The sequence below is a fragment of the Epinephelus lanceolatus genome, chromosome 10 (genome assembly GCF_041903045.1).
Source record: "Epinephelus lanceolatus isolate andai-2023 chromosome 10, ASM4190304v1, whole genome shotgun sequence".
Classification (NCBI taxonomy): domain Eukaryota; kingdom Metazoa; phylum Chordata; class Actinopteri; order Perciformes; family Serranidae; genus Epinephelus; species Epinephelus lanceolatus.
In genome coordinates, this window is record NC_135743.1 from 32,642,011 (window position 1) to 32,714,099 (window position 72,089).

Genomic DNA, 72,089 nt, shown 5'->3' on the forward strand with positions numbered 1-72,089 from the left:
TATTGTCATGACTTCAGAGCCATCTGCTTTCAGGTCAGGAGCAAAAACCCATAGTGAAAAACAAATTACCCCGGCTTCATGTCTATTCCCAGAAAAGCATTAGGGAAACAGCATGGGCTTTTCCAACTGAAGAGCACGGGCTGACTCACTAACCGAAACACCAAAATGTGATACAGGCCCATGCAACTTTGACTGCTTAAAACGAAAAAAAAGAAGAAAATGGAAAAGTAAGTGTTTACCTTGATTTCCTCCCCTCACTGATGTGGAAAAACCTTGTACTTTAGGTCGACAACAACAGCAATGATAGAAAGTAAAAAATATGAAGAAGAACACAATAACGATGAAATAAAAACAAAAATAATGATGTCACACATATAAATGCTTATCCAGCAATCCAGCAGGTCAGAAAGCAAACCAAAGAGCAACGGTTCTTCTGTCATGTTTTTTAATTGCTTTTGAACGTAACAATTACAACACTGACTTTCACCCGTGGGAGCAATGTTCGCGTCCTATAAGATTCTGAAGCTAAACCCTGTTCTTTTTTCCTAAACCTAACCACTTCCTTTTGTTGCATAAACCTAGCCACGTTTTTGTTGCCTAAGCCCAACCATGTGTTTGTTGTTGTACCGACGTAGTGCGTTTATTTTGAAAGACGTAAAATTTCCTGTGAAAATGGAGGTGTATCTTGAAAGAAGAGAACTTCACACTGTGTCCCAGAATGTCATCAACCAACGCACCCAGGGTACCTTGCACATTGTATGTGTACATGGAAAGTTCATGACTAAAGCATTGACGTGGGACCAGGCAGAAAGTGTCTCAGGTTTTGCACCATTAACCTTTGCTGTTGATTCTTCTGGGAGACAAATATCGTAGAACATTGCAGCCCAGACTCTGTTTAAAACAATGCTTGGTTCGAACCAGCTTTTAAGAATTGTCTTCTTTGCAGCTGTCGAAGCAGCGAGGATTATTCGTTTTGCTGTAGATGGCAATATGACATTTGTGTTATACCCAAAAACCAGAAAGATGGACACAGTGGAATGGGTTTATGAAGTAAGTCAGCTAAAATGTCAACAACATGAACCCAGAGTGATTTCACAATAACGCAGTTCCAAAGAATATGCATAAAGCCACCAAGTTTAGAGCAAGAACACTTGTCACATAGATGACTATCTCAAAGATTCAGTCTAAATCTACACTCTGGTGTATAGTTGACCCTGTTCACAAACTTAAAGCAACACAATGGGTCCCCCTACAGACGAAAAGACGGTATTGTCTGTTATAACTGTTGCAAAAATTTTTCTGGGCGTGCATTTGTTGACAAGCTAACGATATCAGTGAACTTCCTGAAGCTGGCCGTGTAATGCGCGATCATCATGTCTTCAGAACAGGTGAAGTAGCCTTATAGCATTTTGTACATACATGATTAGGCCGATTGCTTTATTTATTTATTCATTTTTGAAACTCAGAAATGAGTTGCTCTCTGCATGTCTGGGCTGACCTCCTTCTCACAGCGCGTGCACGCACACACACACACACACACACACACACACACACAAACTCAACATAGTGAAGTCAGACAACAGCAGAGAGGCCGCAGTGCAGATGACGGGAATATAACTTCAAGATTACTCTAGTTGACGACAGTTACACTTGTTACTGTACGTATGTGCGATAAAACCCCTGCCAGCCAAGCCAGTACTTTATCAATACATGTGATCAGCATGTAGAAAGCCATATTTAAGTCTGGTCTGTCCACAGTCTCTCATTCACCACTAATATGATTTATGATCACAGTTGACACAAGCACATCACGCTCGCTGTGCTAACAGCAAACTGTTAAAGACAAACTAACATGAAAGCTGTCTGTATGTAGGCTAACACTTTATCTTAAAATGTACCTGAGGCAGCCGACCTGCAGACAGTGAGTCTCCTAAGTAGAGGGTAACAGCAGTAACAGCTCCAGGTCACCATCGGTCGGGCATTCCTCCTCCTCTTTCAGCTTCCGCCAGCGTGTGAAAGCTGGGCAAATATTAATTCTTGTTCGAGCTCTTGTTTTATCGCTCTCCCGTTTTCTTTTCTTTGTCTCCTCGGACAACACCTTCACCTTCTTCCTTTTCTTTGTCACTTCAGCCATGACAACCACGTCTAACTTCGTTCACCTCGGTTTGGCTACGCTACTCTAAAGAGAATAAGGGGATATGACGTATGCCGTAAAGCAGCCAAATTTTGTGGACCTTTTTGTGTCTGGGTTCCTGCCTGAACCCCGAAACTGCATAGTGCCAGTGCAAGCGAAACAGATGCTCTCAAGCAATGACAGAAGTGTCATCCAACATATTGTAAGTTGATGTACCATCACAAGGATCTTGGATATATATTTTGAGAGCTCAAAAACACCATTGTGTTGCTTTAAAATGAATCAACTGATGTCCAAGGTTCTTGGAAGAGGAGAAGATATCCTTGCCCAGTTCATGTCAAATCCAAGGTTATTAAGATCTCTGTCCCATACCGATGTAATAGATAGGTGGTTAAGATTATGTTTCAATAATTCATCATACTCTGAAGATACAAACCTGGACGACTGAGCCACATACATACAATTCACTAGGGGAGGGGAAACTATAGGAGAGTGCCAACGTACTCCATAGGTTTTTAAGGTGGTACAAAGTCTGAGGTAGAAGAACCATGAGGAGCCTGGGAGAGAGCATGAGGTCTTGAAAGAAGTGTAGACCTTGCTGATTATAAATATGTCTAAGAACTTGTACACCCTGATAAGACCATTGGGGGAAAGTTAAAGGCTTGGATCCAGTCAAGAGAAAATAGTTATTCCATAAAGGAAACAAATCATGAAATCTACAGATAGTGAAAATGTCTTTTTTTTGGGTACCATATAGATAGAGAGTTTGATATGATGGATCCCATTTGCAACCGTGAAGCATTTTCAAGAAGGCGCCACGGAACACGAGAGATGGGGTCAAGCCAAGTCATCAACACTCTTAACTGGAAAGACCAGTAATAAAATTTGAAATTGGGCAGAGAGAGCCCAGCCACTGATTTTGGGACGTGTTAAAGTAGAAAAACTAAGAGAGGGATGCTTCTCTCTCCAAATAAACTTTCTATATATTGTATTCAACTCCTTTTAAGATTTACAGAGAGGAGGCACAGGGAGCATTGAAAGTTGAAAGTTTGCTTCAGTTTTACTTGAATATTTAAGTTAATTACAATACAAATGTGACCAGAGAAGATCTTGGTACAGATATATAGCAAAAACTTAAAGTAAAATTACCTTCACTGAGCCTTAACCAGTGTATCCCACGTCATACACAATTATGTTTAATCAAGCCACCTTGAAAAAGACAAAACAATGTTGCTGAACCCTTGGTCCAGACTCTTAACAATGGGAGTCAAGGTCCTCATCTTATCCTAACCTCCAGACAGCCAGATCAAAGCCTCGCAGCATAGAGCATGCCAGCAGTGAAGGACTTTAAAAAGGCCTCTTAGGTTAATTACCATGAAAGCATCTTTTTTCTCCAACACTCACACAATCGAGAATAATTACCCTTTTGACAATCTAGTCTGCATCTGTGAGAGTAACTGTAGCACACACAAAAACATAAGGGAAAACAACATACAGCAAGGACCAGAGTCCAGCTTTAACCCACAGGACCTGGAAACACTGACTTCAGCACCAACAGCCATGGCAGGGAGACAGTCATAAAAAATATTCGTGATAATGTGCTTATAAGAACAATTAGGAAAACTGGATTTTTGTGATAGATGTTAGCATATTTTTTTCTCTTTGGCTGTCCTAATTTGCATAGGAGATCTTGTCAACAACACTTGAAGATCAGATGTGTTGTTTGACCTTGAGCTGAGTTTAAAGCTGTACATTATGCCAGCCTGTACAATCGTGGTGAATGACAGCAAATTGGCTGCTTTGTATTCCAGTCAGGTTTTGCCCTCAAGGCTTCGGAGGCTGAAGAAGTTTCTGATGATGGAGTTAATTCCCTCTCTGAGACATCAGCTCGTCCCAGTCGCACTAAATGGAACACCTACTGTACTCTCTGCAGGCTGGAATGTTAATGCACCGATAATACCTGAAGCATAATGACTTCAGACCTCTCTACGCCACCGTCCATTAGAGTAATGTGAACATTTCACAAGTTTTTCACATTAGCACATCATTAGCAACATATGACAACTTCCAGAGGGTCATTAGTCTGCTCCTAACTAAGACCTCTTTAACTGAGATCCGCACTCATTAGGTGATGGCTACATTATAGCTTTTCAACATGTGTGGTTCTACAATAGCATCAAAGTCCATGTTAGATTTTTGACCTAAGGGTCACAGAGTGGTCTCCGAGCTCAGCCTCGATGCCTTTGTATTCCCAGTTCCTTTATCTGTCTGCATTGTTTTGGACACAAGCAATGCAGGCATCTACTGAATCTACAGCAGAGGGGAGATAAATTGCTCAAGTAAGCAGGAAGAGCATGTCTGCATCTGGTGCAACTTTCTCATCAAAATTGAGTTTCAAATCAGAATCATATGCACAATCCAGCATTCGATTTTGATTGTGATTTCCTGGACCTTGCCCAGTTGCCCACTAATAGCACTTGATGATACTGACAGGTGAACCTGAAAGCGTGGTCACACTAACAAAGCAAATTTTATCGACGGCACAGTTGCTAGAATTGCAAATTAGATATGGATGGTGCAAATTAAGGCACTTTCATTTGTAAGAATTTAACATTTGATTAAGATTTTCACTCATCTAGTGAAATGTCTCCACAACTACCAGATGGATGGCTACTAAATAGACATTCATGGTTGCCACTGGTGAGGCCAAGTGTCTTTGATGATCCCATAGTGCCACCATTGGATTGAAAGTTTTGTTATTGGTTACAGTAAATATCTCAATAGCTACTGTGCAGCTGCTGTGGTGGATTGCCGTTAAATTTGGTACACACAATGATGTCCCTCTCAGAGTTAACTGTGACAACTTTAGTGATTGCTTCACTTCAATAATAATACATTTATTTGATGTAGCACCTTTTGTAAAAAATGTAAAAAAATAAAATTAGTAGTAGTACAATGACACAATCAAACAGTAAAACATGCAATAAAATCAAAGACAATATAACAATTAAAACAAAGCAACAAAAAGAAAGTAAAACTTAGAGCAAATACAGGCCATTTTGAAAAGACGGGTCTTTAGTTGTTTTTTAAATGTTTCTAAGGAGACAGCAGATCGTAAACCTGATGGAGAGAGTTCGATAGTGTCCCAAGCCACAATCCCCTTTTCTTTTGAGTCTGGAGCAGGGGACAGCCAGTGGGTCCTGCTCAGAAGACCTAAGGGACCTACTGACAATATATGGATGGAGGAGATAACTGATGTATTCAGGTGCCTACACATGAGAACGAGTATCTTGAAATGAATCCTAAACCTGAATCCTAAACCTTTCCATCTCGTGCAATTATCAGGTCAGGTTTAATTTGTCCAATACTTTGTTTATGACCAAATATCTGCAAAACTAGCCTAATTAAATTGCTATCAGCCTCAGCTATATTTCAAATTTAGTGTGGAACAGCGAATATTAGCATGTTTACATAGTAAAGTCAGATGGTAGTTGCTAAAAATCAGCATGTTTTTGTTAATGTGAGCATGCTGACATTAGCATTTACCTCAAAATGCCACTGTCACTTTTGGAAATGCTAAGAGCACAATACAAAGTCACTATCATACGCACATACAATAAACTTTAATCCTAACCGTGCATCATGGCCAGTGTAGACCATAGCTGTATTGACTAAAATAGAAATGCTTCATACAAGCTGAGTCTCGTTTCATCATTCTGAGACACAAAATGTCCAACTTTTACTACCTCCAGTGGGGGTAATAAAAACACACAATGACAACAATCAAACCATTACGTATGCCTATGGACTGTGAGGTAAACGGCATACACTGAAACTTCTGCCAGCATTTCTTGTGAAATAATGCAGGTGTCAGTGAATGAATATCTCGCTGTCACTCCAGCACCCTGTGATTCATATAATCTGTCATGGCATGTGATTACCATCAGTTAAAAGCGCTTCGTGCATGCAGAGAAGATCGAAAAGGGCAGACAACTTCATTGAGGTGGTATCTCACTCTGTCATTCTCTAGTGCTTGTCTGAGATGACTGCAGATTAATATCGCTTAATAATGGGTGAGTGTAGTAAAAAATGATTAAGTGTGGTATAAAAGCAATATCCAGGGTCCTTAAAGTATGTTCTTACCTTATTACAATGATTAAGTATGCTGTTCATGTACTATTAAACCACTCAAGCTCCCATCCATTTAGGATAAAGTACTAAAAGTATCAATAATGGAATAATAACCAATTAAAAATGTTCAGATAAAATGTTACATGAATAAAAGTATAGTTTTATGAGTGAACTGTATGTGTGAGCAATAATTATAACCCTGAAACAAAAACAGAAATCAGACTTCAGTCACTAACAATAAACTGTGCCTTTGCTTGTTGTTTTTGCAATGTTATTACTGTTCTACAGGAAGTAATGGTACAGGAAATTGCACCAAATTCATTTCCCAACCTAACGCTGGAGGATAGATTTTTCTTATGTTCATATCTGGGTTACATCACAACAGTGTTCCCCTGTGTATATCTCACTTATAACTAAATATAACACCCAAGAACATAGACAACAAAACAGAAACATTTGCCAGTTAGAAAGTTTATAGAAAAATCAGCATCAACATGAATTCACTTTGATCCTGTTGAATTTTTTCCAGCAGCAATTCAAGTGTAACAGTTATTCCAGCATTATTACATTTGTTCAAGAGCATTTATGAAAATCCAAATAGGAATATCAGCACTTAACCCCAAAAAAAAATAAAATTTTAAGTCTCAAATTAAGTGACAAACAACCTGATTGACATGACAGAACAGCAGGTGATAGAAAATGACAAAACATTGAAACAGTGAAAGAAGAGTATTTGAGACATTGAAATATGTACCAATCACAAAGAGTTCTTATATACAGAATAAAACCATCAAGTTAAAACATGAAATGAGTTGTTTTAAGAGTGCACAGACAGCAGGATTGTTTTTTTGTAGTAACAAATGCAATCATCAGCCAAAGCTTTTCAGCCCTGCAGCAACTACATCCACTCCCTTTCTTAGAAACCCTTGATATGTTCATTGACTCCAAGTAACCATTTAACTAACAAAGATTAAAACACAGGCTCTGGGTTGCCTAGTTACAACATCATAATGACCAAATAATGAAGTACCCATTAAAATGAAATGCATCTTTGCATTGCAATAGTCAAGATCATTATAATAACATCATCTGTTTGCAAGCCAAAAAATACCAAGAAATGCATCTGAATATTTGTTACAGTACAAAATTACAGTATATATCCATAGAAATGTTTTATGAGTATGATGCGCTTTGATCATTAACTGTTTACAACCTATAATGTTAACATCTAATACCCTATTAATACTTTTGAAATTCATTCAATTCAGTTACAGGACTGGCTATATTGATCAGCTGCCATCACTGCACATTTACATCTAAGATACAGTATCTTAGCAGAATAATGTACCAACACACATTTTTAAACAACTCTAAGAGTTCATTTTAAGAAACATCAGTATTTTAGTGTTAGTGCATCATTGTTTCCTTTAATTTGTTCAAGTTTTCTAGCAATACAGTAAATTGTATTTGTTAAAAGGGTCAGTTCAGCTGCCCACATTTGTTTGCAGTTTGAAAAATAGTTGCCAATGTTCTGCAACTACACCAAGCTATCTGGTTAGACAGGAGTCAGTTGGGGTGTCCTTATGTGTGTATTTATGTGAACTGACCCTTTAAATTATTATCTTAGTTTAACAGTGCTACAACATCCAATTAATTATTTTTAAACATTTAATTGTGGTTTACCCGTGTGAGACCAAAACTGAAGCCAGAGCCACACTGCTCCTCACCTCATGATGCTGAGGTTGAGTTGTGTGCACAGCCTGAAGTGTAGATGTGTCAGAGGTGGCAGGTCACGCCCTAAAACTCCAGCTCCTCTGAAACGGCTGGAAGGGTTTCTTTAGGTTGAAAAACATGAGATGAGGTTTGAGTCGTGGGGTTTTCTCAGGTACTACAGCAGCTTTGCTTTCCTCAGTGGGGAATCGATTGTGGTAGACCTCTGGGTACGACCTCTGAAACTGAAAAGGGTAAGTTGTGAATTTTACTGTACAATATTTGCACAACAAAAGGATACAGTTTGTTTGGAGATCACAGCTCTCAAAATATTAAAATACAAGGCTTTGAACATAGGAGCACAAACAGAAATGACTCATACATAAATTTTACACATATTGCTGAAGAGCGGATTTCTCTATATTTGCCCACCACAACTTCAAACAGACACCTCCTCTGATATCTACATTCAATGACATTTGAAAATGCCATACCTGTTTCAGCCTTTTCCTCTTGTCCTTTGCAGGGAGTTCTTTGTCTGCGATCAGGCCTTCCAGCAGCGCCTGTAGGGGGGTCTGGGTTCCTATCACCCTCGGCTCCTCAGCCTCCACCCTCCTGATCTGTTTACAAAAAGCTGGAGATGCGCTGAAGTCTGTGTCTGAACCTGCGTATTTGATCTGGTGAGAGACACAAAGAAAATGTTATATTAATCCACATATTTTGTGATGAACTAGTGTGATCCAAACTATGCTATTCTGGATATTTGGTCTTCTGCTTTTTTTTTTTTTTTTTTAAACTACATAAATAAGTAAGCGCACAATACAACTCAAGGTCAAATATGCACAAAAACTTGCACAAATACACAACCAGTAACCTGAAGCTTCTGACTTACCTGGCTAGTGAGAAACTACAGTAGATCTGTCAGTGACATCAACTGTATTTTGTCAGCTATTACACAGTTTTGAGGATTCATTTATAATGGTATAGGATCTACCCTCTCAGCAGCTGTAGTGTAACACAACACAGTGGGTGGCTGCATGCTCCACTGAGCAGTTAAATGTGGATAATTAATACAACTAATAAACAGCAATAAAATATGCAGGGTGGTTATAGTTTTAAAATCACATTTATAGCACTCAGTTAAGATGAAATCATGTTTTCAGTCCATTTCACAGCGTGGGACGTGGAAGCTTATGCATCCACTGTTGGACTAAAAGATGGAATCAATAAGGCCTTCATTTGTAGGCCAAACAATGTTGGACACAGCCTGTCAATACAGTCTGTGTTCCATTTTCTGAAGAGCCTGCCAAAAGAAAACATGCACACATCAATTTGAACCAACTGTGCACAGAGGAATAAAATACAGGAGAAGGACCCCTGTCCCTACATGAAGGCGACCACAAGGGCAGGCACAAAATTGTAGAGAAAACGGTCACTCAGTTTGTCTGAGTTAGTCAATCCTGCACCTCATTGTTTCTGCAAGATTTCTAACAGTTCTAACAGTAAATGTGTAATCCTGCACCTGCCTGCTCCTGTAGTGATCTATATAACTCCTGTCCACAGCAATTTCTACTGAAAATCTGTATGTGCTGGATGATTTTCTTTTAAAAGGAACAGTTTACACCTAAAATTGGAAATAGAAATTTTTACTCTCACCTGTAGTGCGATTGATCAATATAGATTGTTTTGGTGTGAGTGGCTGAGTGTTGGATATCAGCTACAGAGATGTCTGCCTTCTTTTAAATGTAATGGATCTAGATGGCACTCGGCTTGAGGTGCCAAACAAATATATTCCAAAAATTCAACAGCGATGTCTCTTTCTAGAAATCATGACCGGGTTACTCAACATAATTTAAAAACCTTGTTGTGAGCAGTTTCATGTAGGAACTATTTTCTTTCTACCTAACCTACCAACTGAATCAACAAAGAAGGAAGCGTGCATGTACTTATGAACAGGAGGCCTGTGTTTGCGACAGCATCAGATGCAAATATTAATGGCTTCCTCCTCAGCTGAGCTGTAACGTTAATAGCTCAGTGGTGCTGGGTGAGCTGGCTGTAGACGCACGTTTTTTTTGGCGCAGCAGCATTCACACCAAACGCTGATTAATAAATAGCACTACAGGTAGGAGGAAAAGTATTTATTTTTGATTTTTAGGTGAACTCTCCCATTAACATTACTGATGTTCACATTATATTTATATGATTGCCTCCATGAGCAACTCTTATTTTCATATAGAGAATTTAATTTCATTCCACGATATTCCTACTATAAGGCTGCTGACTGGCTACTACGGAAACAAACCCAAAAAGGTAATGTTGCCGAATGGGACACTGAACCAACAACTAAACACGGAGTCACTGCCTCAAGCTACTGCGACAGGTGTTTTCCACTCACATTAACATAGAAATGTACCTGAAATACTTATTTTATGTTGCTTTAATATAGGTAACAATAACTGTACCACATTTCCATACGTAGTGTTTGGCAAGATGATGGAACCAATCTGGCACATTGTCTTCATCTGGCTCGGTACACATGGACTCATTTCTAAATGAATTGTAACTTTAGAGAGTGTACTGACTTGGACTCTTTTGAGGTGGGACAGGTGCTCCTCAACCTGGCGGCGCAGCTTAAAAGGAACTTGGAAGATGGTGTTGTGGTGCTCCATCATGAAGGTCACCAGTTTGGTGGCAAACAGCTCATCCAGGTCCATCTCATCCACTGATCCCAGAACGCAGTGTGAGAACATCTGCACCATCTGGACAGAGACCACAACAGGAGAAAAATTAGGAATCAACCTCCAGCAGCACTTTACACTACTTATTACAGACATATTGGTGGTAAACAAAATATAATAAGCACCCATAAAATAAATCCACAGTAATACCTTGAATTTTGTATGCATGTAGTGTTACAAACTGGGCTTGTTTTGAACTAACCCTTCAAGTATTACATAGACAGCATAGCAAGCTAATAAATAAAAAAAAAATCAGGATTAAATGTACCTGTTTTAGAAGCTGTAAACGGACACTAGGTTCAGATGTCATGAATCTATATTTCTGGTGTATTTACATGGTATCTATAAGTCCTATGAAATGAAATCTAACACAACACAGCTGCAACACTATTTTAGTGAAGCTTATGAGTAAAAATTCTAAACTCAAGGTTCACTTACTTACTGTAACTCTTCCTAAATCTTTTTGGAGCTTTACATTTTGTTCTTTAGATTTTCAGTGACTTTAGTTGAAGCATGTTTAGTTAATGCAGTGAAAGGGGTGTTTTATAAAATATCTTAGTTTCTCTACAGAAGTGTGCCCTGTATAAAGTCACTGCGTTGGCTGCCTGTCAGTTTTAGAATTGATTTTAAGATTCTCACTACTTTTTATATCACTGAATGGCCTGGCACCAACTTATCTCTCAGATATGCTTCTTAGATATGTACCTAATAGGTCCCTCAGATCCTCTACTGCTGGCATGCAAGGATTTCAACAAAAATCCATGGGGAATCAGCGTTTAGCCACGGCTGCTCAGGTCTAAGGAAAAGTCTACCTGAGCGTCTGAGGAAGTCCACCTCTGTGGACATTTTTAAAAGAAAGACAGATCTTTTTAGCTTGGCTTTTACTTAAAGGTGCCTTGTCATTTACTGCCTCTCTTTTTAACTCTAGTCTTTTCTACTTTTCTTTTAATTTATTTGTTCTTTTAGATGTTACTTATTTTAAATATTTCGTTGTTGAGTCGTTGTAAAGTCTAGCTATTCAGTTGTTACTTTTTCTGTGCTGTTTTACTCCTGCTCTGTGAAGCACTTTGGACTGCATGATTGTATGAAAGGTACTATATAAATAAAGTTGATTTGATTTGATATTCCCTAAAATTTTTTGAATGCATCATGATTCTGTGGAAAGATTAGTGCAAGTGACCATGAGGTGTATCCACCCCTGAATACACCTTAATAATAATGAATAAATCTCACTTCACATCCGTAGTATACCAGATGTCTTGACAGAGGCATCAACATTAGCACTGAAATACCTCAGTTCTTAAGAAATAATAGCACTCACAATTGTTAACTTGGGCTTTCGTGACTTTTCTATAAATTTATAACTTACTATTGTTTGGAAATAAGAAGCCAGGCATTATGCAATTAGTATATACACATTGCAGTGGCTGTTTCCAAAAACATGCAGGTTGATAAAAGTCAAATCGTTGGAAATGTCTTGCTATGTGGACCACATGTGTAGATTCAGACTACTTGGTATTCCAATCCATATTCTTAAGAAGAGAAGACTTTCCACCTCCCATTGACTTTTAATAGATAGCAAGGATTCTGGACTAACAATATTCCTGCAGCTTCTCTTTGCCCCTAGGCCTGCATGTTTTTCTTTCTTGTCTCCCTTTGTAGACTGTGTCTGAGGCATTTACCTTACAAAATCCAATACAAAGCATAACACAAACTACAGCAAACAATACCTCTCCTACACAGTATTAAAAGCTTTAAAAAACAAAACAAAAAAACAAGTAGTATCAATTACTAGAATATCTACTGATTTGTGGGATTTCCCAACAGTCCTAGTCTTATCTAAATACTACAAAGAAATATATATGGTATGTGTACCAGTGTGCGGGTGGCAATGGCGTCATTGAGTGGAGGCAGGTGGGGATTCTGACAAACACGGGCCATGAGACGCAATAAAAGCTGGAGGCGTCTTCGGTTGGGCGGCGGCAGTAAGAGACAGCTGACCTGAAGAGCCTCAGTGGCTACCTCCTGTTCCTGGAGCAGACCTGTGGAGATATGAAGAGAGATGAATAGTGCTCCTAAGGGCAAACATACAAGCTAGACTAAACGAACACCAACAACTGTGTATCTGCAGTGTCGTACAAATAATATATAGGAGATCACCACATGACACATCATCCACAATGTGAAACACTTACTGAGAATGTTGACAAAGACTTCATAAAGATGGAAAGTCAGCAGGGGTTCTTTGAGTCTCTGAAAGTAATCTGCTACTGTTTTCAGAACATCCCTCTCGAAACCCGGGTACACTGGCTGTTTGCTTTCATTCCCATTAGGCCCTGGGAAAAAAGACAGGTGCAGTTTATTGCTTCACACAGAAATGATCTGAATTATACAGTTAACTTCAGGTTCGGCTGAAAACATGCACATAAACACGCCAAATGGTGCCTAAGATTTTTTGGTATACGTGCACACACTCACACATACATACATTCAAATACTTTCCAGTTCAACTCAAAGTGAGATACCAACCATCTAGAAAATATGGCACCTACTCATTCAAAATAATGGTGAGGGTTTTTATATGTGCATGAAATATATACTTACAATTGGCAAGACATTTCATTGCTGATACCACCCAATATGGCATGTCCTCTGGAGATGCAAAAGGAGGTAGGTGAGTCATTATATACAAGTTGCAAAAAAAGTTGCTCTTCTAATTGTGAATAAAATGCTTCATACCGGCTTTGTTCTCCAATACGACTATGCCCGTCTTATTGACGCTGAACACATTGTGAACAATGTGCTTGCCGTTCACATGCGTTGGGTTTAAAATTCCATCCAATGACTGTAAGCCCAGAGCTCTCTGTAAACTAAAACAAAAGAGTTGGCATCAAGTGTCTAAAGCAGTGGTTGCAATACTGGGTGCGTCACCCTGGGGTGGGTGACTTTAAACAACATTAAATTTTTAATTTTTTTTATATTTACATTTACATACATGCTTTACGTTATTTACGGAGGAAAATAGAAATGATTAACTATAAATTAAACTATAATTAAACTATTATCAGCATATTAAAACCTGTTTATTATTATGTGGTTATGCCGTAGCTAGTGACATGACATGACACCACAGTTGCTGGTGGTCGAAGTAACACAAAAGGCTTTTCAGCTCAGGAGGTTTTCCGAGCAGATTGCGGATACCCAACCCGAGCCCGACAGGACCCGTTGAAACCCGGCGGGTCAGGCCAGGTTCGGGTTCGGCCCACTTGACATGCTGCTGTGTGTACTAAGGCCTATTCAACTGCTGGAATTTGTTATATATTTATGTGACAACGCCTGAACACAACACAGGCTCTGCACCAATTGAGTGTGTGTGCTGTGCGTGCAGCATGTTTGACTGTGTGTAACAACAGCCTTTTGATGGTCATTTACACACTGTCCATGTATGATCACGGTAAACAGACAAGCTGTAACCATGATTACAATAACTATGTCCGGTAACAAACTGTGTCAAACCTGGGTCGGGTTGGGACTTAAAAATCAAAAAGTCTGTTGGGTCGGGCCGGGCTGGGTTATAACTGTGTCGGACTCAGGTCGGGTTCAGTCAGGAAAATGCTGCCTCAGCCGTGCTCTATTTCCAAGGGCTGAGTGGTCAGATTAATTGTGACTGTCAGAGCAATCTCAACACAGTCCTTCTGAACACTACTAGGCTAATGGCTTAATAGACAGGTTTTGGCAGCTTGTGGAAACAGGATATACATCACTGATCATATTCACTGTGGTATAATATATGTGATCTGGCTCTCTCATCTCTGCATAAAAAAACTCTTCCCAGTGGAGTCAACAGCATGGTGTGCATATGGGTGCAACGAGAAAACATTTGCTTTCAAGGGTTGCCGTGGTCTAATAAAAGTTTGGGAACCACTGATACAAACAACACAAACAGTGGAAGTGTTTAATAAGCTATGTAAAAGGGTTACATACTGCACAACTGTCATAGATTTCCAGATGTGGTCCACTTGCTTTGGTGTTATCTCCTTCCTCCGTATGAGCTTACACTCATGCACATCTCCGATAGCGACACTGTGCCTTTTATTCCACAAATCCGAGGTCTGAGCAGAAAAGAGGAGAGACATGAATGAAAAGGTTCCTTTGACTTACGCTGAATGAGCAGAAACATAAAAAGCCCTGTGTAATAATGGACAGTATGACAGGCTGATGATCATGTCTAACAAAACATGGCCATGAAGACGTACCACAGAATTGAGTTCAACAAGGAAACTACAGCAGCAGTCTGAATAAACACTGAAAGTAAAGGAGAATATTCTCTTGGGCTCTTATACTGCATTACATTACGCTGAACTTTGCTTTTAACTTTTCAGTGTACTGTATAACCCCTTAGTATTGCACGGTATACTGGTACCAACGGTAGACCGCGGTACTAAAACTCCATGGTACATATGATACCATAATGTTGGAGTACCGTAGTACTACGGTACCTCACGGTACCACTACTGTGGGATAAGTTCAAAGTCCAATCACAGGAGGCGAATGTCCATTCCCCGTCCAATAACGGCGCGCGCTGGCCACCTGGCACTCAATATGCTGCTGCAGTAGTTTGTTTTCCAGTGACATTTCAGGTATTAGCTGAGCTATTGAGTATCTTTAAGCAGTGAAAGTTATTATTTATTTATTTTTACTTGTAGGCAGTGATTTGTTTTCCACAGAGCTCTACGGTGCGAGCATTTTATTCGCAATTGCGACTAAAAATAGTTTTGTGCGAGCAAAAGCAGTCATTCAGGAGCACGCTGTGAGAGTACAGATTTCAACCAGCAACAGAAATGAAAGGCGAATCCTGCCGGTTGGGGGTTGAACGGGGGTCACAGTGTCAGTGTGTCAAATACGGCAGCCATAATGCTCCACGGCGCAAGATAACGGCTTACCGGCGACGGAGAAGTCCGGCTCCAGGTTGAATAATTTCCTCTTTCGTTGGTGTCATGACTGCCCAGAAGTACCTGGACAACCGAGCCATGGCAGCACACAGGTATGTGACGTGTCAGAGGGGAAACAAGCCGTTCACATTTCTGTCTTTGTGGCAGGTAACGGTCCACAAACCTCACCGCACTTTAGGGAATGTTCTTAACTTATGAAGGGACTGTTGTTTACTTGTCAGAGGAGGAGGGTGGCTGGTTAATTTTTATTTTATTTATTTATTTTATTTCAACCCCCCCCATGTTAATCACTTATTTATGCTGTTTTTGAAGTATGAATAAGTCAGTAAGTAATTTATTCCATTGACATATAATTGATAGAAAAGTGATTTATCTTTTTATAAATGACAAAAGGCACATCTGCCTCATTTTCGCTGTGGTATCGTGATACTACTCAGAATCGTGATACTTTCACTGGTATCGCACCGTGGGTCCCAATTTTGGTACTGTGACAACACTATAACCCCTCAGTGCAGAATTATGTAAATGACAGCCCACACTTACACATAATTGAGCAGGGTAGATAGTTAAAATGATTTCATCTTGCCATTTGCCCTATGTTAAGTTTGCATATGCTTACACACTTTAAGCACAACATCAGTCTAAGCATGCACTGAAGGAGCTGAGAATCTTGGCCTCTTCCTCACCATGACAGCAGACTTCAGGGGTGGAATGTTTTCCCGCTGAGGCAATTCTTCGTAGTCGTCCCAGCGAATGAGTCTGGGAAGGTCACTGCTGTCTCTCAACAGAGGCCTTATTGGAAGAGACTTCAGGGGAGACGAGGTGGGGAATCTGGAGAGAGCAACAATGCCAAATTGCCATGGTGTATCGACAAAAAGGAATAACAGAACAGGATGACAAAGTTGTACCTGTACAGATGGTTGTTGTCTTCAAAGTCCTCTGTCCCATGGCGTCCTTTGATGTCCTCAATGACATGGGCCTTGAGGAACTTTCTGAGAAGCTGCATAGTCTGGTATCGAGTGACCTCGGGCCCAAAGTTGTAGTTGCGCTTCAGCAGCTCATGCAGATAATCCACAGCCTCGCATCCTGTGAAACTGTTATCATAGTAGCGGAAGTGTGCCCAGTGCCTTCTGAGCGGCATGCCTCCACGGAAAAGTTTAATGGTTTCATTCCACTGTGTAAAAGGGAGACGGGACAAAGGGAGGCAATATGGTGTGACAAATGCTGCAGATTTTTAGTCATAGATCGCAAACTAAGTGAGTGTTCCTTTGCATTCTAGTGTAATATACCATTACATGTGGTAAGTAAATATTTCACTGAAGCTACTACCCTGATAAAGCCCAGAGAGCAGCATTTTATGCATTCAATAAGTTCCTGCTTTCTTTGTTATAAAGGCTGTTTGGAACATTTTTCTTATTATTGTCAAGAAGGGACGCATTAAACATGTGAGTAAAAAAAATAGACATATCTAGCCCTATGAAACAAAAAATACTTGGCATGTTCTTCATTTCATCGACTACAGCACCAACTCTGTGCACATAACAATCACCACTGTCTCTCTTAATAGTGATTAAAATCAAACACAAGATCCAGGCCACACTCATCTGGTAGCAAAAAAGGAGGCAGATATCACAACAAACACAGCATTATCTCCTCATAGTGTTTGGATGGTGCTGGGGTTATGGATCATTAGCTCTCACAAAGTATCCAGATGGGCAAGAGAAAAATGATAGAAGTGGATAAAAGCAGAGAGAGAGGGAAGGAAAGAGAGAATGTGGCCAGTGGGTAAACAACCATTACAGCCCAGGAGAGTACCAAACTTTTTTTTAAATAAAAACCAAGAAGCTGGCCTTAAGCTCACTGGGAGAAGGGGCAGCAAGACTGGTCTTTCATTATAACAAGATGCACAAAAGGTTCTGTTCTACAGAAGGAAATTAGTGCAGAGAGGGTCTCTGCTTGTCTCTTCACCTCATATGTCTTTTTGGGGAAGCAGGTGGAATGTTATTTGTTCTTCCTAGGGTTTCATTGCTGAGAAAAAAATAGCTTTGGGGATTTAGATACTATGTATTTACAAGTGTGTACTTGTTCAGAACACACTTTAATAAACTGCATTTCAGTACCAGATGGCACAAATGCAATACACAATAGCTGAATATGATAGACGCATATAGCCTACTGTAGCCGAATAAACTAGCAGGGCAGAAATCAATCAGGAAAAGGATACAAATAGTATGGTAACTCGTGCACTTGCAAACTCTGTAGCTCATCTTTCCTGATAGAGCCCACAGATTTTTAGTAAAGATTCTCTTGACACATGAGTATAAAGCCTCTTTTCACATTTTAAAATGTCACAGTAAGAAAGGCACAGGTGCAAATAATAAAACAATGGCTGAATCCCATTTAGCTACTTTGCTCTAAGGGACCTGCTATTATGCATGCTGGTGGCTCACTGGGACACTTGAGTACAACGCAGCCATCGTCAACATGATTATTAACACCTGTGTCGTTGTCAGTAACACATGTCAAAATGCCTGAAATCAAAAGGCTTACAGGAAAAATTTAAATTATATGGAATGGGTAAATTAAATGACTAGTATTCAAATTTGCCTTACAAAAAACACAGCCTGATGTAGATGTGCCATATTCTGATAATGCATGTTAAAACATACATAGATATTCAGTGTATGATTTTGCACAATTTGCATTAATGTACACAGTAATGTTGGAGCTGAAAGGGTCCAAGCCACAGCCAGTGAGCTGGGCACATGCAGGAACATATGACAGTAATAGTATGGCATGTTGTGGATGCTTTTACGTGAAATTAAACAGGAGCTGTGAATGCCAAGAACACATGATGCATTAACACAGTGTACACATTAGCATTAGCTTGAATGTGGTGTAAGCAATAACTTAGAATGGAAACGTCTCACATGAGTATTCTACATGATGCTAAATAACACTGCTGCATGGTTTACGACTGAGTCACAACAAAACTTTACCAAACCGCATACATTTTGCATTTGTTGACTCTTTTAACATAGTTTTAGTGCTGTTGTGAAGACGGTATTTAAAATACCTGAGCTCCCTACCCGAGTAAGTACAACGACTGTTAGCTAACGTTAAACGTAATTAACGGTAAGTTAAATGTATGACCAAGCTAAGTTTAAAAGTAACTTACGCCATCCCTGTAACATCAGCCTACTAAAAGTATGAGTAGACATTATAAATGTAATATACAGTTGCGGTGCTACCTAGATACTTTAAACAAACTTTCCACATCTATATTAACTCACATTATAACACTAAAAGTAGCACGAAGCTTTTCACAGTCACATTTGTTGTGCCTCGCTAACGTTGCCAACAGACTCACCAGTTTGGTTGCCCTGTACGGACCCGGTCCGATAACTTTTCCGTCCATTCTGAAAGTGAAACCCTCTTCACTCGTATGAAAACATGGACATATGTTAATTTTATATGCTTTTCAAAAGCTTCAGCTGCGTATGAAAACAGGTAAATAAAGCTACGGGGGTATCTCAACAGAAACGTTGCTGCCAACTTTGAATCTCCTGCGTCACATCATCTGAGCGACGTGATTAGACAGCGCGCTGGTCACGTGACCACGAGGAATCCAGCATGTATGAATGGACTTGTAGGACAAAACACACCAACCTTCAACTGCTGCTGCACACACTGCTTACACTTCTGCAACTACTTTGATAATAATGATAATAATAACGTTAATATTGATCATGATAATAATGATAATAAAAGTAATAAAAAACCTCTTTACATTTTTGAAAGAAGGTTTTTTAAAGGTGTTTACAAAAAATAGACTACAGTAGCTACGGGCACTTTCATGGCAAACTTAAATTTTATTTACCTGGCATAAAAACTTTATAAACCTTTCAGGTCACATGTAAAGTCTAAGGCTGAGACACCCTAGCTACTGCCATGCTTGAAAGCAATAAGATCTGAAAACTCAAATGTCAAGTAGCGAGCATGATCTTTAAAAGAATCCATTACAGCTTTCTGAATAGACTAAGCTTACAGAAATAATTGCAGAGATGACCTTCACCAAATCAGCGATGGAATGGTGTTGTTAATAATTGAAGCGGTTCATGATGTACGACCCCTTAATCTGCCTTCCAAAATTTAAATCGGAACAAAGCAAGAAAGACGTGGAGCAACCTTAAGGTTCAGAGTTTACATTTTTGAAGATAACTCAGTCAACTTTTGTCAACATGACCCTGTTTTCATGAGGAAAGCACTATATAAACACTTAGAAAAATGAAAAAAAAAAATCTGCTGTATGAGTTTATTTTTCATTTTCATTGCATTGAAGAAATAAATAATACTGGGTATCCAGCTTCTACTATCAATGACACAGTCATGGATACTATCACCACAGGGGCACAGTGAAAGGGATGTACTGCAGGGATAATAATGGCTGAGGGGAAGCATGTATAGGGAAGCTGAGAGCTGACAAATCATGGCACTATAAACTAGATGAATGTCCTTTCAAAGCCCACCCAAGCCTTAAACTAGATGAATGCCCTTTAAAAGCCCATCCAAGCCTTTATAATATGCAAGACTGTCATCTTTCCCAAATTGAATTTTTACAATGCTGTGGCTTTATGATAAGGAAAATCTGAACTAATCCATCAGCGCTGCAGATTTGCCATACCATGTTTGCAGTCCACCTAAAACCTTTGCTTTGATACCCTGGGCACCTCAAGCTTTTCCATTTAGTGTGCTGATGCCTATAGTGACACAGAGGCACATTATCTGACAGCTAACAATAGGGGTTCCCTTTTCTCTCACTCTACGGGCTGTACCGATGGGGCTGAGACAGATGCCTCATCAGTAGGTTCTAGATAGAGCTGCTTTAACACTCACATACTTAAATGAACTCTGACAGTAACGGGGCTCTATTAAAATTCATGAGAAACACCGCAGCAATGACCCCTGACTCCCTAAAGAATTAATGTATTATAACTAAAATAGCTTGGATGCTGCATGATATTTCAGCGCATATAATTTAAAGTATGAATTCACCTTCATTGTGATATAAACTATTAGTTTCAGTCCTGCACATTAAATGCAGGTGTAGGCACTGCTTGATTGCAGCCCAGTTAAATAACCATGAGTAAAATAAGCACAGACCTCTGGTAACACATGACAGGTAAGACGGAAGTGAAAGATATTAAAAACTATATTGCTTGCTGCCCTTGCTGGCTTAGAGATAAGAATTAATTTGGAACTATGTGAGCCTGAGATCCAGGGTGCTGGTATAGCATCTTAAGCTATCTGTGAGATCTGGACACCCCAAATCTCCGTTGAGCCTTCTGGTGGTGTCATGATCCTGATTAAACGATACATTCCTGACAAAGCGTATCTGCTTTAATGAACCTGGTGACAGTCCCATCGTCCAAATTTTACCTGGTTGCATTACATTGGCAAACATTTGTGTCCTTTGTTTGCCTCCCATCTCATCCTTGACATTTCAGTGAAAGGTCACATGGATAACATGGAGAGGACAAGAGGAGAGATACTGAAGGCTTCACTAACAAGATGAGGAATCAAGCTGCAATCTATAGAGGGAGAGAGGAAAAATCTGTGCCTGTGCAAGCAACACATTCTCACTCTGACCTCGTCACATACTGATGTTTGGTAATTGTTTTTTCACCGTCAACATATGACGTGCATGGTACCCTGGGTGCGTTGGTTGTTGATGTTCTGTGATGCTATGTCAGCTTCAGCCTGTTACATGCATTGTCTGTTTTCAAAATACACTTAAAGGAAATGACCACTTTAGAATGAAAATACAGACAGTACTTACTCACCCTCATGCCGACAAGAGGTCCAGTGTAGTTTTTAATCCACAAAACTCGTTCGGGGTATCGGAGGATAGCAGCTAGCTGGATTTTTCCATACACTTTAAGTAAATGGAACCCACGTCCAAAATCATTTTGAAAATGTAATAAAACTTCACTAACACATTTCAAAAACGTCAGAACAGCTCGTCCGTCGTAATCCAAGTGCCCTGAAGCTGCGGCATGCAAAATTGACTTGCAAAGGCATAATTCACTCCACTTTTATAGCATAATTTCTCACCGTGGTCAGTTAGCCTGCAGGCACGCTGTGTTTACGTGGCAACTCGCACAAGACTCGAGAACGTTCAGAGACGTTCTTGTTCTCGAGTCTCGCGAGTTGCAGGCTAACTGACCAAATGCTGTTTGTTTCCTTCGACAACGAACACACATGGTTGGGTTTGGGCAAGAGAAGCATGTGGTTGGGTTTAGAAACAAAGAAAATGGTTCCCCCTTGTTGATCCTTGGAAGTTTTATTGTCTTACAACAGTAAGATTTAATGTGGCTTCTTTGCCACTGATCAACAGGAAAAGATAATGTCAATGGGAAAAGACATCTCTACAAAGTGAAAAAAATGAGTGCAAATAGGCTACAAAATATAATATTTGTGGCATTCATCCCCTCCGTGTCAGTATGTGTTGATGCAGCTTTGACAGTCCGTGTTGATAGCTTTGCACACATGGACTCTGCAATTTCACTTGGGTCATCAATTGAGTGGTAGCTATTTGTCATCTTAATTGCACTGTTCCAAAAGTTTTACTTCAAGTCAGAGCTGTAACCATTTGCATCACAATAAACTAAAAACTGAACAAGTTTGGAGGGAAAAAGAGATAATAATAGCTCAATCAGAAACATATGAGAGTGGGAATAGTTTTTGCTGAAAATGATCCAACGCTTTTATTTTGCGGGAAATGTGGAGATAAAGGTTTAGTATGCAATTCTGGAGAAAGAGATTTGATTGTTGAGTGTCAAAGGAAGGTCGTCAAATTCCGGAGACGTTGAGCTGGTAGTGGGACCGAACCACTGACCCCAAAATGTTGGCATTCAGCCTGAGAATGAGATTGTGTTGGTATTTGATGAACTGGGAATGAGATTCAACAATTCACAATCTTTCTCTAGAATACATAGTTCCTCCAGGCACAATTTGAAGAGGTAATAATGCACAAGCTGAGAGATTTTTGATTTGATTTCACTTGATTATGAGAATATTTTCTGAAATTTGTCCTGCGTTCCCTGGCCTCAGCCAACAGCAATGTGAGCAGTCAGAGGCAGTGACACAATGATCAGAGAAGAAAAGCTGAGAGGAAAGACAGTTTCCCTATGTTGATTGAAAGTGACTGGGGACTTGTTGAATGTGACACACCGGATTATCAGAGGCAGCTGTCTTTGACCATTGAGGGGAGACCTGTTCATTGCCACTGCTGTCATGCCTTATTAAGGGGCAGAGGTGATCAGTCATCTGAACAGTAATTAATAATGGTGGGTTATGTGATTTTCTGAGGATACCAAGTTAATGAGGAGCCAAAACGAGGAGAGTGTGGGATGATGCAGCCCATCCAAAGGTTGACTGGCCATTTGGACTTTGGTCCATACTAGGCCGAACCGGCTGGTGGTCATAGTGATCTTATTTTTTAATTGTTGATGTCTGTAGTTAGTTCTTCTAGGGCAGTCTGCTGCCTGGCCCTTAAGTGGGATTTATACTTCTGCACTGAATTGATGCCGTACCTACGGTGTAAGCTCTGTGTTGATGCAGAGACTATGCTGTAACCTACGCCGTAGATATAGTGAAGCCAATTTGTGTACTTAAAGCGACACTGACCTTTCTGGAAATTTTACGCTTTTCTTTGTTTAGGTTGAAATGCTATTAATAAGCTGATGGCACACTAAAATGTAAGTGAATTCCACCAGAGATAAAAACTCATAATTATACCATTCTCATATTGTTCTAAGAAAACTTCGACCAATCGCAATGACTGGCCGAGCGTCCTGTCTGTCTTCCCTACGTGGAGGCCTCCGACTGATGTAACCACTCACGTAACAACTCGGGTCAACATCGGCTCTGCTTTCGAGCGATGACGAAGACTGATGCCGCTTCATCCTGAGCTAAAAAGGGACGAGATGGTCGCAGAGTTTCTGCTGGACAGGTATTTTTAGTTTGCCTCTAATGTAATATAGGCTATAACGTTACATATGACAACACGGCATCCAAGTGCTAATGACTAATGTTAGCCTACTGTAGCGTAGCCTCTGAAACATTAACGTTATCTTCCTTGTGCGTTTTCACTTACTAGTAATGTTAACGCTACTATCTAACGTTAGCACTGTAACCTTACTCTAAAACTCATCAGTCATCACTGACTCCGGTTGAGTTTTAAAATTTCGGGGTTGCGTTTGACTGTGCAGGACAGGTAACGTTATGTTTAGTTTGCTTTTAATATAACATGTAACGTTATATGACAACACAGCATCCAGTTGCTAATGGCTATGGTCAGCCTACTGTAGCGTAGCCTCTGAAACATTAACGTTATCTTCCTTGTGTGTTTCCACTTAATAGTAACGTTAGCACTGTAACCTTATTCTAAAACTCATCAGTTATCACTGACTCCGGTTGAGTTTTAAAACTCCAGGTTGCATATGACTGTCTTGGTTGTAATGTTACACTAGCTCTCCTCTTTCCTGTATCTAACGTTACCATGCCAACGCCTATGTCTATCGTAATGAGGACGTAATGGAGGAGGGGGGGTAGGTCTTTAGAGGGAAGTGGAGTTGCAGGAGGAGAGGGATGGGACTTTGGAGGGAGGCTGGAGTTGTGGATGTTCAAATTTTTTCTAAGTGCTGTGTGAAATGCAAGAAAGTTAAGAGTAGCCTAGCTTTAATTGAAACTGTCACTATTATAAATGCTCACAACGGTGTAGTCCACATGAGTAGGCTATGGCATAGGCTCTGCATAGAGCTGATACAAAAGTGTAAATCCGCCTTAACAGCCGCAGACAGCACAGAACGCAATGCTGCCTGTCAGACTGGGAGATCTAATACTTTAATTATTAAGGGGGGGATACAAGCGCCCCCTCCCACTGTAAGCCAGGCCATTAATGACTGTTGCACTGCTTCGAGGCTACCTGGTGATGTGAGGTAAAACAGTCCACATTTATTTTGTGGTTTTGAGAAGATAGGCCTATAAAGCTGTAGCCTAAACCACACTCCATCCATCCATCCATCCATCCATTTTCATCTGCTTATCCGGGGTCAGGTCATGGGGGCAGCAGGCCAAGCCAAGCAACCTCAGATGTCCCTCTCCCCAGCAATGCTTTCCAGCTCCTCCTGGGGGACCCCACGGCGTTCCAAGGCCAGAGGAGATATGTAATCCTCCAGCATGTTCTGATTCTGACCCCGGGCCTCCTACCATTTGGACATGCCCGAAACACCTCCAGTGGGAGGCACCCAGGAGGCATCTTGATCAGATGCTTGAACCACCTCAACTGACCCCTTTCGACGTGAAGGAGCAGCGGCTCTATTCTGAGCTCCCCCCGGATGTCTGAGCTCCTTACCCTATCTCTAAGGCTGAGCCACATACACACACAAAAAGAGCAGCCAGGAGAATTTTTCCTTGAGGGTTTTCTGTTAGAAAGGGATGTTGGATTAATGCTGCCACATTCAAGCTGCCATAGCAACCAAATTCTACAATGACTGAATCTAATGTTTCCACAGTCCCACTACATTTCCCCTTGAGTAGCACAGAAAAAATATTCCTTGCAAACAGTTTGATAATGTTCCATACTTGTTCCAGCATTTTATTAAAGTGATAGCACAATTTTATGAAGTGAAATATTCCAAGATGCAATCTTTTATGGCTTCACTATTATATGTCATAGAAGTTTTAAATGTCGTGTGTCATTTTACACATCAGAAAGGTCAAAAATTTCTTGCTTCCTAAAACTTGTAGTGACAAAACCAATTCATCAAATTATGTTGTCTCATGTAACATGATTTTGCAGTAGGTTGCAGTGCCTTGCAGCCACGATGTTTACTCTAAATGTGTATTTTATTCTCATCATGTTTACAAAATATTAAAGAATGCATAACAGTGTAGAATGAAATTCTTATTTCATTCATTTTATTATTAATTCAAAAGCCATTGGACACAGAAGTGTCAGTCTGGAGTATTGTTATGAGCAGAAAAATTTGTGTGGTCCTTGGTAATAATAATATTTAGTCATATTGCCCAGCTTTGTGACTTTAATCGTAGTTTACTGAGCTGCAAGTGAGCCATGGACTAAATGAGCACATATGCACTGTGGTCCTGCACAGGATTGTTGCTCATTCTCAGCATGTTTGTTTGCATAAAATGTAATGAGTGCCTAAACTAGATTGTTTGCATTTTTCTTAATGAGTGGTTTTCACGCTTGACTTTCTGTCAGTATGTTGGGAGGAGATGGATGACATTATGATCCAACCTTCTGACGTTTAGGGCCCTAGTTTCGCAGACCGGGCGCGGCGGAGGCGCAGCGCACCTGCGCTTCGCCAACTGGGTGTGGCCAGGGGGATTTTGTAAGTTTGGCACACTGTGCTCCCTGGCGCAGCTACTCCTCTATCCCACCTCCGTCCCTCCTACCTGCGCAAGTCAGAAAGAGGGAGGAGAGAAGGCGTGGAGTGGGTTTTACACACATCACACCAATCAAATGAGCCCCTCTCCTCGCCCTTAAATGCGCCGTGTGAAGGCGTAATGAGGGTTTACTCAATTCGCCATGGCAGAAGAGAGCAGCAGCGTCAGACGGCCAAACTCCTCCTCCCAGGAGGAAACTGATGTTTTGGTCCGGGAGGTCTGCTTGCAGTGTCCGAATATACGGAACTGCGAGCAGACCTCCACGGGCTGATGATGCAAAGGTAGCCTGGGAGGAGGTCACCACAATTGTAAATCAATGTTGCGTTTCTCTCATGCGCACGTGCGCTCTCTCTTTCTCTCTTGCAGTCTCACTCTGTTTCTTTTCTTTTGGCTTTTCTAAGATGACAGATGTTGAATATATACTCCCTATCTGATGCTGTGGCTGTTTGTGGTTGGCTGAGAGGGATGTGAACTCATTAGTCTGCAGCTGTGATAATCAAATCAGGTTGGGTTTCCATTACGCCTGCCAAACGGTGCCAATCCCCTTTGATCTGACATCAGATGTGACGGGACAGTTGATATAGAGATACACTTATGTGCTGATTGCAGATAGTTGCATTGAATAGTGTTTTGTTTGGGTATTTATTGCATCGTTAATGTGCCTGATATTCTGGAAACCTGCCTGTGAGGTTTTGGTGACGTGTGCGCACTGTCCGCCGGTCAGCCAAACTTCGGCTTACACCGGCTGCGCTCCACCTGCGCTGACAGTAGACGTGGTTTCAGCTGGTGAGCTTTTAGCGCACCTTCGGCGAAGCCTTTTGGCACGAAACTGTCACTGCGCCAAGCTGGATCTGTCGACACCTCCCCCTGCTGCGCCGCCACACCCATCTCAGCGCACCTCGGTCTGCCAAACTACCAAACTGAGCGTGCCTCGGGTTGCACTGCTCAAAACTAGCTCTGCGCGGGGTTCGCCACCCTGCGCCACCCTGCGCCACCCTGTGCTGCGCCGGGAAACTAGAGCCCCTAATGTGGTTGTATTTTAAGATATTGAACATTGTGCAAAATATTGTCAATCATGTATCTGCGCTCTACTTGTTGACATTCATCAGTTGTTTTTACAAGCCATGTTAGAGTCACATTATTGAAACAGTAGAGGTCAAATGTTACATCTGCCCCCATTGAAGAAAGTCATGAAAAGTTATAACAACTTAATAAAAAAAAGCATAGTTTAGTATGTCATGCCTAAAAATAACAAACGGCAGAAAGATGTTGACGCTGAAAGTTGCGTTTCACTCATCCATCTCAGAAACCCGGTAAAACTCTCTCTGGGTCAGACTCTGGACCAGAGTCAGGTGGTGGCTCAGCTGGTACAGACTCTCCTCTGTAGCGATGTCAGCTGTGTTGGTGGCCACGACAAAGTGGCGGAGGTCTCCATCAAAAGTGAGGCCACCGTCCTCCTACAGGCACCGGTCCGCTTCTCCTCAGAGAACAACAGACCAGGCACCAGAATCATCTTCTTGCGGTGGTGGCAGCAAAACGCTCACACAGCGGTCTTCATGGCTCTCTGATCTCCTCCACAGTGCCACTAGTTGTGCGTAAAAGCGCGGTTTAGTGCGCCTTTATTGGAAAGTGCTGAAAGAGGGAGGGAGTGCCCAGGGAAACTCAAAACTAATAATTTTATTTCTATATAATGATTTTTGCATTTTATGACTTATTTTTTTCAGCCATTTTGTCTTTTCTAAGGTCATTTTTTGTCTTTTTGAAGTAAATTTATGTTATTTTAGTCCTTCTGTTTCTCTTTGAGGTCAATTTGCATCATAGTCGTTATTTGTCTCTCTCAGGTAATTTTGAGTCTGCCTAAATTTTGTGGCCTCTTTGAATCAAGTTATGTGTCTCTGAGGTAAATTTGTGCTGTTTTTATAATTTTGTGTCTCTGGGGTAAATTTGTGTTGTTTTGGTTCTTTTGTGTCTGCCTGAGGTCATGTTGTGTCTCTCTGAGGTCAATTGGTATCTCTTAGAGGTCAGTAATTTTGTGTCTTTTTGAGGGTCAGTTGATGTTGTTTTAGTCATTTTGTGTCTCTTTTAGCTAATTTTGTGTCTATTATAGGTCACTTTGTGTCTCTGGGGTCAAATTGTGTCATTGCAGTTACTTTTTTATCTCTCTGGGGTAATTTTGTGTCTTTTAGCAGTAATTTTGTGTCTCTTTGAGGTCATGTTGTGTCTTTTTAGTCATTTTGTGTCTCTCTGAGGGAAGTAAGTGTGTCTCTAAGGTCATTTTTTTAGTCTTGTTGTGGTCAGTTTGTGTCTTTTTGGATGTTTTGTGTCTGATGTTTTTGTGTCTTGTAGTTGTTGTGTCTCTTTTGTAGTTTTGGTGTCTCTTTCCAGTTCCTTACCATCTTTTGTGCTCATTTTGAGTCTCTTCATGGTGAACACTTGTTAATGTGAGTGACATTTTGCAGGTGAAGGCCAGAGGGGTCTCTTACACTTTGGGTCCCTGGGCCTGTGCCCAGTAGGTCCTAATTGTGCTGCATCGGGTCTGACAATAAATATAGATCCAGAAAAGCATGGGTTCTGCAGCAGTTTACTGCTTGAGTGCAGTAATTGCAAAGGGGACACCAGTTGGTACAGACGAAGCATCTTTACATCTACACAGTTGCAGAGTGATGTGGCGTTTGACGTGAATATCTGCATGGTGCTTTTCGCACATGAATTAGGGATGGGATATGCTCCACTGAGAAAGATCAGCAAGGCGCTAGGGATCCCTTCCCTTCACCTGAAAACATACCAGAGGCATGACAAAAAAGTGACAGGTAGGCTATGGAAACAGGGTTGGGACAGTTTGACTGGAGTAGTCAGTGAATGAAATTGTTAATGTCAGAGGCCTAATGAGCAGGGCTGTTACATTTTCTCCACATTCTATCATAGTTTATAGAAACCATAACATTTTCCCATACATATTGTGTCGTAATAGTGTAACATTATGGATAGGATGGCTATTAGGTTATTCTTTGTAGTCATTTACGGTTCGCTTGTCCAACTGGCTGCTCTGACTGCATGGCCTACTCCCTGGTCCTTTCTAAAACAAATTGAGTTTTTGCTACTCAAGTGAAAAAGTGTACTGTATCAATAAAACGCAACAAAACAGGAAGGAACAGTTCTTGATACAACATACATTTTTTTTGAGTGGCAGAAATTGAGAGAGGCTTTGAGTCACTGCACAGGACCAGGGAGCAGATCAGGCAGGCCTATGCAGATGTTGTTCCAGAGTTGGCAGAGTTGCTGAGGGTGGATGCAGATGCTGTAATAAATGTCAGTGTCTCTTTTGATGGCACCTGGCAGAAAAGAGGTTTCACTTCCCATTACGGCATTGGTGTGTGCATAGACATTCTTACAGGACTGGTGATTGATTTTGAGGTCTTATCCTCCTACTGTCATGCTTGTGCCCTAAAGAAGAGTGCCAAACATGAGGGGAAGATTACTGAGCAGGAATTTGACAGTTGGAGGGAGACACACATTGCCTGTGCCAATAATTTCATGGGGTCTAGTAAGACAATGGAGCAGGAGGCAGCAAAGAGGATGTGGGCCAGGTCTGTCAGTTGTCACCAGCTGCAGTATACTGAGATGCTCTCAGATGAGGATAGCGCTGCTTTTAAGGAAGTAGTTTCACTGAACCCATGCCATGGGCATGATAGTAAAGCTAGAGTGTATCAATCATGCTCACAAGCGCATGGGCACAGCATCTTGGTGTTGGTATCGGACGGCAGAAGACAAAGGTGAGACTCCGGAAAGCCACAGGCGACATTTATCCCGTGAGGTGGGCCAGAAGCGTATCCCCATCTACCACTGCATGTTGAGCGACAGCCTGCTGCAAAGAATGCAGCATGGCGGCACACAAAATGCGAACGTGTGCCTCAATTCCATCAATATGTTTATTAGTTGGGTTACTACAGTTGTAGGCTTTATATGCCTGTCATGTTAATAAATGATCAATTTTCATAAGCTTGACACATACTATATTATCATTGTTACTAAGGACCTGAACATTTATTCTGTGTGAGCAATTTTTTTTTGTTTCCAATAGAAATGTATTAAATTCCCCAATCTAAATCTTTGAATGCCATTTTCTCAAAATTAAATTTTTTTTGTCATACTCCAAGTCGGACATCTCAGCCTCTGTAGCACCTATATCCACCAAACTTTCCAGTTATACACCTAGCTATATTCTGAGAGATTTGTTTATAAATCATTCCCAAAAATATGGCGAAAATTGATTTTTTTTTTTTTTGAGGCTATGGACAGTATATTTTGATTTTCTAGGTAATAAAAGCAGATATCCTTAAATCCCTCTGTAATTTTTTTTTCATCTTATATGTAAAAAAAAAAGAAAAGATTTGTTTGCACTTGGCTTTATCACCTGGCAGACAGCTTGGCCATGCGTCCATCTACACCCTCTGTCCGCAACCTGCAGCAAACTCCTCCACCTGCAGATTCTGACAGACAGCTCAGCTCCTCCATCTACAGCCTCTGACACAAACCTGCAAGTATCGCCTCCACCTGCAGATTCTGGCAGACAGCTCAGCTCCTCCATCTACAGCCTCTGACACAAACCTGCAAGTATCGCCTCCACCTGCAGATTCTGGCAGACAGCCCAGCCCCTCCATTAACAGCCTCTTGTCAGAAACCTGCATTCACCGCTTGATGTAGGTTTGGCCAAGCTGTCTGTCAGAATCTGCAGGTGAAGAAGACACTTGCAGGTTGCTGGCAGAGGCTTTGATGGAGGAGCTGAGCTGCCAGATTCTTCAGGTGGAGGCAGCAGCTGCAGGTTGCTGGCAGAGGCTGTAGATGGAGGTTTGACCAAGCTGTCTGTCAGGATCTGGAGGTAGAGGCGGTGGCTGTAGGTTGCTGGCTGCGAGGTGTTTCGATGTCTTAATAATGACAATAACAGAAATTATAAATGACAAAGTTAAATTCAAAGAGCCTATTGAGACGCCTCTCTCCAGTTGACAGGGAAAATCTCTCCAATACATTTACAGTGAGATTAAATTGGAGTTGTCCCTGGGAAGATAACAATGGAGAGACCTTCTTCCAAGGTGTTTCGGTGTCTTTACGATGACAATAACAGAAATTATAAATGACAAAGTAAAATTCAAAGAGCCTACTGGGACATCTCTCTCCACTGGACAGGGAAGCATTCTACAATACATTAACAGTGAGATAAAATTGGAGTATTACCTGGGAAGATAACAATGGAGAGACCTTCTTCCAAGGTGTTTCGGTGTCTTAATGATGACAGTAACAGAAATTATAAATGACAAAGTTAAATTCAAAGAGCCTATTGAAACGCCTCTCTCCAGTTGACAGGTAACATCTCTAATACATTTACAGTGAGATTAAATTGGAGTTGTCCCTGGGAAGATAACAATGGAGAGACCTTCCAAGGTGTTTCGGTGTCTTCACGATGACAATACCAGAAATTATAAATGAAGTAGTTAAATTCAAAGAGCTGATTGAGACGCCTCTTTCCAGTTGACAGGGAACATCTCTACAATACATTTACAGTGAGATAAAATTGAAGTATTCCCTGGGAAGATAACAATGGAGAGACCTTCTTCCAAGGTGTTTCGGTGTCATTACGATGACAATAACAGAAATTATAAATGACAAAGTAAAATTCGAAAAGCCTATTGAGACGCCTCTCTCCAGCTGAGATGGGAAAATCTTTCCAATACATTTAAAATGAGATAAATTGGAGTATTATCTGGGAAGATAACAATAGAGAAACCTTCTTCCAAGGTGTTTCGGTGTCTATAAGATGACAAAAAAAGAAATTATAAATGACAAAGTTAAATTTGTAAAGCCTATTGAGATGCCTCTCTCCAGTTGACAGGGAACATCTCTCCAATACATTAACAGTGAGATAAAATTGGACTAGTCCCTGGGAAGATAACAATGGAAAGACCTTCTTCCAAGGTGTTTCGGTGTGTTTACGATGACAAAAACAGAAAGTATAAATGACAAAGTTAAATTCGAAAAGCCTGTTGAGACGCCTCTCTCCAGGTGACAGGGAACATCTCTCCATTACATTTACAGTGAGATAAAATTGGAGTAGTCCCGGGAAAGATAACAATGGAGAGACCTTCTTCCAATGTGTGTCGGTGTCTTTACGATAACAAAAACAGAAATTATAAATGAAGTAGTTAAATTCAAAGAACCTGTTGAGACAACTCTTTCCAGATTTTCATGCTGAAAGTTGGGATTTTCAAATTTAACCCAAAATTACCCCCCCTTGCTAAAATTCACCCCCCTGTGACCTTTTGTTGGACACTTTCTAGAAAATTGACATTTTTGTCCACTTGAAGGGTCATGGATGTAACTTTTTTGAAGGGGAACACAAAGGTTAAAGGTCAGAAGGTCGTATCATAATGTCATCCATCTCCTCCCAACATACTGACAGAAAGTCAAGTGTGAAAACCACTCATTAAGACTGAACAGCAATGGTCTTGGGAGAGAAGACGTTTAAGGACTGTTTTGACACTGCAGATTGGCAGATGTTGACAGATGACACATACTCTGATCCACACGAACTGACAGATGCAATGACAAGCTATAGTAAGTTCTGTGAGGACACTGTCATCACCACAAAGACAATTAAGGTGTTCAGTAATGACAAACCATGGCTCTCCTGCTGAACCTCTTGCCAATATTGGCTTTGATAAAATAGAGTAACAGCCAGCAGGTGCTCCAGAAGCAGACTCTGCTGTGGTTTCCACTCCACTAGCTCCTGTGGTCCCTGCAGATGAAGCTGTAGTCATCTCTACAGTGCAGGATGAGCTGATCATCACAGAGCAGCCGGTCAGGGTGGATGAATCCTTCAACACCACAACAGGTAGGAATTATTATTCATGTCAACCTGTGTCTGAACCATCAGGACCATTCACACTGTGGTTCACTGTTACTTCTGCTGTGATGAATTCGAGCACTTATTCTCCTCCTTTGCTTTTTCAGAGGTCAAAAAAGAAAAAGATAAGAGGATTCTTCACTTGGCTGCAAAGACACATCTGCTGCTGATTCCTGGCTGAAGATGACTCAGAGATGGAATGAAATTCCCTCTGTGAAATATAATTTTATTTTCATATTCATTTGTTGTGATGTAATAAACAGTATTAACATTAAGACATAATAGGTCTGTGTTGCATACTGCATATTGTAGCTACATTTAATACTGCATATACTGTGTATGTTTAGTTTTAAGAAAAGTGCAGGTATATTAAAAAGAATAAGTACTTTTTAATTAGCTGACAGAGACAGCCAAGGAATGTAACAGAAAAGATTTAAGCAAAAAACAAACCATTTCAGTACACACAACAGACAACATGCTTCTGTTAATATTGTTTACATTTTAATTTTTTAATATAGAGGGAATTTTCTTAGCATAGTGAGATGCTTAATCTTGGCAGGAGATAAATGTACAGTTGTTAATGTGAAATACTTAAATGAACCTGAATACAGAACATCAACTACACAGTTACTGGTGAGTGTTATTATAAAGCCTGGTGTATGCAGGTATGATAACTTAGTCATGTTTTGTCATTTAATGACAAGTGGAAGCTGTCAATGTGTTAGTATGACTGAGAGTGTAACTTGTACGCTGCTAGTGGGCTATAGTTGTCATTGTAAAGCCAGAACCACTTTAACAGTTTTATATTACAGTGAGCAAAAAAAGGCGTTTAAAAAACAGTGACAATGAAAAGACATTCAGAATATGTTCAAAAGTGAAAGTCTTTTTTACCGACTATTCAGGACGTTGATTGAATGGTTACACGTAGACCATATTTCTAAGATTTGCAATGCTGACTTTCAACTGAGAAATTTGGATATGGCATCTATTAGGGTCCAAAAGGAGGATAGGGTTTTATTTGGATTCTTTTCACATTAAAAATCTCACTGTTGCAAATCAAGGTGAAATACGATCTATATTTTGGAACCAGTACTGAACGTCTTTTCACCAATGAAGCCAGCTGTTTTTTTATGTCTCTTAAATGCAAAAATGCCAACACTAAGTTAGCATGCCAGAACAGCAGCTGAGGACACATCATGAGCTGCATAAACTTAAACTAATAGAGCTAATTTCTAGTTTGCTTTATTGAAATACAACAGTAGGGGTACGTACAAAGTATGTAGGTAGCATGAAGACTGTTAATTTCGTTAGCTCTTCCACCTCAATCCGCAAGTCCTGGTTGGCCTCAAGACATCCATACATTTGAAGCCAACACTTTTGCAAATAGCGACCCTGCAAGATCCCCAGACTTTGCAAAATCTTATTATGTGACTAAAAACTCTGTGACTCATGTCACATAGTCTTAAGACGTGAGAGGGTGACAGACTTGAGTCTTTTAAAAGTATTTTCAAAGCATTCTAGTTTATGGCAGGCATTAATCACTTACGGTGCAGCACTGATTCTTTTAAATACATGAAAATGCATCACACTTAGCACCAACAATGAAACCTTATGATAAAGCATGACGTCTTATAGGTGTATCAATATGTACCTCACTTTACTTAACACATACAGTGATAACTTATGATACTGTATGGACTGTTATAGCATTCTATGAGTCCTTATTACAGTTGCTTGTTGAGGTGGGTATAGGTGAGTATAGGCATTCATAATGCATCATAAGTCACATCTAGTCAAGAGCATCCATAAGACACTGGACATTTGTAATCTATTTTAAGTCACATCTATAATGTTGCATGACTGTTGATAAAGTGCTGTCCAGGAAGCATTATGTGAGTGTAGTCAAAGAGTGTCATAAATGCATTATAATTCACTATGAATGCCCTCATAGCGCATTATAGATGTGGTCTTCATAGAGAGTGTTACCAAATAGTAAAACACATTTGTATTTGAGACATGTTGATGTTGTAGCTGCATTTTAGCTAGATGAAAAGAGGGTGAAAAGAGGGCATGTTTTGGTGCTGAAGTTAAAGTGTGACTTAATCTGTCTCTCAAATCGCGTACTTCTGTACTTCCACTTAATATTTTGAGTGCATAAATGCATTCACACTGAGAAGTATGGAAAAATGCAGTGCACTATGAGTACCCGGATGGTGCACTCAAGACGGTCAAGAAGTTGAGTGTGGAACTATGGACATTTCTCGCCCTCAATGGTTGCCATCTTGGCTACATAGCGGAAGGGGAGGGACCACTTTCCAAACTGGAAATGGCGGCCAAGGACTGTGTGACCGTGAACGTTGCTGCATTGTACAAATACATGTGTTTTTTGCACGAAGCACCGCTACAGTGTTGTCGGGTATAAACCAGCAGTATGTTTATTGGGTTAATTTAGCAGTCTGTAATGATTTGGTACCACGAATGATAACGCGAATGCTAATGCTAGTTTGCTAACGAGCTAATTTGGCATTTCCGGTAAGTGCACAACGGCCATGTTTAGTTTGAGACAACACTACCCTGTCGAAATTTGCGCACTACGCCAATAAGTAGCCTACATAGTGCACATAGTATACTACATGGAAGTGTACTAACATAAGTATGTGATTTAAGACACAGCTTTAGTGTTCTAGCTCACCTTGCCTTGCCTGGCCTGGTCTTGTTTCGATTTAGTGCAGTGGTGACGTGTTACACAAACTGAGGAGGCAGGTGTCAACAAGACATCCGAAAGTGTCTTGAGGGTCTTCAGCATCCTCAGAAGTGTTAAAATTACTACGGTATTGACGATAGCTTGGCTATTTAATAAGGGTTGGTAGTGCAGGATGTCCCATGTTGCGCTAATGACAGATTTCTCTTACCAGTCTGGTTTGCAGTGTTTTAACTCTACCATCTAGTGTTGGCTCAGCTCACATGAAACCTCAACTGAGGAGCTACCAAAAAAATACCAGGTGCCAGGCACTGCACTGCTTGCAAGACGTACAGCCTTGTGTTTGGCAAGTAAATCTATTGTTCCTATTGAGTGAAAGACATCCTCGCTCTCAGACCTGTGACTTTCCAACGTGATTGTTAGCTTGATTGACAGTGGACTTGAGGGAGGCCAGACTGTGGAGGGAAAATCCAAAGAGTAGTGCCTCTGTGACACGGCATGTAGCCTACTTGTCTTGAGTGCTCCGATGGGGAGAGATGACATGCACCAAGAACAAGGAGGCATGGTACGAGAGCACCAAGAGAACTATTTGACATGAACACAAAATGAAAAACAGTGCTCTGTTGCCCTGAAACAGCTGCTGCTTTACGCTTTGTGTGATGTTGAACTGCAAGGTCGTGACATTGTTATCAGCCTATTTGAAACTCTACAGATGGATCAGAAGCTTAGTTTTAAACACCACATGGAGAGAGTTGAAGAAAATACTGCTATGTGATCTTTGCTGTTCTTTAACAGCAGTATCACTTCAGCGTTGTTTTAAGAATAATATTTAAGCATCCAGTGCACATAAAGCTAAGCAGTGGAAAAGCCTACTTCAGTGGGTAGCTCAAAAAAGTCCACATCAAATATAAAATGCACTAAAAGACCACCTGTAACAAAACAAATGACTGTTTGAAAAATGTAATCAGGCTCCGAGCAGAGTAAAATAACAACACATATGCCGATACACGCATTTTATAAATAATGTGATGTTAAAGCAGCTATAATTGATGGCAACAATGTATCAAATATAAGTGTGAAAACAATGTGACAGTGTAAGGGGTCGTAGTGAATCTTCATCTGAATCTTGAGCTCCCATCGGATTTAGTTTCATAGCAAGTTTCAGCAACTATTTGTGTAGCCTTTAAGGGGGATGATAGTTTGTCAGTGTTGTGTTCATAACTTTTTTTTAAACATATATTTATTGACATTTTAATTCAGAGTGTACTTAGATACAAAGTGTACATAAACATACAATATGAACTTTAACAACCCCACCCCCAACCCACCCAAGCATCTCATCTATCAAGGTTTACAGAGATGAAAAAAAACAAACAAAAAAAACAGTAAGTAAATGAAAAAAAAAAGAATACATAGAATTACAAATTTAAATACATAGTGCAATGTCATTAAAATGCATACAGACAACAGAGCGACACTACCAAGAGGACTATAGAGCCAGTGTAGAGCAAGGCATACAAGTATTATTGCGATACACCTAATAGCAGATAAATTTATGGCATAAAAAAATAATCGATTTTTAACATTAACATAGAGTGCCTATGTTTTGAGTACTTACAGGATGCGTTAGGAGGGAGTTACAGGATCAAGAGTATATTGCAGATCTGTTTTTTCAAGAAAACTTAAGAGAAGCCCCCAGATTTCAGAAAATTCACAAAGCCTATGTTTAAGACTATGGGCTCTAGTTTCGCAGACCGGGCGCGGCGGGGGCGCAGCGCACCTGCGCTTCGCCAACTGGGTGTGGCCAGGCGGGTTTTGCAAGTTTGGCACACCGTGCGCCTGGCGCAGCTACTCCTCTTTCCCACCTCCATCCCTCCTACCTGCGCAAGTCGGAAAGAGGGAGGAGAGAAGGCGTGGAGTGGGTTTTACACACATCACACCAATCAAATGAGCCCCTCTCCTCGCCCTTAAATGCACCGTGCGAAGGCGTAATGAGAGTTTACTCAATTTGCCATGGCAGAAGAGAGCAGCAGCGTCAGAGGGTCAAACTTCTCCCAGGAGGTAACTGATGTTTTGGTCCGGGACTGCGAGCAGACCTCCACAGGCTGATGATGCAAAGGTAGCCTGGGAGGAAGTCACCACAATTGTAAATCAATGTTGCATTTCTCTCATGCGCGCGCTCTCTCTCTTTCTCTCTCACAGTCTCACTCTGTTTCTTTTCTTTTGACTTTTCTAAGATGACAGATGCTGAATATATACTCCCTATCTGATGCTGTGGCTGTTTGTGGTTGGCTGAGAGGGATGTGAACTCATTAGTTTGCAGCTGTGATAATCAAATCAGGTTGGGTTTCCATTACGCGTGCCAAACGGTGCCAATCCCCTTTGATCTGACATCAGATGTGACGGGACAGTTGATATAGAGATACATTTATGTGCTGATTGCAGATAGGTGCATTGAATAGTGGTTTTTTGGGTATTTATTGCATCGTTAATGTGCCTGATATTCTGGAAACCTGCCTGTGAGGTTTTGGTGACGTGTGCGCACTGTCCGCCGGTCAGCCAGACTTCGGCTTACACCGGCTGCGCTCCACCTGCGCTGACAGTAGACGTGGTTTCAGCTGGCGAGCTTTTACCGCACCTTCGGCGAAGCCTTTTGGCCGAAACTGTCACTGCGCCAAGCTGGATCTGTCGACACCTCCCCTTGCTGCGCCGCCACACCCATCTCAGTGCACCTCGGTTTGCCAAACTACCAAACTGAGTGCGCCTCGGGTTGCGCTGCTCGAAACTAGCTCTGCGCGGGGTTCGCCACCCTACGCTGCGCCGGGAAACTAGAGCCCAGAGTGTACAAAACTTCGCAGCTGTAGGTATTTAAAAAAGTGAGACTGTGGAATGTTGAATTTATCTTTGATTTCGTTAAAGGACATCAGTGTATCACCATTATAAAGGTCTATGATCCTTCTAATCCCTTTGTGTGACCATTGTTTAAATCCTAAGTCATTCTTACCAGGTTTGAACTCTGTGTTTCCTCAGATAGGTGCAAGGCAAGACAAAAGTGGGATGTCACCTACAGCATTATGAGCTTCATGCCATACTATCAAGGTGTTTCTAACAAATGGATTTAGTGTGTTTTTCTTCAAGTTCTTAAAATGCGGTCATAACTTGCTTCTGCTGCCCAAGAGTGACCAAAAACATCAGCTTAGCAGGTTTAAAGCAAACCCCCTTTTCTGTGTCCTAAAGAGTAACTTGATTTTGTGGATATTTTATAGGGTATTTTCATTTAGAAGTCGGCACTGAAAATACTAAAAAGTGATGTGACATGCACCGGGAAAAAAAGAGGAGCTCCCTGTTAAGAGTATAAAACGTTAAAGTGACAGTTTACCCAACAATAGAAAATACCTGTTTTTCCTTTTACCTGTAGTGCTATTTGTCTAGATTGTTTTGTGTGAGTTGCAGAGTGTTGGAGATATCAGCCACAGAGATGTCTGCCTCCTCTCAAATATAATGGATCTAGATAGCACTCGGCTTGTAGTGCTGAAAGCAAAACAAAATAAACAAAAAAGAAAAACTCAACATGTCTCTTTACAGAAATCATCCACAGACCTTGTTGTGAGCAGTTTCATGTAGGGACTAATTTCTTTCTAAAGAACTACACCTGAACCACACCTGCACATCCATATCACCATGCAGAAGGAAGCGAGCATCTACTCATGCACAAGAGGCTACTGCTCGTGACAGCGTGAGATGTAAATATTGATGGTGTCCTCCTCATCCGAGCTGTAATGTTAGCTCGCTTTTTGGGGTGAGCAGTAGACACATGCTTCCTTCTGTGCAGTGATACAGTTGGCTTGTATAGTTCAGTAGAAAGAAAATAGCTCGTATATGAAACTGCTCACAGCAAGGCCAGTGGATTATCTTGAGTAACTGGGTCATGACTTCTGGAAAGAGACTTTGCTGTTGAGTTTCTAAAATGTGTGTTGTTGTTATTATATTTTTTAGGGGTGCTTTGAGCACAAGCCGAGTGCTTTCTAGTTCAGTTATATTTGAGAGACCCTCAAATATAAACCCTTGGCAACTCACAACAAAATAATCAATCTCTGATAAATGGCACAACAGGTAAGAGGAAAAATATGTATTTTTGAACTTTGTTCTTAACTGAAACAGCTGCTCTCAGTTATGATGATATCATATGTACCAGAGTGATTGCTGAGACCTTGGAGCACTGATTTTCCACTGTAATTACTTTACATCTCTGTGCATCTGTACGTACATTCAGCAGTGGTAAACCCAAGACAACAATTTAACAGTATCATTTATATGGTTGGCTCAGCATAAACATTTGCATGTCATTGTCTTGCTTTTAAAACCAACACTTTTCAATGGGAGGGCTCCTTGACTTGGCCTTTTCCAGTGTGTGAGATGCAGTATTTTAGTTTTTTTTTACGTTGCAATAACTGCCTTTATCTTGACATGCACTCTCTTCATGGTTATTTAAGGTATTTCAACACCACAGTGTGGGAGGAAAAATAATAATCACCCCTGAAGCCTGTCTTTAATCTTTCTTGTAATCCAAGAAAGCGAGGTTACTAAATCAAGAATAAGTGAAGAAGAAGAATGACAAAATTACACAGAATAGTGAAGGTGGGGGCGCCCTCTAGCTCACCTGATAGAACAGGTGCCCCATGTACAAAGACTGCGTCCTCACCACAGCAGCAGCAGGCAGTAAACTAAGGCCCTTTGCTACACGTCATACCCCATCTTTCTCCCCCCTTCACGCTATATATGTCCTATTAAACAAGACAAGCCCAAAAAAAAGCCTATATCTAAAAAAAAAGAAGAGTGGAGGTGGTGACAGTCACATAGTCATATGAGAAACACCACAAACCAAACCTTGATTTTTTAAATATTTAGTGCATAATACCTGATTTTTGATACAACAGACATGAATAAATAGGCCCAAATATAAACCCTTGGCAACTCACACCAAAATAATCAATCTCTGATAAATGGCACAACAGGTAAGAGGAAAAATATGTATTTTTGAACTTTGTTCTTAACTGAAACAGCTGCTCTCAGTTATGATGATATCATATGTACCAGAGTGATTGCTGAGACCTTGGAGCACTGATTTTCCACTGTAATTACTTTACATCTCTGTGCATCTGTACGTACATTCAGCAGTGGTAAACCCAAGACAACAATTTAACAGTATCATTTATATGGTTGGCTCAGCATAAACATTTGCATGTCATTGTCTTGCTTTTAAAACCAACACTTTTCAATGGGAGGGCTCCTTGACTTGGCCTTTTCCAGTGTGTGAGATGCAGTATTTTAGTTTTGCACTCAGCGCATATTTCGCTCATTTGTTTTACGGCAGGTTTGAAGAAAAGCCAGGCACTCTGGGAGAGCAATCATACTGAGCTTTCAGTTAATTTGTTTTCAAGTGCCGCTGCTCTCTTTGAGCACTTGGAGAGAAATAGACTAAGTTCAAAAGTCAATTTAACACTGCTTCACAGCTTTGCAACACCCCTCACATTTACAGCTTGGCCAATATCAGCACAAAGACTGATATGATTATCATCTATCCCATAATTCCTCTATATGGTGGTGCCATGAGCTACACATCTCCCACTTTCATATTATTTCATAGTGAAAACAAATGACCTCACTGACCTATCTGTTAGATAGTAAATTACCACAGCTGCAAGATAAGGTCTTATTTTTCAAACCAGTGTGCTCATTGCCTCCAGCACTGAGCTGTATGAAGTCATAGGTTACACAGCAAACACACATCTGCACACATTCAAATGTCACTGTTCCATATAGATTTTAATCATGCTCTATAATGAAATATTGATGAATAATCTTTGACTAATCAGTCTCCCTGACTCCCAGTGTGCAAATGAATAAGGTTAATTACATTTCTTACAGTCTACCTCTGCTGGAGACTTGAATACTGTCTCGTTTTATTTTGCTGTCAGATACGAGACTTGCAAACCTGTAATGTTCCGTGTCTTAAGAGCAGGTGTTGCAAGATTGTATTTCAGATTCAATTTTGCAATTTTAACTCAACAAATATAAATCTGATTCATGAAACATTAACTATGAGGTAGCATTTATATACAATCTGAAGCAGTGGAAACACTGATTTTATCTATTTTAAAGTCATTTTAGGAATTTAAATTTTGGCGCCCTCCATTGGTAATATGAAAACAGAACGCTAACAGATATGAAAGCTGATGCTACTGCAGGGAAGGTCAAGTAAGGTTGCCTCAGGGCAGCCAGGTCCGGACCTCTAAATATAACAAACCACATATGTAACACTAATGAAGTGTTCGTTCGGGTGTTGAGCAAAAACAATTTATGCTGTTATCCTCCCAAAATATTAGGTTGTACTTGACTTACTATGATGTGAAGCTATGTGTGTATTATTTTTACTAAAAAATAAAAAAATTGACCCGCCAGTATGTGATAGAGACAATACAAGTATTTAGATTAATATGCAAAAGAATATAAACACAAACAACTGCAGCAGTGAGTCTCAACAAGCTCTGCAGGCAGCAGGAATGATATCCACATACATACAATGCTGAGAATGTCACCACAGACATTCAGTTTGTAATACTGCAAATACAAGGGCTATTACCAATCATTAGGCTTAGCCAACATGTTGTTACCTCATTTGGTGATAACAGACATTTATTCAAATGAAAATATTTGAGAGTAATATTTAAAGTAAGCTAAGCTGTGTCACACAGAATGCAAGTGAGTTTATAACACTGTTTAAGGCTGGAGGCTGTGATCATTTGATGGCTGCCTGTTGGTCTGGCAATAGCTGAGAAGGCGGAAGAGGGTTAGAGCCTTTGTAAATTTTTTGGATTTTCATATAAGATACTTGAACATAGAAAGATGGCTTACTCATTTGCTTTGCAAAGAAAATGAAAATACAAAATCGGGCTGTTCAATCCAATCTAAAACTGTGAAGAGCGAATGAGGACCACCCAACTGGGATTTGTCAATGCTACAAATGTGTACATATGACAAGATATTTGTAGCCAGTGGTGTTGTGATCATTAACCATGATCACAAACTCTTCGTGTCGGTGGCTTAGTGGTAGAGCAGGCACCCCATATACAAGGCTGTTGCCGCAGCGGCCCGGGTTCGACTCCAGCCTGTGGCCCTTTGCTGCATGTCACTCCCTCTCTCTCTCCCCCTTTCACACTTGTCTGTCCTATCCATTAAAGGCTAAAAATGCCCCAAAAAATATCTTAAAAAAAAAACTCTTCATAACGTTGTAGAAGACTTACAAAAAACAATTCCATGGACTCACATGTACTGACTGTATACTGACGGCAATTTTCACAGCAATTTAAAAGATGCCAATAGGCTGTCAGATGTGAGATGTAGTTCAAAGTGTGTTGAAATCCACAGTTCATTTCCTCTCAGGACACAAAAAATGCCACAAAATGGACTTTGACAGTATGAGTGAAGAGGGAGTGGGAGGAGCCCCCCCCACCACCTCCACACTCTGCCACTGATTCAAGTGATAACCTGGGCTCCCACCACTTAAACATCGCTAGCTTTATACTTAATACTTATATTTGAAAGAGCGGCTGTGATTTTTGTGGAAAGGGTACAGAGCTGATACTGATATGTAATCTCATCTGTCAGTCGACATGCTACCAATCCAATTGTCAGCAGGATGCTGACACCAGATATTGAAGTACCATATGTTGCAATAACTGCCTTTATCTTGACATGCACTCTCTTCATGGTTATTTAAGGTATTTCAACACCACAGTGTGGGAGGAAAAGTAATAATCACCCCTGAAGCCTGTCTTTAATCTTTCTTGTAATCCAAGAAAGCGAGGTTACTAAATCAAGAATAAGTGAAGAAGAAGAATGACAAAATTACACAGAATAGTGAAGGTGGGGGCGCCCTCTAGCTCACCTGATAGAACAGGTGCCCCATGTACAAAGACTGCGTCCTCACCACAGCAGCAGCAGGCAGTAAACTAACGTCATACCCCATCTTTCTCCCCCCTTCACACTATATATGTCCTATTAAACAAGACAAGCCCAAAAAAAAGCCTATATCTAAAAAAAAAGAAGAGTGGAGGTGGTGACAATCACATAGTCATATGAGAAACACCACAAACCAAACCTTGATTTTTTTAAATATTTAGTGCATAATACCTGATTTTTGATACAACAGACATGAATAAATAGGCCCATTTCCACCACAGGAACTTTGGGGTAATTTTACAGGGCCAGGGCCGTTGGTGCATGTCTCCACCACAGGAACCCCCCCGAAGGACAGAGTTCCGGAACTTTTACAGGGGCTAAACAAGTCCCTGCCTCGGGGTAGGTACTCAGAACGGCCCCGAAAGACTCCTGGCTGGGGCTTGGGGTTTACTTGGTGCTGATTGGATATACTCAAGGCGGGATGTGATGTCAACAGAAAGCGACAAAATAGCCGGCATTTTTAAAACTCAGCAGACGAGGGTTAGCTTGTTCATAGCTTCCACCGCCATGTAAACGAAGAGACATGCCAGAAACCCAGCAACCACCTCAGCTCCTTCCATGTTGATTATCGTCTTTCTTATGTCTGCTTTCTTCTTCGTACTTCTGCTTCTTCTTTGTTGTTCTTCTTCTTTGTTTGTTTCTTTGTAGCGTCGCCCCGGTTAAAATGGTCGCGCAACGATTACGTCACATCCAGAGCCCGGTAACTTTACAGGAACCTTCCTCCTACTCCGCCGCACAGTGGAGCCACAGCGGTTGAGAGGGCCCAGCAAGAGGACGTTCCTGTAAAGTTCCTGCCCCCCAAATAGTACCAGGAACTTCTTCAGTGGAAACAGGCCTAATGTTTCTGGTCTTTTGACACTCTCGTGTAAAAAAGCCAGACATTTCTCAGTAAGCAGGCTGTGTTAACATCATAACATCATATTTATATAGAAATACAGTAACAGTTTGACCAAGTTGTCATCCCAGGTCGTTAAATAACAATACTTTCTGATGCCCCTTCAAAGGCATCCTTTGGTGTCTGTATGTGACGCACAGCTGTTGTCTGGGTGAAACACATTCTAGCACGTGGTTGATGATGTCGCAGTTAGGTTAAGACATAAAAAAGCACTGGTTAAGTTTAGAGAAAACATTATGCTTTGGGTGAAAACAAGTCATGTGAGTGATGGAAGTATTGATGGATGGATGGATGTAAGTTATGTAACGTTATGTTAGAGATGTACTGATACCACTTTTTCCTTCCCGATACCGATTCCGATCCCTGAACCTTAGGTATCTGCCAATACCGAGTACCGATCCGATACCAGCACGTAAAATAAAAATGGATGGGACATGAATTGTTGTATGTCTCAACTCCTAAAATTTTATGTAAAATATTAAGAAATAAATACATAATAGTAGAATGAATGCCATAAAACTTCATTTATTATTATTATTATTATCCAGTGTTGACACAGTTTAAAGTGCAGCTACACAATTTGGTAAAAAAGACAATTCAATGGCTACAGTAGAATGCTTTTTAAACTCTGCTCTGTTTCCGTTTCGTTTGCCTGTAGCGTGCATATGCGTAATGACATGAGGCATTACGTGGTATCGGATTGGTCATAGGCTGTACTTGCCGATACCCGATACCGCATTTTAGGCAGTATCGGAGGCATTTCCAATACTGGTATCGGTACAACTCTAGTTATATTATTTGGTTGCCACATGGTCATTTTAAATACAAATTGTCATGGAAAGACATTTTAATTTTGCACAAATCAGACAGTGTGCCTCAGATTATTTTGAAAGAGACATCTTGTGAAAGCCCTTCACAAGATGGAATAAGCACAGTAGGCTACACCTGAAGTATCCATAGAACACCTGTTGTGATGCCCACAAAGGCCCAGCAGAACTTTCACTCTATTGTCTTCACTTAAGTCATTTGATTTTTGTTAGTTTAAGTCAACAAAAACTGAAGACATTTTTGTCTAGTTTCTGTCAGTGTTTTTTTTTTTAACTCATGTCATGCAATTTCAATTTTTACATCTTCTTATGTCTTCTTGTTGTGTACAATTACCATGGCTACAGCTGTCTACTGCAAGGTGGAAAAAGCACTTTACTTGCCTGCACATAGTGTTCAGGTCAGTCTGCTCTGCAGGAATATACAGACTCTCCTCAGTAAATCCAGATATGGTTTCCAACAGAACCGCTTACTCCTTGTTGTTCCCGCTCACCTAGCATTAGCATTAGCATTGTGCTCTCCCCTAAAATACTGTTTATAATCTGATCTGCAATTTGATGTTGACATCTTTATAAACATTTATATTAATAATACAACATTGGTAATTCCTCTGACAGTTGAAACTTGTCTCATTCCTCAACAAAGAAAAAGGATGATCAAATTACTAATTCTGGTGATGTGAGGCTGTGTATCATTCTACCCAACCAGGATTTTGTAATGAGCTATTATAGGGGGAAATGTCCAATTCACGCAGAAGGGAAATTTCATCAGCTTTAATTCTTCCTGTCCACATGGAACATCATGGAGACCAATTCCTCAGGACTGGCTGACAGAAAGCTCATAACATGAAACGATATGACTGAAGTTCATGACCAGCATATACCTTGTTAGAATATGTGTTGACATACGGGGCACAAATTATGTTTGACGGAACATCAGAGTGGGCAAAGGAACTACATCTAATACCCTCCAGTGGGTGCAAGTGCTGGCACAGTACGTTACTTCCATCAACTACAGTGAAATATACAACACGGTATCTATTTATAATGCTTGTGATGTATAGGTGCAGTGCAGGTATATTGATTATTTAAGTACTCATAATTTGAAAAGACAGAGTGACGGTTGGTTGTACAGATTCACAGAAAAAAAAGAGCACATGTTTTATGGAAGGCATTACATGTAGAAGTGAGAGAAAGTCATTTTTGGGAAATAATCAACTGATTAACACTTGATCCTCAAGCCTTCACTGAATGCAATGCTGCAATCAGCAGTTAAGCAGCATGTTCAGAGAGGTGAGTCAGAGGCTGCTTTTCAAGGTTTAAATACATATCAATATTACATCATTTCGTACTCTCTTTAAACTTGAATTTGAACTAAGTGGTGCACTGCCTGATCAAAAATGCCTGTTCAGAATGGGCAGACTGCTCGGCCTTCAATGTTGCTGCTTGCACCTCTCTCGAGTACCGCTCATCCAAACAACTTCACATTGAACACTGTGCATCCTTGAGTCCAGAAGCAAAAGCTTCCCTTGAGATTTATTTCACTGATGCTTGAAATGTTTGTGTTTGCTACAAGGTAACATCGCCGTCTCTCTCACTTCATCTCATTGACTGTACTATATAGCAAGTGATGGAGAGAAAGCTCTACCCAGCACGCCATTTGGTAGTGTATGAGGTACTAAACACACTACTAATAAATATGTCCTGTACAGCAAAAGAGCTCACACTCGACACTTCTTGGGTCACGTCAAATGTGAGGTCAATTGGATGAGTGGATGTTGAGAAAATCGAAGGACAGACAGACAGACAGAACTCCTTCCATTTTAGATTATACAGGAAACACTTTGCCTTTAGGAAGAGCACTTTGGTATTAAGGCTTCAAAATGAAGCATGTTCTCATTTTCTGTTTGAATAATATGTAGAATCAATGAGCTGTTGATCTGTAGGTCACAGTCACGCTGCGTTTTAATGGTGTAGTGACAGCTGCTGAGTTTTGATGAGAAAGATGTGATGAAAAACTGTCCTCTTTTATGGGAACATTTTAGCTATTCAGAATAAATGAGGTCATCCAACTCAGTGAGGAGAGGTGCAAATGCGCAGATCTCCTGCAAAACAGGATTTTAGCCATGTCAAATTGAGGTGACAATCGCATGCACCACTAGAATCAGAATAAATACTTCAACCATCTACTGCTGCTTTGAGAGGCCCATTTTCATTTTTGACTTTTCTGCCACGCTAGCTGCACAGCTATCAGGTGATTTGTCATGCAATTTTGTACAGACATTCACAGCCTCTTGAGAATAATTTGCAATAACCTGTGGTCTTCCAACTTTTCCTCTGGCGCCATCATCAGGTCAAAATTTCAGTTGGTGCAATAATTTATCTTTTGGCCAAATTCCTGCAAAACTGATGACATTTGCCTCAGCTGCACTTCGTGTTAAGTGCTAATACAGAAACAGCATACTAACATGCTCAACTAAGATAACAATTATGTTTACATTTAATTTTTCTCACCAAAACCCATTTTGTTTATCCTCAGTAAACAAGTCGAATGCAGTTTGTCATCATTTGCAAACTGATGTTTTGAATATTTTGAAACCTGCTTTGTCTACATCAGTGGTTACACCAGTAGTAGTCTCGCCACCAGACAATCAGAGATCTCCGCCTTCTGATAGTCTGGGGACACTCCTTTCTAAAGTGTGTTTAACACACCGGCGAAAACGGCCGGCAACAAAGCAACGCCTCTTGCATTTTTGAAAAAGACACGCCTTCTTGGAAATGTGCGCTCCTCCTTTTTTCGTCCGCAAGGACACAAACACACAGAGAGCTTTAAAATGGATGTCGAGAGATTTAACTCCGTTTTATCAAACATGTGCTCATCCATGAAGAAAGTAGAGTAGTTTCATGTCGTATCCGACAACGGGAGGCTTTTAACAGATGACGTCCTGATGTTAGCTTTGCTGCTAGTGTTAGCTGTCCCTGTCAGCTGGGGTCCATGTCATTGGTTCGACAGCCCATTGGTTCGACATCCCATTAGTCCGACTGTCCGCGGTGCTGAACGGCTCACGGCGGGCGTATGGTGCGCCACAACCGGCATGAGGCGGAGCAGGCTCCTGGCTTATGTGTTTGCCACTTTCTTTTTCATTTTAACCCACACCATGATCTTTTCCTGACCCTAACCAAGTGGTTTTTGTGCCTAAACCTAACCAGACCTTAACCACAGGGCGTCATGATGATTTCGGAACGGACTTCGGAACAATGAGTTTAATATGGTCGGAACAATGGGATGTCGAACCAATGGGCTGTCGAACCAATGGGCAGTTCCCGTCAGCTGCAGCCACTGATGCTTTCTAGACATCGTGATTTCCCAAAACTGAATAAATACCACACATAGCAACACAAAACTGCTTTGCTAGCTCAATCATGTTGTAACTAAGATATCCGCTGGAAAAGATATTTTTTTCACGGACCGTTTAACGAGTTATTACCTATTACAGACACCGCTAACGGCTAACAGGGCTAACAGCTAACGGTTAGCCCAGCTAAACGTGCACACAGAAATAGTAATGTTTGTTCAATCATTGTGTTTATAGACTTTACAAACATTGGATTATTCCAAACGGTGATACAGTGATGTGAAAAATGTGATATACAGGCTATATATATAGCTAAAAGCTCTGCTGGTTTTTTACCTGGAAGTATTTGTAAATAACAAGGCAATTGCCTCTATAGTCCGTCCGGACAGATGAGTCATGGCCTTGTAAAAGATTATGTTTGTTTCTTTTAGTTGGCGAGAATGTGTCGCCGCAAACGCGACAAACATCCACTAACTTTGACGGCGTTTTCTGCGAGCATGGCTGAGCCATTTTGTACCGCTACACGTGTTTCTAGTGGGACTATGTTTACAAGCACAAGAGTTCAGCGAGCCACCGAAGGACCGCCCTGCAGATTTACTATTGGTTCTGCAACGTAGGGAGTTTTTTAAACTCTGAAATTGTATCCGCCCATCTAAACACAAAATCAGGGAGAAAGTCATCAGTCTTTAGTTAAGCAAAGCGTCTAAAGACTGACTTGTGAGTCTACACCAGTAGGCCTATGCATCTTTCTTTCTTGTCTTTTGCTGGTGCTACCAATTATCAGTATGCATTGCATGCATTACTGCCCTCGTGTGTGCCTACATATGCATCCTTGTGTGTATCTTATTGTAGAGCATAAACACAAGTATCTCAGTCTCCTGGCCCTGATCAGTCTGGCCATTGTCTTACAATCTGTAATATCAAACTTCTGTGACCAACTGTCCACATGTGAAGTGAAGTGAATGGTCTGATCCTAATGTATCTATTTGACCAGCCCAGTTGCTTAAAGAAAATGTTGTCATTATACATTTCTGCAAGCCACAGATATGTCACATTTGTACGTTTCATGTGTATCATGCTGATGTTTCTAAACTGACATAATTCTGAGAATGACACCTAGGCAAGACGGTTGCCAAATTATTTGAGACCACCAAACAACAAAACCAATTGTGAGATATCGCAGTGTTTCCAGTGGCGTTTGTGCCACAAAACCTAGGTGTTTTTTCACGAGACAAAGTTTCCAGCTGCGATTGTGCAGGTATTTCAAGCCAAAACATTATCTTATTAATCATAACCAAGTGGTTGTTGTGCCTAAACATAACCACATGTTAACCATAGACTTGTTGACACATAAAGTGTCAACATATTAACCCCACAATAATGTACACGCTACATGTCCATGGTTTGCAGAAACTTACCCGACATTTATTCTGGTGATTGATTTGAGGCTGTGCCCATCTGTCATCTTCCCACACATTCCTGCTCTATTAAACCTGTTATGTAGAATTAGGCCAATCTTAATTGAAATCCTGCTTTCTTTTTTGTAGATGCTTATTGTCATGGAGACAGAGCAGCTTTACCTGATCAACATCTGGTCCAGAGTCAAATTAAGTTCATTCGGGCTGGCTGTTTCTTTGTCAGTCTGCAGTCCCTTTCTTTGCCTCTCTGCAACATGAAAGCAATAGCTTCTATAATCACTCCTCAGTCCACAGACAGCTCACAGATTGGCTCTATAGCTGCTTTTATCTGTTTATTGAAGTTGGATTCAGTTTTAATTTTATTATACATCATTAGATACTGCAAATCATATTTATCTTGTCTCTTTTGGTTTTTGTGTCTGTCTGTGTGATTAATAATATTTGGTCTGAAGTGCTTTGAATCACATTTTTGGAGGTAATTCAACTTTAAAGTAAGTGGAATACAGTGAAGAGCATAGTCCCCTAATGTAGGTAATGGTTTTCCTGCAGTGCTGTGAATCCTGATTTGACAGCTGAATTTACTCTTTCATGGAAACACTTGGACATCATTTCATATTTTCTTCATATTGTTTTACATGAAGGAACAAGATGCCCAGGGGTCCAATTTATAAAACAATGTGTTGGATCCATACTAAAAATGTGTGTGCAGACAAAAGCCAAAAAATATTCTACAGTTTCTACAATCAGGCTTCCGCCTCACCAACTGCGTCAATTTCCATCTCCAAAATGTTAGTAAGCAGGGGTCAAAGTTTCTTCCATCAGGTCTGTATTTATAGATCACAACTTTTGCATGGGAAGTGGCATACGCTTCTTTTCGGCCTCCTTTTGTGCACATGCAGTGTTTATAAATGAAACGCCAGGGTGTGAACAGTGAAGGTGGTTTGAGGTGTAGGATCAAATACTGTATTTTCTGATTTATTTTCTTTTAACTAGAGGACATTCAACATTTGATGGCCGCAAAAATACAATTTAAAAAGGAAGTGTCTTCATAGTGTGTGATATGACTTACACACAGACCACTAGTAATTTAGGTAGTTCCCCGTTAATTAGAGCAATATTAATGTTGTCCTATGGTGGAACGTGAGATCATTGAATATGCATCGGCCCTCTCATGCTCTGGAGATTTTATACACAGTGTTTTGGTGACCTCTGCAGGTTTCACTCTTACAGCTTATTCTGTGGGTAAATTATGCCATGAGGGATGTTCTCACTTAGCAGGATGTGACAGACATACCCAAATACACCACCGTTGAGTTAAAGGGGTAAATCAGGATGCATGTTTCCAATTAGCCCCTCCAGCCCATACCTCAAGACTTGGCCATGACTCTCGATTTTGTATGGAAGGAAGGAGAAGGAGTAGTAATATTTACATCTGATGTAACCTTAGTTGTAACTGCCAACAGGGAGTCGTGGAAAAGGGAATTATTTAACAGAAAAAAAGTTTTCATGCTGAGAAAGCTTTCTTTGAAGTTGCTTTCTTTAACCTCCTGAGACCCTGTGTCCTCATATGAGGACGTCACATTTTGGGTTTACTTGACTTAATACTTCATTCTGCTTAACTTAGACCTGTTGTCCTTGTTCGTGGACACTTTTTATGCCATCTAGTGACAGTAAGAGCACAATACACTAATCCATGTAAAAACAGGATGGCAGCCATCTCTGCCAAGTCAGTCTGCAACCGATCCAGACACAAAAGTGGACAAGGTCCAAAACCTGATCAAATTGTACGGTTGAAACTTGTTTATTTATGATCGTTAAGGTTTGTAGTTTGATATGACAACAAATTTGACCAATCTTAGCAACAGTAACAAGCTAAGACACCATTCATTAGTGAGTACTCATTTGAAGACGTTGGGACTTTATTATCATTGACAGTGTTTAGTTTTTTATACTTATCAGGTGCTACTCGTCCCAAATAGTTAGGAAAAATGAAAAATGCATACCAACAAGAGTTTGGGTCTCAAGAAGTTAAAGCTTTCTTGAGAGTTGCAAACACGTCCGTAGAATCATTGTGAGTCAACAATTCATAATTAACGTCATGTGGACATTGAAGTATTTAAATGTAAACACCTCATGTAAACTTGCTAAATAATAAAACAGACAATAACAGATTTAATTTATAAATTTTACACATAACACAAGAGTTACACTATCATACCTGACTGCAAATTAATTTGAGAAACAGCTGTAATGTTTACAGTCCTCCACTTGATGGCAGCATTGCGACTTGATTGAATATTGTGTGCTTGCACATAAGACTAAACTACAACACATAACCAACAAAAAATGTACATTATATGTACATTAGCACTGCATTATTGATCCATAATTCTGTGTTATTTGAGATGATGGTGAAAAGACGGAGTAAAAACACACATGCACACACATGAACATTGGCTTTTGCAACATTTAGTTAGCTATTCAGTATTTTTTTTTGTGTCTGTTCATTAGTTTAATTGTCTTCCTGTAAATCTCTTTGTCTATCCATCTGCTCAGTCAGTTGGTGTTGAACTCCTTCCTGGGTGTCTTTAGCTTATGAACTTGTTTGTTTTTTAGTATTTCTACTGGCAAGGAAAAAAAAGTCTCGATGAATTGTGTAATTTCCATTCACTTTTACCATGGGAAGGCACTGGGGAAATGAACACAAAGAAATATTGTTTCTTATAGCCCCGGTAAAAGCACTGCCACAACTTCTATTCAGACAATCAGACAATAATGCAAAACCGATAAAGAAAGTTCCCAGACTGTTTTTAATCCTCGAGGAGTGCTCGTTTGGTTATTTCCTGTTGACTTGTTTTTGAAGAGTGGTCTTTGTTTTTCCAAGATTAAAATTCAATGAGGAAAAAAACCCAATGGAGTGTAATAAGAAAAACAAAAATCGCCCTGCATAGCCAGCCAGGAGGTATAGAACGCCATTTGTGTTTCATTATTTATAGTGAAGCCATACACTTCTTTTTCTTTTCTTTCTTTCTTTTTTTTTTTTAAAGACATGTCCTTTCCCCACATTGCTGGGAATTATGCACTGCCTGTAGTGGAGTTGCTATGCTTCGCTGCTTACTAAATCGACAACTCCCCCTTAGCCGAACACCGTTCTCAAGCACATCGTGCCAGGGCCCATTTTGATGACATCATCATTGCTGTCACTCTCATTGTGGACGGACCCCTCTGGGTAAAAGAATGTCACGGGCTGCTGCACACCCATATCTGCTCGTCCATTGCCCGACACAGAAGTATCCCCTATCAGAAGTCCCTGCAGTGTTGCTTCGCGGCAGCAGATTATACTTGATGACTTCATCTTAATCACATTCACTTTAATTTTCTTTTATCTGCAGTGCTATGCCACACTGGCTGCGAAACATTCCACAAGTGGCTGCACACAAGCCTCTTTGAGAGTATGCATTTACACACAGGGACACAGGAACACACACGTCGACACATAAGTCTGTTTTTGTTCAATTTGAAAGAAAACTTCCTGCCTGATTGCCACATGCTTAACACTAGTTTTAAATGGGTAAAACTTTGAAACTACCCAGTAACTACAACAGTCACACTAAAACAAGCAAAAAGGAAGAGGTTAATACTGAATGTGTAGAATCCGTGCAATGCAATGCATCTACAAGACATTATCGATGTCTTTGAAAATGTTTCTTATCGCATATAATACATTGAAATTGGGTTTGTTATGTGCTATAAGTTGGTGCCGTTTCATAGAATTGCTTCTTAAATTTTCAAACTGTAAAATGACAAAAATGTTTGCAATTGTCTTTATTCTACTTTAAGCTGACAAACATATTCACCTTTGCAATAATTAACATTAAGCAAATTTTATCAAGTATTGGAGTCACTATACAGTAACTCTGTGGAGACAAAACACACAATTTTTAAACACACCCTCTGAGTGATGATTTTTCTACCCGGTGACACCAAACTTTGTTTAAAAATTTTCTCGAATTCAGTCGTTGAAGACATATTCAGCTTCTTTACTTAAGTAACAGTGGCAATACCACAGTGTGAAAACACACAATGACAAGTAAAAGTCCTACAATTTAAATATTACTTATATAAAAGTTTACAAGTACTGCACGAAAATCTACTTTAAAGTATCCAAAGTAAACACACTGTTCTTACGATGCTGAAAAATGTTGTGTTCTATGTGCCTATTCCCACATATAAGCTGGTAAGGGAAGAATGTGCGGTAAGAATGTGCACAGCTCATGCATTCTTTAGACCAGGCATACACATGGTTTAAGCTTAGATAGCTGTGGGTGAGACAAATAAGGTGAGAGACATTGTTTTCAGGCTGTTGCCAGTTTCACTGATTATGTTATTATTTTTGCAGCTTTCTGTAAAATGTTAGCGGAAGGTGAATTTACGTAGTTCCTGTTAAATTATTTATGACTGATGAACTCATTATTTTAATTCACATTTGTCTTCCTGTTAGTCCAGTGAAGCACTTTGTGAAGTCAGTTTCAACATAAGCCCAATGAATCACTTATCACCCTTCTGATGTAATAATAATGATGATTGGGATTTCATCACTATGATGGTTTCCAGAAATGTGACAAATATCCACAACTGTGCAAAATAATGGCTGTTCTGGCACCATTGGAAAACAAGACATTAAAACTGCACTTTCTTTACGATATTTCATATTGACAGGTCTGATGAGTGGTTTAGGGGGACAAATACCAATATGTTAATTAATGTTTAGGGCATTTCTACATCTATTTATGGCTGTAGGTGTGGATATTAGGCACGTGCACGTGGGCCCAGATCCACAATGATTGTAAATTTATAAATTGAAACCAGGTGCACGCACTGCTTTATAAATCTGACAAAAATAATGTGTATGCATATTTCTGCCTTTGTACACACACAGTTTTAGCTGTGCATTAACAGAGTTTAATGCATCTGGGCCCTGGTGTTGACAAGTGTTATGAACCATGGACTTAAAATGCAACTTATATTATTATAAGAAAGTATTCTAAGGTGTCACACATGCATATTGATAATGGGTCTGTGTTGATATCAATTCATTTTAGCATGAATTTGCTTTTATTCCAGGTGTCATTAAAAAACTTGTCTATTTATTCTACTACTGATTAAGTGTAATGGGCAAAAGCAACAAACTGGAATTTTTTAGTTGCACCAACAACAGTGCAAAAGACTCAGTTGTTTGCACTTTATCTTAAATGTTAATGAATAAGTAAACAGATTAGAAATGTATACCGTAGAGGAAAACAACAGGCCACTATGGTGATTGCAGCACTGCAAGTACAGCAGCCTACCCTCTCTTAAAGTAAGCTGGGTCTCTTCACTGCTCTTTGAACACTTTTGACCTTGCTCCATGACTCCAGACACACACTCAGAGAAACATGGTTTTCTCAGACATGGCAGTGGGCCAAAATAAATAACCTGCCCTCAGAGTGTCGGCAGAACCGCAAGAAATCCAAAACCCAAGACCCGGCCCAGCGGCACTCACTCACAGGGCTATCAGCGAATGACTTGCTGAAATTTTAATTGTCCGAATGCATCATGTGGTTTGGAAACAAAATCAAATCAGGACGGATCATCCTTCCTCTCTGACACCCATCCAAAGGAGAGTAGCATTTTTGATTAGGGTTTCATTTATTTATTTTAGGTGGCTCTGATTTCAAGGTCGGGTTACACCAACTTGGGGGACAAACAGATGACATTGTATGGATAGGTAATTCAAGAGTCTGCATGCTTCGATCCTCACAGATAAGAGGGAGATAAGAGACAGGTGTCTTGTAGAATAGAGGACATCCATCTAGAAATTCAATCGCCAAAGCTCTGTCAAAAATGGTTTCCATGAAATAAAGGGGTTGATATCAATACCTCCCTTCAATTAAGGAGATCACACGAACAATGAAAGATTTACTTCTTTTTTTTCACCGCTTTTTATTCAACTTAACATATGCAATTAGTGACACCAACTTTATTAAACATTTTATAGATTTTCCATATGAAGTGTAAATATAGTGTGTTGGAAGTGAATGCGTCCGAACCAGTGTTTTACTGTCCTCCCTTCCCCTCCTTTCCGGTCTCACCATTGTATCACTTCTCTGATGTCACTACACCAGTCAGGTATTACAGCTGTAAATGTGATTAAAGAAATGCTAGACAGTAGACGGGACAGCTCCTGTAAGATGGAACTGTGTGTGTGTGTCGGTTACAGTGAGTGATCTGGCTGTGAAACCTAAGATGCACTTTTTCTATTGCAAAATGTTTAATTCACCAAACTTTGCTGGATGCTGCAGGATAACTAAATTTAAAAACTAAACCAGCATGCAGTTTTGATACTTCAGATTCTAACTGTACAAATACATGACAGTCTCCTTTTTCCTTTTTCCCCATCTTTCTCCAAAGTAAAAGCTTGCAGTCATCGAGGCGTTCATCGAGTTGCTGAGGGTGCATTTTTAAATACACAGGAAGACTGTGTGAGTGATGGGACGGCACGACGGTGAGCAAATATTGGAAAAAGGGGTGATGAACATCTCTGACATTCAAGGTAAGGACATATGGTCAGGAAAAGAAAAATCAATGATATTCTACTCAGCAACCAATGAGGGACAAATGGAGTGAGACCTTCTGCAGAGTCACTTGATCTTTTTAGAGCACAGACCCAACTGATTTCTCTACAGCTGTTTGAATGACCACAGCTACACCTTTTCCATGACTCAAATGAAGGTCAAAGAATAAAGAGTAAGCTAAATGATTAAAATGATGCTCAACATTATTATAATGAAATATATCTATCAATTTATAATCCAACCTTTATCCTGAGAATGAATAGTGTGGTGGAATTTAATGTGCCGGCCTTTCAGGTTATTATTAATTGTCCCGGCCATTAATAATTGGACAGTAAATATTCATTACAAGCCTCCATATCATGACATAAAGGCTATGTCTGGCCAATTAAAAATGCATAAGGAGTAATGGGGCTTTATGAATAACTTAGCAGATGCCTCTCAAATGCTGGAGCATGGGAAAAGCAACAAAGACTTACACAAAATGACAGTTTCTATACAACATATACGTTTAATAGTGCAGACAAAACCAAGAATCTAAATCTAGAGGCTTTAACAAAACACAGGCAACACATGAATTCTTAAAGGTTTTACAAACAAAACAAATAATGCATATTAACTTAAATTATGCACAGTGGTGAATTGCATTCTTAATATGTCCAGCATAAACCAAAATGCTTTACACTGTATATCAAATATTTTTTTAATTGAATTTAATTGAAGTGACTGAAATGTATTGACTGTATAGCATTTTTTATTTTTTGCATTATTTAACTTATTTTTCATGCTTTCTGGTTGTTAATGCAGGTGTACTGTAGTTGCCCAGTAGATGTCAGGTTTGTATAAGAAAAGGTGTTAGTGACACCTTACCTCACTGATACTTCCACAGTCACATCCTTTTTGCACTTGGTACATGCATACACCACAGTGTCGGACATGGAGCCCGACTGGCATGGGATGTCACCGAAGTACATCAGTGAGAAATAATAATGTTATATATGACCTGTCTTGTATCTCTATCTACAAGTAAAGCTCCAGAAGAAGGGCGGCTGGACAGTGTCATCTGTGGAAACTGTGTTAATTTTGCCTGGCAGTTTTTATTCTTTTTTTTTAATGTAGTGTCGGTCTTGTGTCAAATGTCCTTGTTAGTTTTTTATTGTATTTGGTAAAGTTTTAGTTGTCTAAAGGTCTGGGGATTGTAGTCCTATTTTAGTAAAAGAAAACCATATTTAGATTTAGTTGAAGAAAATTGTTGATATTGTAGTCTTTCTCTGTTATTATTTTGTACATTTCAGTCAGTCAAGTCGAGCCAAAACCAATAATTTTGTCATTTTAGACAAAGTTCTTTGACATAAGAATTTATCTTACCATCATCTACTAAAAAAACAGGTTAAATGACCAAGAATGCATCTTTGCATAAAGTGTTTGGTCTGGTGGTTCGATGGTATCAATTTAAGGGATGCAACTAGACATGGAACATGCTCTGGCTTTCATATTTTTCTAGAACACGATCCGATGCATTCATTTTTTTTCTCAGCCCCACTCCTCATTTGAACTAAAATGGGCCCAAATGTAAACTTGTTTCTTCTCGGCAGCTTTGCTGCTGTCACTTTTTGCTTTACCTCAAGTAAGTAGACCAAGTTACTCCGATTCCTCCTGACTGTGCTCAGTGTGTTGCTGGTGTAGTTCTGATATGGCACGAAGCACAGGAAAAAGCTGCGTTGATAATACTATGATATTCTGTCTCCTCTGTTTTGTCAACTAAAATAAAGGTTGATGTTATTGAAGTTTTTATTTTTTTAACTACATTTTAGTCTTCTTTTTCATCAACAATATTGCATGATGATATAGACACCGTTAGTGTTCATAGATATCGGGACTGTCTCGTTGTCGACTTATCCTAGTAACAGAAAAAGAGGTTGTTGATGAACATTCAATTCAAATAAACGCAAGAAGTTTGTGTTTAATATTTAATATAACTTAATATGATGAACATATTAAGTCATAGTTTTCATTAATAGAATTAACACTGTTGGACACAAATCTCCTAATAAATACCACTGTTGGTTGATAATCACCTGATAACCCAAGTGCAAGCAGTAATAATTGTTAGCAAATGAATGTGTGTGAATTACTAGCTATATGTACAGCTACTTGTACCTTAAAAAATGTATATTTAGATAATGATTTTCTTGTCAGCAACTGTTTATGAAATGTAATTCATCACATAAAATTAAAATATGTATAACTAGTATAACAGTTGCAGTCTACAGTATGTGTTTGCATCTAAGAAGTCAATATAAGACAAAATCTTAAACTGTTACATCCACCACTGAATGGGTGAGAGTTACTGGCACTTGTTGAAGTACGCTACACTGCTCTGTTACTGCGCCTGTGAGAGTAAAAGCTCTTTTGGTTGGAAAGCTCCTTGTGTTCATACTTTTTTGTACTCTTTAATGCTTGTTTGTTGACAGGAACTTGAGAAAGTCAGCCAAAATCAGCTGAGGTTATGTGAGTGCATTGTATAATTCTGGCAGCAGCATACGTGGACTTAATTTACCTCACTTACCACCTTGGAGGACTGTGTAGATTACAAAAAAAAGGTTAATAGATTCAGTAAGCTTCTTGATAAGTTGCCTTTCTTGTATGTAAAAACTTGTATATGAAAACCTACTTGGCAATGAACCCGATTCCGATTCTAAAGTGGTACTTATGTTGAGCCTGCGTATTCACATTTTAATTTGGATGCGCCAGTTACCATTTATCTGTGGAATATGTTGTATTTATCTCAGAAAGCCTTTTGACAAACATGTTTTTTTGACAGGGATTTGTTTATTTTCAGAACACTTAGCTGTCATGCACACATGTCCCTAAACATTATTTTGAAAAGGCATTGCTATGGCCACCTTGACTTGAGTGGCAAGCCTGATGACTGTGATTGAATCCTGAGATTAAAAACCACTCCATTTTTTTTTTCTTAAATCTTTTTCCCACAATTATAATGAGTTCACTCAGAACTGTCTGCTGTGCTGGCAAAGTCCTAAAACTCAACATCTTCCAGTTTCCATTCCCATTGGGTCCAATGCTCTCATACTCAGCTCCTTCACTTTCTTGAATCCCCATTGTATCCACAAGCTGTACGTAAATCTTGCTTATAATGAATACCCAGGTTCTTCTGTGATATTTTCTTCTGGATCATCCTGTTGTAAGTTACCAGCAGGTTTAATTATTTATATTAATTTATTGGCAGAAGTTGTACTTTACTGTATTCTGGCTGCTTAATTCAATTTATAATTTTGATGTCTTGTTTTCTTTTCCTCCACCTAAAAGTTTTGTGTGTTGTTCAACATATCCTCATACAACACTTCATATGATATCTAACGAATTAGCACCCCACCAATGGTATCATCACGTTATGTACTCAATGCAGGTTAGGTTTAGGAAGTATTTTATCTAGGTTAGGTTGAGGGAGTAAAGTTATGTTCTCTGGGTTAGGATTAGGAACTACAGTTACGTAGGTTAGGTTTAGAAAGTAAAGTTACATAGGTTAGGTTTAGGGAGTAAAGTTATGTAGGTTAGGTTTAGGAAGTAGAGTTACGTAGTTTAGGTTTTGGCAGTAAAGTCACGTAGGTTAGATTTAGGAAGTAAAAGTACAATGGTTAGGGAGCAAAGTTACATAGGTTAAGTTTAGAAAGTAGAGTTACATAGTATAGATTTAGGAGGTAAAGTTTTGTAGGCTGGGTTTAGGAAGTACGGTTATGTAGGTTAGGTTTAGGGAGAAAAGTTACTTAGGTCGGGTTTCAGGAGGAAGGTTACGTAGATTAGGTTTAGGACGTAAAATTACGTAGTTTAGGAAGTAAAGTCATGTAGGTTAGGTTTAGGAAGTACAGTTACGTAGGTTAGGTTTAGGGAGTAAATTTATTAAGGTTAGGTTTAGGGAGTACAGTTATATAGGTTAGGTTTAGGAAGTAAAGGTATATAGGTTGGGTTTAGGAAGTACATTTATATAGGTTAGGTTTAGGAAGTAAAGGTATATAGGTTAGGTTTAGGAAGTACATTTATATAGGTTAGGTTTAAGGAGTTAAGTTATCTAGGTCAGGTTTAGAAAAAGAAACATGGTGATGACATACCTTAAAACAAGTTTCAACTTCCAAGTTTCACATGAGACATGGACACCACTCTTATAGGAATAGTCCTGGGTTTGTTGGCCCATCCACCTACCCAACATAACTTCTTACTTGGAGTTTCACTCTTTACACTACTTCAGTCTTTAGTCCTATCAGTACCTTGGTCACATGATTGCAGCCTTTCTAATTATGTGGGTTATATAAACAAAAAACTGGCTCATGATTATGTGGGCTATATATGAGTTCTGGTGTATTACTTTTCGTAGGTATATGTGAACAGTGCGGAATGATGATTATGACATTGGATAATCTTAAAGGGAAGTCAGTCTCTTTAAATGTTGAGGTGATTGCTACATGTCTTATGCTACCACAGTATATATCACTTAGAGTGTAAAGATATACTAAAGGAATAATGTCCAAAATCTTGCAATGCTGATTAGCTGATGCCCTTCATAGGAAGCACTGAGGATGAATCATCCCCCAGCAGTATCTGTGAGCAGTTCGCCCTGCCGTTTGTTTGAATAAAAGCCAAAGTGGTCTAGACAGAACTAAAAGTAAAGTGAGGTAGTATAGTGTTTCCCAGCCTTCTGCCCAGTGCAGACTAGGACGTGCTCAAACAGCCCAGACATGGAATAAATATTATGACTGATGGTGTCGACCCAGCGTGCATGAGGTTTAGTGAGGACCAACTTTACATCTCTCAGTACTGGCACTCATTTGCATAGTAGTTTTTCAACAGAAAACTGTACACTTTTAACTTAAACTTAAAACTTATATGCTGCTGTGTATTTGTTATTGTGGATAACATTATAACATACAGTGATGACCTGGCAGCCAATGCAAGGTTCTTGTGTTGTGAGGTTGATGCTGTAACAATACCAGCACATACAGAGGGTGGACAAAACAATACGAACACCTTAAAATATATTGTAATGCAATTTAACAATACAGGCTACTGTCTCAAAAAGGACCCTCACATCTCTCTGAAATCTTAAATGTTTCCAGTAAAAGAAATATTGCAGGTCTGCAGTGTTGGATGCAACAGTTATATTTAAACCTTTTAATAAAGTGCAATAATTAATATTTAAACGGACAGCATGTCTTCAGAGTAAACGGGTGTTATTTTGTGAACCACGTGTATGTGTGGATCTGAGAGCAGTCATGTGACAAGTGCTGGCTGAGACTCTTCTCCAAACCGTCGAGTGTTACTTTGGAACAGGTGGTGCATCTACTTAGCTGAACAGCTTGTTTTGCGTGGCTGCTGAAAATAAACATCGACTGATCCAGAAAGTTATTACCAGTATCCGTCCATTCTTGGACTGTTTTGTTGCAACAATGTCCAATTGAACATAACTTGTCTGTAATTGCTTTTTTTTCATTCTCTTCTGGTTCTGAGCTTTTTTTCCTATTGCCGGGTGCTACCAGGGCTCAGCAGAGATGTTATAGCTGCGCTGCACACTGTGGACAGTCATGGAGCCCTGGAGCAAACGAGCGGACATATATATCACTTGACTGTGTGTCAGGGCGATTACTGGATAAAGATCACAATATGACACTTTTCCTTTTCAGTGCTGGCTCAGTGAACAGAAGGAAAGCTCCTGCAGCTCAGCATGCCCCTGTCCAGGATATTGATCACACATCTCAGACCTCAGATCTCTCAAGCCTGTTAGGGGAAAATCATTCTGTCTTTTTTTCATTTTCAGAATATCACACTAATTTTCATTTTGGGAAGGACCGATTTTTACAAATGATCATCTATTTCTACTCATTTCTGTGTAACATTTCTTTTTTTTTTCTTTGGTGTCTCTTTTCTTGCAGTGTATTATATAACGTATCAGTAGCTTAACAGCAGGTGTAATCAGGGATATGTCCATTTTATGAATGACCAGCCAAATCTCAAGCACAGCACATTTTATTAAGGCCTTTTAAGAACTTTTTGCTTTCATTAAGTGGAGTCCATTTTGCTCTTAGATTAATGCATTTTATAGAAACATATACTTACCGTTAGTCAAATAAATACATCTTAAAGGAAACAACTGTATAAGAATTTTCAATTATCAGCAAATACGATGAAAAGACAAAACTAACCATGTGTTGGCCCTTAACCTCTGACTTCTTTACTCAGTCTGTGGCACTCAGCCCTAAGCCCATTTCTTCCCAAGTCTATACTTAACTGATGGGCCTTTTTTTTTTTTTTTTTTGCAAATGTTTCTCAAGACAAGACGACTGAGAATGAACAGTAGCCTGGTTCCAGACCATAGACCCCGCCCACTCAACTGAGTAGGCTTGTATCTCTGGTCTGGCATACTGCAATGAATTTGCGATTTATCTCATCCAAACGCTGGACAGACCAATGAACGGGGGCGGGTCTAGCGATTAGCCAATTAGCACCACGCTGATGTCAAGCTGTACGCCGGTGGGTAACTGGTGAGGATAGCAACAATGGCGACCGCTACAGATCCTACAGACCACATTAACATTTAACGGCGATGCAGCTGGGCGTACATGACGACGGAGACATTTTAAACGGGCAATGCTCGCTTGTTTTCGGCACCCCCGAGGCATGGATACTACTGACGTCAGATTCTGGGTGAGTCGTTGATCTCTACTGATTGGTTAGGGAAAAATCAAATTCCCTCCCCCTTGTAAATCGCCTTCAGTGGAGGCCATGTCAGACTGAAGGTTCTGGGAGCTTCAGTCTGACACTCAGGCTAAATGAACAGTGCATTTGTTAGGGACTATTTTAAGCAATGGAGTTGTACATATTTGGCACACTGCTGTGCATTTACAATACCAGGACGGTGTGTAGGACTGATTCAAAATAAACTACAGTGCCTCTGTTATGTGTTGTAGTTTTAGTTCAAAAGTGAAGTTCTATATGGCACAGTGTCAGGGTAATGTTACTTTTAAAGTAATTTGTTACAGTACAGTACAAGATTACTGTCAATATAATGTAACTTGTTACGTCACAGCGTTACCCACTGAGAAAAGTATCTAGTTACGGTACTTTTGCAAAAAATGAAACCCCATTACAATTCTTTGTGCATGTTGGTTATATTGTCCAGGAGCACATGGCAGGAAATATTCTTGTGCATACTTTCCTTATTAAACACAAAATACAACCATACACCTTCTGAAATCATGTTTCTCCCTTTCACCAAACTAAGACTAGCTTAATTGCCTTGTGAACTCATTGTAAAACACATTAAATTTGACAGGAACCAAATAAAATTCACCAAAATGGTCTTGGTTATACCAGGTTCAGACTACAGCCTGATGATGGCTCAATGAGACAATCCTACTGTGTTAGCTTGGATCGTGATCGATAATGAATGTTGCATGCGATAATGGATTGTTTTATATGGTGTAGTGTGTTATACTAGATAATTGTTTCAGTGGAGAGAATCCCTTCATATCACAGAAAAAGGTTTTCATTGTGAAATATTTGCAGACACTTGTGGAGGATTCAGCGACTTCCACAGTTTTCAGATGTAGCTCCTGCCATCTGGTTGCACTTGCGTTACTACAAAAACAGTTAAGCTGAGACATGAAAAGCCAAAGTAACTTATATAATAATAATAGAAATAATAACAAAAATGGAACAAGATAATTGCGATGACATCGTGCACATCATGAAAGACGATCAGTGATGATTGGTCCTGGACCACTGTGTAGTCTGTTATGTCTGTTGGCCAAGTCATGGCAAGAATTTATGCGACCATAATTGCCTAATCTGAAAAAGTTACTGTCTGAATTAGGGATGCACAATAATATCAGCATGTCATCAATATCATCTGCTATTGGCTTTAAAATGGATTATCGGAATCAGCCAACATCCTGATGATATAGGTATGTCATCGGTATCGGCCAATATGGGCTTTAAAATGAACTATTAGAATCGGCCTACATGCTTTTTCTTATTTTGCACAATGAATAAATATTACGTTCACTGAAAAGCATGTCTCATGTTATATGTCTCCATCTGCTTGTGGGTCATCACTTTAAGAGTATGCGTGCATAATATGATGTTAATTCCACTACAGAAGAGACGTAATGATCACTAAACTTAGGCAGGGAAAAGAAATTGGTATTGGTCATCGGCCAAATGAGCTGGTGTATATGGGGCATTCTACCGAATGTGTGCAAAGTTAGGCTGGAAACATTTTGAAATTTTGTATGTTTTATTTCCAAAACTTTGTCCCTATATATATTGTACCATATGTAAAGGTCACATATCTAGTAAAACAACTGTAAATTTGTATATTGTATTTTCAGACTGTTTTGGAATGTTTTTCCTCTCCTAAAATTTGTCACTACCGAAACATATAGTATTATATTACACAAAAAAATATATATCAACCTGTTATGCTTGTTCCTTCCCTTGTCTAAAGATTTAAATTTTTACAAATTTTGACTGAAGGTTTTCACAATTAAATCTATAAAAAAATAACATTTTAACAAATTTCGAAGTTCAAATTATAGAATTCTTCAAAATCTAAATGCAATCTTTCTTTGTAAAATGCATAACACTGATCAGATTGATTCCAGAGTTAATAATTGATGAAACAGAACATAAATGTAACCGATTAGCATCATAATACTTTAGTTGATAAGTCAATATACTTTATTTTTTACAAAACACCCAGTGTTTCGGTAGTGACTGCACTGTTTTGGTAGTGACTGTCCCGTTTCGTTAGTGACCATTATACTGTTTTTAAGGTTGCATCGTATTTCCTCAAATGTATGCCTTATGGTGGGAATTACAAATTCAAAGACAAATGTTTTGTGGTCAATAAAACAGTTTAATTTTTGAGAGGGCAGAGCAGAGTAGAGTAGAGAAGAGTAGAGCAGAGTAGAGCAAAGTAGAGCAGAGTAGAGCAGAACAGAGTAGAGCAGAGAAGAACAAAGTAGAGTAGAGTAGAGCAGAGTAGAGCAGAACATAGTAGAGTAGAGCAGAGTAGAACAGAGCAGAACAGAATAGAGTAGAGAAGAGTAGAGTATAGAGCAGAGCAGAGTAGGGTAGAGAAGAATAGATTACAGAGTAGACCAGAGTAGAGTAGAGTAGAGCAGAGTATAGAGTAGAGCAGAGCATAATAGAGTATAGCAGAGTAGAGCAGATTATAGAGTAGAGCAGAGTATAGTAGAGTAGAGCAGAGCGTAGTAGAATAGAGCAGAGTATAGTAGAGTAGAGCAAAGTAGAGTAGAGTAAAGCAGAGCGGAGTATATCAGAGTAGAGCAAAGTAGAGCAGAGTAGAACAGAGCAGAGCAGAATAGAGTAGAGCAAAGTAGAGTAGAGCAGAATAGAGTAGAGCAGAGTATAGTAGAGTAGAGCAGAGCATAGTGGAGTAGAGCAGAGTATAGAAGGGTAGAGTAGAGCAGAGTATAGTAGAGCAGAGTAGTGCAAAGTAGAGCAGAGTAGAACAGAGCAGAGTAGAGCAGAGTAGAACAGAGTATAGAGTATAGCAGAGCATAGTAGAGTAGAGCAGAGTATAGTAGAGGAGAGCAAAGCAGAGCAGAGTAGAGTAGAGCATAGTAGAGTAGAGTAGAGCAGATTATAGAATAGAGCAGAGTAGAGCAGAGCAAAGCAGAGCAGAATAGAGTAGAGCATAGTAGAGTAGAGTAGAGAATAGAGCAGAGTATATCAGAGTAGAGCAGAGCAGAATAGAGTAGACCAGAGTAGAGCAGAGCAGAATAGAGTAGAGAATAGTAGAGTAGAGAATAGAGCAGAGTATAGTAGAGTAGAGCAGAGCAGAATAGAGTAGACCAGAGTAGAGCAGAGCAGAATAGAGTAGAGCATAGTAGAGTAGAGTAGAGAATAGAGCAGAGTATAGTAGAATAGAGCAGAGCAGACCAGAATAGAGTAGAGTAGACCAGAGTAGAGCAGAGCAGAATAGAGTAGAGCATAGCATAGCAGAGCAGAGTAGAGCAGATTATAAAATAGAGCAGAGTAGAGCAGAGCAGAAAAGAGTAGAGCATAGCAGAGCAGCGTAGAGCAGATTATAGAATAGAGCAGAGTAGAGTAGAGCAGAGCAGAATAGAGTAGAGCATAGTAGAGTAGAGTAGAGAAAAGTATAGTAGAGCATAGTAGAGTAGAGCAGATTAGTGCAAAGTAGAGCAGAGTAGAACAGAACAGAGCAGAGTAGAGCAGAGTATAGTAGAGTAGAGCAGAGTAGAGCAGAGTATAGTATAGTATAGTAGAGCAGAGTAGGACAGAGTAGAGTAGAGCAGAGTAGAGTAGAGTAGAGAAGAGTAGAGTATAGAGTAAAGCAGAGTAGAGCAGAGTATAGTATAGTAGAGCAGAGTAGGACAGAGCAGAGTAGAGCAGAGCAAGACTTTGGACCACAAAATTATGGGGTTTAACTACTGACCATTCCATTTTGTCACTACCGAAATGATCATGTCACTACCGAAACTTTACCATAGGTTTCGGTAGTGACTGTTTCGGTAGTGACATTCCTAGCTATTTTTCAGGATAACTAAAGAATGCTAGCAGTCACATGGCTAACAAGCACATGTTTGAAGAGTTGTTCACACAGAAAAACATAATATTTTGCATAACCCCCCCCCCCCAAATTTTTACATAATTGAAGAGAACATGTGTTTGGTATTGACAACTTTAAAAGTTACACACTGATTTTCAGACTTTGGAAGACATTTATTTAAAAAATGATGGGAGTCAGCGACTTACCATGCAGCCATGTGGGACGGGGGTGCAGTACTACCCCAGTTCTCTGAAATTCAGGGGTGTGGCTAAAATCCAGACTCAACCAGAGCATTAAAACTTTTGTGTTTCGGTAGTGACATGAAAACAAGGGACACTATTTTTTTTAGCATAGCTTCTTAATTTAAAAATTAATCCCACAATACATCTAAATCTTTCAACTTCTGTTTAAACTTAATTACAAAGATGTTTTAAATTACACTTTTGAAAAAAATATGAAAAATGTTTTAAGTGTTATTTACATGAATTGAATTTTAGAGGTCAGGGTTGGGGACAGCTACTTCCCAATAGAAAGTACCCTATAAATGGTGATTTTGTATATATTTAGCTTATCACTTTCTCATTTAATGTCCTGGGTTTAAATAGGCCATAACATAATCTTTGTAAATATCTATGTCTGATTACTCAGTTTTATTATTTTTGTTGTTTTTTTGGTAAGGGGCAGCACTTTGCACAAAATCGGTAGAATGCCCCATATTGGCATAGTGGGTATCAGCAAAAAATCCAATATCGTGCATCCCTAGTCGAAACGGACAAACGTGTTGTGTAGTCTGAGACCAGCATTAGTCTTTCCGTTATTCCAACAATCACCAGCTCTGGTTTGGTTGCATCAATTCCTTAATTTCCAGACGTGTGAAAATATTGTGGCTCTACACATTGTTTATCCCCACTGTCTCTCAGCTGCTTGCTGAGCAGTGGCTCTCATTTGGCATCTCATCTTAGTCTTTGGAGGCAGACCTTTAAATTAGCATTAAGAAATGTATTAACAAATAAACAGCCAAATCCTAGCACACAACAAATGGCATCTGTGCAACGTTTTTGCTGCTCATGATCTGACAGCCTACGCTTGCCTCTGAAAACCAACTTATCCTCATACAACGGTACGTATAGCTGACAAAAATGCACACATAACAGTTTGTATACTATTAGCACCCCATAAATTACGTTACGTACCTAAGTTAGGTAGATTGGGTGTACAGTGAAGTTGCTGTGGTTAGGTTTAAAAAAGAAATATGGTGACAACATACCATAAAATGACTTAAAGTTCACTCAATGTGGTTTCCAAACATTGGTCTCCTGGGGTAAAGTCCTGTGATTTGTGACCCATCCACCACCCCACCTTGCCTCCTAATGACAACTACTTTACTCCTGTCATGGCATTGGTAGCAGCTTTCCCAATCATGTGGATTATACGTACATTAATAGCTCATGATTATCTGAATAAGAGTTGTAGTTCATTACTTTTTTTTAGGTATATTTACAAACAGTGCATGAGAACAGCCTGATGAAAACAGTAAAACCCAGGCTCATATAGCTGACAGAAAATCATGTTTCAACAAACATGCTAACACTGGCATGAAAAAAGAGAAAAGATACAGGGAAATACAGTAATATTTTATTAATGGATTACTCAAATGAAAATGTTACTAAATACCTGATTACTTGAAATGCTATGCTAAAATGTTACGTTACTTGTCACAACTCTAGTTCTTGAGTACTCTGACAGGTTTGTCATGCATTGCTCCCAACACTACAGAGGACTAAGCTAATGGGATCAGTCCACTTGGATTTTCTATTGGATTTGTTGACATTTCATGCATAGATTTACATGGAAGTTATTCTTATGAGTTCACTTCCTGTGCGTGCTAACTTAATCTATCACACATATTATGATTCTGTTCTGGGAAACACATTTTGCACACCCTACAGAGGTGTTATATTTTTCTTTTCTCTCAATGTCCTTTTTCTTGGCTGTGCTAAAGGGGGAGCAGAATGCTATGACCCTTAATCTTTTCTATTCCTTTCTGGAATGGCCAGAAACAAATCAATAGTGCAAACAAAAGCATTTTTATATATGCAGTTATTAGCTCATAAGCTACAGTATGTCACACTTCATTTCAGCAACAGCTGAGACCTCCAGTGGGGCCGGCTCTCCCCCAGCCCTGTCCCCGCAGGGACATTATGAGAATCATAAATAATACGTGCTAATGAGATATGAATTGATTACGTGGGGAAAAGCTTGACGCTCTCAATCCATCACCTTAAATGATGTTTAACAATAGATTACCAGCCAATAATTCCTCCAATATGAGATTAAATAAAATAGCAGGGCAGTTTTCAGCAGACTACCGCCGCCTCCCTCTCCTCCCATTTTCCAGCGGGTGGAAATAAATCTGCTCAATTACTGTACCATCAATCCGTTTTTCACCGCTAAGGACATTATTATTTCATTTAGAGCTTGTTCATGCATCATAGATTATTTCATTTTACTCAGTCAATACGGAGAAGTGCAGTATTTTATGTTATCCACTGGGGCATATGGTGAAGTGGAGTTTTAATGGAGTATACATGGCTCAGAAAGAGGGGGCTTGCTGTAAATGGGAGAAACGTGGTTATCACCTGGGTGCAGTTAGAAAAACCCAGATGTATATATTCATGTGCACATATTCAGTTTTCTGGGATATATACATTTGCGCCATGCTATCCTCAGGCACCTGACAGACAATGAGAAAATGGTTCTCCTTCAAACCTGTGATCAATTGAAACCACATTAGCTGTGCCTATAAGATGATTTGGAACATCACTTCAATCCCAAAGAACAATGAAAATTGGATAACACACATGCTCACTGGGCTCTAACTTAGCTGCAAATCATGTTAAGGTTTTCAGTGAAGCCAAAGTTGTGATTGGTTATTTCTCCTTTAACTGCATCAAGTTGTACCTCTGAGGGTTTACTTGTGATGATCTGTGTTAATGTGTGTTCTTATCGCTTTTCTATGGCTCAAAGACACAGGCCTGGAAACAAACAAACACACAGAGCGGGAGTACTTGGAATGAAATTCCAAACAAAAGGTTTTGATCAGTGGTTGTTGTCTTGACGTTGGCTCCAAAATACAGCATTTTCACTTAGTAGGTTGGCAGCTGACGTATACAGTACAGGCCAAAAGTTTGGACACACCTTCTCATTCAATGCGTTTTCTTTATTTTCATGACTATTTACATTGTAGATTCTCACTGAAGGCATCAAAACTATGAATGAACACATGTGGAGTTATGTACTTAACAAAAAAAGGTGAAATAACTGAAAACATGTTTTATATTCTAGTTTCTTCAAAATAGCCACCCTTTGCTCTGATTACTGCTTTGCACACTCTTGGCATTCTCTCCATGAGCTTCAAGAGGTAGTCACCTGAAATGGTTTCCACTTCACAGGTGTGCCTTATCAGGGTTAATTAGTGGAATTTCTTGCTTTATCAATGGGGTTGGGACCATCACTTGTGTTGTGCAGAAGTCAGGTTAATACACAGCCGACAGCCCTATTGGACAACTGTTAAAATTCATATTATGGCAAGAACCAATCAGCTAACTAAAGAAAAACGAGTGGCCATCATTACTTTAAGAAATGAAGGTCAGTCAGTCCGGAAAATTGCAAAAACTTTAAATGTGTCCCCAAGTGGAGTCGCAAAAACCATCAAGCGCTACAACGAAACTGGCACACATGAGGACCGACCCAGGAAAGGAAGACCAAGAGTCACCTCTGCTTCTGAGGATAAGTTCATCCGAGTCACCAGCCTCAGAAATCGCAAGTTAACAGCAGCTCAGATCAGAGACCAGATGAATGCCACACAGAGTTCTAGCAGCAGACCCATCTCTAGAACAACTGTTAAGAGGAGACTGCTTGAATCAGGCCTTCATGGTCAAATAGCTGCTAGGAAACCACTGCTAAGGAGAGGCAACAAGCAGAAGAGATTTGTTTGGGCCAAGAAACACAAGGAATGGACATTAGACCAGTGGAAATCTGTGCTTTGGTCTGATGAGTCCAAATTTGAGATCTTTGGCTCCAACCGCCGTGTCTTTGTGAGACGCAGAAAAGGTGAACGGATGGATTCCACATGCCTGGTTCCCACTGTGAAGCATGGAGGAGGAGGTGTGATGGTGTGGGGGTGTTTTGCTGGTGACACTGTTGGGGATTTATTCAAAATTGAAGGCACACTGAACCAGCATGGCTACCACAGCATCCTGCAGCGACATGCCATCCCATCCGGTTTGCGTTTAGTTGGACGATCATTTATTTTTCAACAGGACAATGACCCCAAACACACCTCCAGGCTGTGTAAGGGCTATTTGACCAAGAAGGAGAGTGATGGAGTGCTGCGGCAGATGACCTGGCCTCCACAGTCACCGGATCTGAACCCAATCGAGATGGTTTGGGGTGAGCTGGACCGCAGAGTGAAGGCAAAGGGGCCAACAAGTGCTAAACACCTCTGGAAACTCCTTCAAGACTGTTGGAAAACCATTTCAGGTGACTACCTCTTGAAGCTCATGGAGAGAATGCCAAGAGTGTGCAAAGCAGTAATCAGAGCAAAGGGTGGCTATT

The 72,089-nt window shown here is 39.9% G+C and overlaps 1 protein-coding gene across 1 annotated transcript; it reads right to left on the reverse strand.

The window, feature by feature from the left end:
* Window positions 1-6,716: 6,716 nt before the first annotated feature.
* Window positions 6,717-19,229, reverse strand: LOC117265411 (DEP domain-containing protein 1B). The gene is made up of 11 exons (XM_033639885.2): window positions 19,036-19,229; window positions 16,574-16,839; window positions 16,352-16,496; window positions 14,698-14,825; window positions 13,453-13,583; window positions 13,318-13,365; window positions 12,909-13,049; window positions 12,589-12,755; window positions 10,558-10,734; window positions 8,470-8,652; window positions 6,717-8,220 (listed from the first exon to the last, which is right to left on the reverse strand). Exons 1-11 carry the CDS (start codon window positions 19,081-19,083, stop codon window positions 8,056-8,058), a joined length of 1,599 nt encoding a protein of 532 aa, XP_033495776.1. The 5' UTR covers window positions 19,084-19,229; the 3' UTR covers window positions 6,717-8,055.
* Window positions 19,230-72,089: the final 52,860 nt, after the last annotated feature.

Coding starts and splice junctions, on each gene's coding strand:
- LOC117265411 (XM_033639885.2), bottom strand. CDS start 19,083: ATGGACGGAAAAGTTATCGGACCGGGTCCGTACAGGGCAACCAAACTG. Junction 16,840..19,035: donor CGTACAGGGCAACCAAACTG/GTGAGTCTGTTG, acceptor CCTTTTACACAG/TGGAATGAAACCATTAAACT. Junction 13,584..14,697: donor AAATCTATGACAGTTGTGCA/GTATGTAACCCT, acceptor CTTTTGTTTTAG/TTTACAGAGAGCTCTGGGCT.